Source organism: Gopherus flavomarginatus, chromosome 12, assembly GCF_025201925.1.
Source record: "Gopherus flavomarginatus isolate rGopFla2 chromosome 12, rGopFla2.mat.asm, whole genome shotgun sequence".
Classification (NCBI taxonomy): Eukaryota; Metazoa; Chordata; order Testudines; family Testudinidae; genus Gopherus; species Gopherus flavomarginatus.
Genome location: NC_066628.1, coordinates 4,633,949 through 4,704,027, shown reverse-complemented (window position 1 = coordinate 4,704,027; position 70,079 = coordinate 4,633,949). Strand labels below are relative to the sequence as shown.

The window sequence follows — 70,079 nt, the reverse complement described above, 5'->3', positions numbered from 1 at the left end:
ACCGGGGAGGCAGAGGACGAAACGCCGAACCTCCCGGACGCCGGAGCAAAACCAAATGGCCACTCGCTCCGAGCACTGCGGGGGGCGGGGCGGGGCGCAATATGCAAATTGTATTCAGTCGCAGCCTGGGATTGGGTGACAGGCCCGTGCGGGGCGGGGCCGGGCAGGGCGGCTGGCGCTGGGTCTGCTCGTCACAGATCCAGAGACTGGCGCGTCCCGACAGGCGCTGGAGCCGGCTTCGCTCCCGGGCTGGGGCTGGGGGGAGACTCCCGCCCGTTCCCTAGAGTCGCCCCTCGCCCGCCCCAGCACGGACTCCGCTGCCTCGCGCAGGGTGGGGCCCCGGGGAGATCGGGCAGTCAGGGGGTGTTCACACTGCGCGTGTTCCGCGTTAAGGGCAGGGCGGCTCGCACTTTTTTGCCACACCAAGGAAAAAAGAGGAGCGCTGCCCCCCCGCGAGGGGCACACCGCCGAAGCCCCGCCCCCTCAGGGTGCTGCGCCGCGCCAAGCTCCCTCCCGCTCCGAGCGCGGCACTGCTCCACATCCCCGAGCACCACGCCGAGCCCCCGCCCCTCCCCTCAGGGCACCACACCAAGCCCCCCTCCCCCGGCGCCGTGTCAAGAACCCACCCCCACTCCGAGCGCCACGCTGCTCTCAGCCCCCACCCCACCTCCGAGCGCCCTACCAAGCCCTCGCCCCTCCGAGCGCGGCACTGCTCTAAATCCCCGAGCACTAAGCCGAGCCCCCGCCCCTGCGCTCAGGGCACCACGCCAAGCCCCCACCCCCTCAGAGCGCTGCGCCGTCCCAAGCCCTGCCGCCCCCACCCCGATCGCCGCGCTGCTCTAAGCCCCTGCCCCCCTCCTAGTTCCACGCCAAACCCCCGCCCCCGCGGCATCACCAAGCCCCGCCCCCTCCGCGTGACGCGCCAAGCCCCTGCCCGCCCCCCCCCCAGCGCCGCGCTGCTCTCAGCCCCCACCCCACCTCCGAGCGCCGCACCAAGCCCCTGCCCCCCGAAGCCCCCTCCCGACCGTCCTGCCCGAAGCCCCACCCCGCGAGCAGCGGGACGGAGAAACAGGGAAAAGCTCCCTCCACTCTGCCCTGAGAAACCAAAAAAAACCCCCCAAAACCCAAGCGCCCCCCTGCCCCAAGCACGTACTTCGTCAGCTGGTGCCTGGAGCCGGCCCTGGCTGGGGCTCAGGCTGGTGCTCCCTCTGCAGAGTGTGTGGGGGTGCTGCTTCCCCCAAATGGAGGAGCCTCCCCCTAAACCCAGGAGTGGAGAAGGCTCCCCTCCAGCAGTGACCCCCATCACCCCCTAAGCCCCAAGCAACCAAACCATAACAGAGTTAGCATGTGGGAGGGGGCTCAGGGTTGGGATGTGGGGTCAGGCTACCCCTACTGTCTACAATAGACGTATATTGTTTTCTATTTATCTTTCAAGTGTTTCCTCCTTTGCATATACTCTTGAATGCTGTTTAATACCTGTGAATACTTAATGTGCATAAATAAATTGTATTTTAAAGCTAACTGTGTGCTGGGTGTTTTTGATGTGAGAAAAAGTAGCTAGCAAAAAACCCGATCTTAGAACTTGAAAGTGCCCATCCTCTAAACATGCTGTCATAACATCTTAGAGGCAATCCAAGAAAAAACTGTTAACACTGAGACTTGTACAAGAAACGAGTGTTAAATAGATACCAGCCTAACTGTCTAGGTAGCCATCCCTATATCTATCTATCCTTGTATTATTATCATCTGTCATGAACCAGGACCCAGCCCTGTACAAACACTGAACAAAGGGATGGTCCCTGCCTCAAGGGATTGAAATTTGAGAATAAAACAAGAGAAAACATATGGGGGGTGGGGACGCACAGGGAAACAACAAAGTTGTATTCATCAGCATGATGAGAACTAAAGGTCCATCTAGCCCAGTGACCTGTCTTCCGACAGTGGCCAGTGCCAGGTGCCCCAGAGGGAATGATCAGAACAGGAAATCAAGTGATCCACCTCCTCTCGCTCATTCCCAGCTTCTGGCAAACAGAGGCTAGGGACACCATCCCTGCCCATCCTGGCTAATCGCCATTGATGGACCCGTCCCCCATGAATTTATCTAGTTATTTTTTGAACCCTATTAGTGTCTGATGGTGCTGTCCCAGTTGACGGGACTACTGACACTGCAGTGGAAGAGGAGATGCCTCAGGGTGTACCTGACACACCAGTGGAGGAGGAGGCTCAGGGTGGACACAGCCAGCTGGTTACTTCTAGCAGCGGGCAGTGCTCCACCACTGCTGCGAACCCTCCTGTTGTGGTAAAAGATACAGGAGAGAAGAAATCACCCCCAACAGTTAAGGGGGTGAAGCCTCGTACCCCTAAGGCTGGGAGGTCTGCTGCCACCACTGATAAGAAACGTAGGGTAGTGGTGGTTGGAGACTCTCTGCTGAGGGGGACGGAGACACCCATCTGTCGCCCTGACCGTTCATCCCAGGAGGTATGCTGCCTGCCAGGGGCCCATATCCGAGACATTACAGAGGCTTTGTCGAGGATTATCCGGCCTTCTGACTACTATCCCATGCTACTCATCCATGTGGGCACAAATGATACTGCAAGGTGTGATGCTGAGCAGATCAAGAGTGACTACAGGGCTCTGGGAGTACGGGTTAAGGAGTTTGGAGCGCAGGTGGTATTCTCTTCGATTCTTCCTGTTGAAGGTAGGGGTCCGGGCAGAGACAGATGCATTGTGGAGGTGAATGCCTGGCTGCGAAGATGGTGTCGCCAGGAGGGCTTTGGCTTCCTCAACCACGGGATGCTACTTGAGGAAGGACTGCTAGGAACAGATGGCGTTCACCTTTCGAAGAGAGGAAAGGCCTTATTCGCGCACAGACTGGCTAACCTGGTAAGGAGGGCTTTAAACTAGGTTTGACGGGGACAGGTGAGCAAAGCCCACAGGAAAGTGGGGAACAAGACCTGGGAGATGGGTTGGAAGTAGGAGGGAGCACGGGCTATAATGGCAGAGAGGAAGGAGGGTCAGGGCAAAGCTGGGAGGCAAAATCAAACCAGTATCTTAGATGCCTTTATACAAATGCAAGAAGTATGGGTAATAAGCAGGAAGAACTGGAAGTGCTAATAAACAAATACAACTATGACATTATTGGCATTACTGAAACTTGGTGGGATAATACACACGACTGGAATGTTGGTGTGGATGGGTATAGTTTGCTCAGGAAGGATAGACAGGGGAAAAAGGGAGGAGGTGTTGCCTTATATATTAAAAATGTACACACTTGGACTGAGGTGGAGATGGACATAGGAGACGGAAGGGTGGAGAGTCTCTGGGTTAGGCTAAAAGGGGTAAAAAACACAGGTGATGTCGTGCTGGGAGTCTACTACAGGCCACCTAATCAGGCGGAAGAGGTGGATGAGGCTTTTTTCAAACAACTAACAAAATCATCCAAAGCCCAAGATTTGGTGGTGATGGGGGACTTCAACTATCCAGATATATGTTGGGACAATAACACCGCGGGGCACAGACTATCCAATAAGTTCCTGGACTGCATTGCAGACAACTTTTTATTTCAGAAAGTTGAAAAAGCTACTAGGGGGGAAGCTGTTCTAGACTTGATTTTAACAAATAGGGAGGAACTTGTTGAGAATTTGAAAGTAGAAGGAAGCTTGGGTGAAAGTGATCATGAAATCATAGAATTTGCAATTCTAAGTAAGGGTAGAAGGGAGTACAGCAGAATAGAGACAATGGATTTCAGGAAGGCGGATTTTGGTAAGCTCAGAGAGCTGATAGGCAAGGTCCCATGGGAATTAAGACTGAGGGGAAAAACAACTGAGGAAAGTTGGCAGTTTTTCAAAGGGACGCTATTAAGGGCCCAAAAGCAAGTTATTCCAATGGTTAGGAAAGATAGAAAATGTGGCAAAAGACCACCTTGGCTTACCCTTGAGATCTTGCGTGACCTACAAAATAAAAGGCGTCATATAAAAAATGGAAACTAGGGCAGATCACGAAGGATGAATATAGGCAAATAACACAGGAATGCAGAGGCAAGATTAGAAAAGCAAGGGCACAAAATGAACTCAAACTAGCTATGGGAATAAAGGGAAACAAGAAGACTTTTTATCAATACATTCGAAGCAAGAGGAAGACTAAGGACAGGGTAGGCCCACTGCTCAATGAGGAGGGGGTAACAGTAACGGGAGACTTGGAAATGGCAGAGATGCTTAATGACTTCTTTGTTTCGGTCTTCACTGAGAAGTCTGAAGGAATGTCTAGTATAGTGAATGCTTACGGGAAGAGGGTAGATTTAGAAGAGAAAATAAGCAAAGAGCAAGTAAAAAATCACTTAGAAAAGTTAGATGCCTGCAAGTCACCAGGGCCTGATGAAATGCATCCTAGAATACTGAGGGAGTTAATAGAAGAGGTATCTGAGCCTCTAGCTATTATCTTTGGGAAATCATGGGAGACGGGGGAGATTCCAGAAGACTGGAAGGGGGCAAATATAGTGCCCATCTATAAAAAGGGAAATAAAAACAACCCAGGAAACTACAGACCAGTTAGTTTAACTTCTGTGCCAGGGAAGATAATGGAGCAGGTAATCAAAGAAATCATCTGCAAACACTTGGAAGGTGGTAAGGTGATAGGGAATAGCCAGCATGGATTTGTAAAGAACAAATCATGTCAAACTAATCTGATAACATTCTTTGATAGGATAACGAGCCTTGTGGATAAGGGAGAAGCGGTGGATGTGATATATCTAGACTTCAGTAAGGCATTTGATACAGTCTCGCACGATATTCTTATAGATAAGCTAGGAAAGTACAATTTAGATGGGGCTACTATAAGGTGGGTGCATAACTGGCTGGATAACCGTACTCAGAGAGTAGTTGTTAATGGCTCCCAATCCTGCTGGAAAGGTATAACAAGTGGGGTTCCGCAGGGTTCTGTTTTGGGACCGGTTCTGTTCAATATCTTCATCAACGATTTAGATGTTGGCATAGAAAGTACGCTTATTAAGTTTGCAGATGATACCAAACTGGGAGGGATTGCAACTGCTTTGGAGGACAGGGTCAAAATTCAAAATGATCTGGACAAGTTGGAGAAATGGTCTGAGGTAAACAGGATGAAGTTCAATAAAGATAAATGCAAAGTGCTCCACTTAGGAAGGAACAATCAGTTTCACACATACAGAATGGGAGGAGACTGTCTAGGAAGGAGTATGGCAGAAAGAGATCTAGGGGTCATAGTGGACCACAAGCTTAATATGAGTCAACAGTGTGATACTGTTGCAAAAAAAGCAAACGTGATTCTGGGATGCATTAACAGGTGTGTTGTAAACAAGACACGAGAAGTCATTCTTCCGCTTTACTCTGCGCTGGTTAGGCCTCAACTGGAGTATTGTGTCCAGTTCTGGGCACCGCATTTCAAGAAAGATGTGGAGAAATTGGAGAGGGTCCAGAGAAGAGCAACAAGAATGATTAAAGGTCTTGAGAACATGACCTATGAAGGAAGGCTGAAGGAATTGGGTTTGTTTAGTTTGGAAAAGAGAAGACTGAGAGGGGACATGATAGCAGTTTTCAGGTATCTAAAAGGGTGTCATCAGGAGGAGGGAGAAAACTTGTTCACCTTAGCCTCCAATGATAGAACAAGAAGCAATGGGCTTAAACTGCAGCAAGGGAGATTTAGGTTGGACATTAGGAAAAAGTTCCTAACTGTCAGGGTAGTTAAACACTGGAATAGATTGCCTAGGGAAGTTGTGGAATCTCCATCTCTGGAGATATTTAAGAGTAGGTTAGATAAATGTCTATCAGGGATGGTCTAGACAGTATTTGGTCCTGCCGTGAGGGCAGGGGACTGGACTCGATGACCTCTCGAGGTCCCTTCCAGTCCTAGAGTCTATGAGTCTATGAGTCTTGGCCTTCACATCATCCTCTGGCAAGGAGTTTCACAAGTTGACTGTGTGTTGTGGGAAGAAATACTTTTCTCTGTTTATACCTGCTGCCTCTTAATTTCATTTGATGACCCTTAGTTTTTGTGTTACGAGAAGGAGTAAATAACACGTCCTTATCTACTTTCTCCACATACATCATGATTTTATACACTTCTATCATAACTCCACCCCCTTAGTTGTCTCTTTTCCAAGCTGAAAAGTCTTATTAATCTCTCCTCAGAGGGAAGCCACTCCAGACTCAATCATTTTTGTTGCTCTTTTCTGAACCTTTTCCAATTCCACAATATCTTTTTTGAGATGGGGTGACCACCGCACGCAGTATTCAAGGCGGGGGTGCACCATGGATTTCTACAGAAGCTGTGGTCTCAACACACCAGTAGCCAAACCAGTGTCAAGTTGGTTTCAGGTTTCCCGACCCAGGAGAGTTTTTGAGGGTGATTTGGAAGAGGCCAATGCGGGAGCTCCTCCCAGGTGTCAGGGGCTGGTGGCAGAAAGCACGAAAGGGCTTGGTGGGAAATGGAGGCTGACATAATTGGCTGATTGGAGGTGAGTCAACATCAACAGTGAATGAGAGAGGCCAGGTAGGGTGGGGATTGTGAAGACAAGGCTGTACATCGCTCTATGGCACTTATGTGCCCCCGACACCCCATCACTGTTGTACGGGAGCATCTCACAATCTTTGGATGAATGTATCTTCCTAACACCCTATGAATCTAATCTGACTTCTCCCCTAAGGAAAAACTACACCTGGACCAGCTGGAGAACAACCCATCATTCCGCCTCCAAACTGTGTCAGAGAACATCTGTACCCACTCATGTTCACCCACCCATTTCCTCGCCCTCACGCAGGGCAGCCCAGAGAATTCAGGGGTCCTGGGGCAAATAAATTTTGGGGGCCCCTTCTATGAAAAAATTGCAATATATATTCTCCTGGGGGCCCTTGCAGGGCCCAGGGCAAATTGCCCCACTTGCTCCCTCCTCTCCCCCCACAGGCGCCCCTGGGAAAAATAAACCTTCCGCATCTCGGCACAAACCTAGTTTTGAGAAACTTCTTTCTTTATCACTGGTTCTCAGCATCAGCTACTGCTAAAAGGCACTAAAGCTCATTAAAAGGGTTGGACAAATATTTTCCATCAAAACTATTTCTGGATCGAAAACTAGGGGTTTTTAAAAAGCAGAAAAAAATCACGGACAATGTCTGCTTTCCTTCAAACTTTGTTGTGGTTTTTTTAATTGAAAAGCTGAAATTAGTCTGCCAAAGCCTGAACATGGTTTGAGGTTTCAGAAGTGTGTGCCAAATATTTGCTGCTTGCTGTATTTGATTGTTAAAAGAAACAATAAAAAAAATTCTGCTTAAAAAAAAAATCCAAAACTTTTGAACCACCTCAGCTTGTAACCAAACACCTGGGCCCATCCAGTCAGAGATTTTTCCAGGTTTCTGATACTCTGCTGGCTTCCTTGACTCATATCTGTCTCCTTAACTTTGGGTTCATTTAGGGTAGAACATAAGAACAGCCATACTAGGTCAAACTAAAGGTCCATCCAGCCCAGTATCCTGTCTGCCGACAATGGCCAATTCCAAGTGCCCCAGAGGGAGTGAACCTGACAGGTAATGCTCTCCTGCCATCCATCTCCACTCCCTGACAGACTGAGGCTAGGGACACCATTCCTTACCCATCCTGGCTAACAGCCATTAATGGACTTAACCTCCATTCATTTATCTGTTTCTTAGAGACTGGCTCCATGAGGTCCCTCACAAACTGGAGACGGTTCCTGTGGGTTTGTCTTTAGTATCCTTATGTACATACTCCACGAACTGAGCATTTGAGCTTGGTCCAGAATTTGGGATGAGCCTGTGTTGTCAAAACTGAAATGCTCAAAATAGCACATGCATGTGAATGGAGACTGGGTGCTAAAACTAAATTAACCCAGGGGGTCTCAAACTGGAGGTCAGAACCTCTCAGGGGTCATGAGGTTATTACTGGTGGTTGTGAGCTGTCAGCCTCCACCTCAAACCCTGCTTTGCCTCCAGCATTTATAATAGTGTTAACTATATAAAAATGTGTTTTCAATTTATAAGGGGGGGGTCGCACTCAGAGGTTTGCTATGTGAAAGAGGTCACCACGACAAAAGTTTGAGAACCACTGAATTAACCCCTCTGAAGCCTCAGGGAATGGAGGGGAGGGGAGGGGGGGGGTCTCCCTTGGTAGTGTGGGGGAGGCTATTGCTCTTCTCATGTGATCCCTCCCCCAGCAGCTAATTTTAAGGGAAGCTACCCTCCCCTGATATGAATCTCCCTGTGGCACTGAAAATAAATACAGACTATAATTTGGCATTTGGGAAGTGAAAGAGAGGGTAGCTGTAATGGAAAAGCTGACAGCTTGCCTCTTCTGCAAGCCTCAAACTGCTGACTGAGCTTCAGGGTAGGGAAGGCTGTGCCTCCCAAACCGCCTGGCCCTGTCCCCTATCTGACCCCCCCACCCACTTCCTGCCCCTGACTGCCTGCCACCCTCAGAATCCCTGACCCATCCTGCTCCTTGTCCCTTCACCATCCCCCCAACCACCACCCCAGGACCCCACCTCTGCTTCCTGTCCCCTGACTGCCCCAACCTCTATCCACCCCCCACCCCCCGCTGAGTCCTGACGGAGCGATCGGGGGCTGCGGGTCTCCGCCAGCAGGTGAGGAGGGGCCGGCGTTGTGCACAGAACGGGGACGGGGGCGAGCAGGGAGCTGTGTGTGGGGGGGGGTGCATCGATCACACTGAGTCTATTGGGGAGGGGTCTGTGCGCTGATCGGGCGGGGAGGGGGTCGGGCGGGGGGTAGTGGGGAGGGGTCCGTGCGCTGATCTGGCGGGGAGGGGGGTCGGGCAGGGGATAGTGGGGAGGGGTCTGTGCGCTGATCGGGCGGGGCGGGGGGTAGAGGGGAGGGGTCTGTGCGCTGATCGGGCGGGGCGGGGCGGGGGGTAGTGGGGAGGGGTCTGTGCGCTGATCGGGTGGGGAGGGGGGTCGGGCGGGGGGTAGTGGGGAGGGGTGTGTGCGCTGATGGGGTGGGGGAGAAGGTCTATGGGGGTGGGGACAAAATAAGCGGTTAAACTGCAGGCGCTGAAGTTGCCTCCGGAGACAAGAACTCCGCTGCCCAGGGAGCAGATCACGGAGCGGATGGTTTTGGGGTGGGAGGGAAAATGATGTTTCTCTGTATTGAGAAAACCCGTCCCCGTTGTTCCCTGGCTGCGCAGGGCAGACCCTGTTTCTTTGCCTTTGAACTGATGGCCAAAAGCCCTCAACTTCGTCGTGGGAAGATGTCATTTACTCCTCTGATGAGGACTCCCAAAACGTCCTCAGTTCCTTCAAGGAGACACTCTCCTTTTCTGGTGGCTACTTCAAGATGGAGAACGTGAGCAAAGGGGCTGAAGGTGTTAACAGGATTCAAGGTGAAATGTACAAGAAGTGTGTGGGTATTGTAAACCTCATCGTGGTGGGTAAGTTCTACGCTCAGTGATCCCAGAAAAAACTCTGCTCCCATGCATCCCACGAAGTGGGGATTCACCCACGAAAGCTCATGCTCCAAAACGTCTGTTAGTCTATAAGGTGCCACAGGATTCTTTGCTGCTTTTACAGTTCCAGACTAACATGGCTACCCCTCTGATACTCTGCTCCCATTGCACTTCTCAGGCAGCATAAAGCTTATAGAAACGGGGCTAGCTTGGTGGTTTGAGCATTGGCCTGCTTAAATCCAAGGTTATGAGTTCAGTCCTCGAGGGGGCCGCTTAGGGATCTGGGGCAAAATAGTCTGTCAGGGACTGTACTTGGTCCTGCTGTGAAGGTAGAGGACTGGACTCAATGACCTTTTGAGGTCCCTTCCAGTTCTACATTTCTATGATTAAACTCCCAGAATATGGAAGACCCCAGCAGACATTGAGCTGGGAGAGCCATCTCCTCTGCAGCCCCCAGCCCAAGGGGAATGTGTGAAGAGAGGAACCATGCACTCTGGCTATTCTCAGTGGATTGATGGCCCCCTGCCAGCTGGCACAGATTAGAGCAGCCCCCAGGCTGCTATAACTAATGATGGAACTGGCCCGAGAACCAGGAAGGTGTAAATCCTGTTGTGCCAGAGCAGGGGCCTTGACTACACTAGGCCCACTGATTCTAATGACAATAAACATTTTTTGCAAACATGGCCAGCTAGTGACCAGGCCACCAAGGGAGGCTAGTCCCTGGCCCCTTCTTGCCCCTGCAGAACCCCAAAGCACCCCCACTGTGGCCCTTGGCCCCAGTGCTGGGCAGCTGTGGGGGCAAGGCCCCAGGCCCAGCGCTCCCAGCAGCACAGTTGCTGCGTCCCCAGGCCTGGCACTCAGGGTGGCAGGTGCTGGGGGCTTGCCGCCCGGAGTCCCAGTGGGAGGCAGGCCAAACAGTCCCAGCCAGCCTGGGCCAGCCATGGCAGAGTGCTGGGAACAGCAGGAGGGGGGCCTGGCCTGGTGGCAGAGCATGGGCGGGGCCACGCTAGGCTGTTTGGGGAGTTACACCCTCCCCCTGCCTATGATACCTGCTGCCCATGTTTGCAAAGTTTCTGCAGTGCAGGCAAGGTTTAAAGCACCCCAAGGGCTCACAAGGAGAGCAGCATATGTCCTATAGGCCACAAGGTGACTCATTTTTTCTGTTCCTCAGACTACTCATTAACATACTGCTGGGTGCATCGACTGCAGGATGAGGAACAAACATTCTTGAAGTGTCAGCATGGAAACCCCCAGGAAATACGTGGCAGGCTGTGATCTGTTTTATCTCTGGCCACTGTCACGCTAGTATCTGAGGCTCAGATCTTCAAAGATCAGTGGGAATCAGATGCCTCAACACCTTGGAGGATCTGGGCCTAAGGGCCAGATTGTCAAAGGTATTTAGGCACCTCAAGCTGTAAATAGGAGTGTAGGGGGATTTTCAAAAGCACACAGCTGCCTAACTCTCATTGAAGATGGGAGTTAGTCACTTTTGAAAATCCCATTAATGGCCTACCTGCATCTTCAGGAATGCAAATACCTTTGAGTATCTGGCCCTAGATAATCAAAGGGCTCTGTGGCAAAGGCTGGAAGTGAACCTGGCACTCCTGGGTCCTAAATCAGCACTTTCCCCCTTAGACCACCCTTCCTGCAGTGCAGGCAAGAAGAGGAGAATCAGGCCTGTGATATACGGAGTCCTCACCAACACTTTCCTCTTTATTGTCCCATTCCAGAGCCCAGCTCAATCCCACCTACTGTGTCTGGGACGTCCGGTGCTGAGGAGGAACCTCGCAGTGAGACCGAAGGGGAAGGTAAGTAGCTTGTGATGGGAGATTTCCTGCACCAACAGCGTCTCTCATCCCAGCCTGAATTTCACACACATGTCCCAGCTCCCACGTATGAAAATGTGAGCTTGAGGGAATCATGCAGTTGCTCCAGATCTTCTCAGATGGCCTGATGGCTTGTGCCACAATTGGCCAAAAATGGACCACTGGGAGCTGGCATAGCCGAGTTGGCTACGCTCAAGGACAAGCCCTTGGCCAATCGAGGAGCCATGTTTGGGGCCTCCCAATGTGAGTGCAGAGTGTCAATAATAAGGAGGAGTCCTTGTGGCACCTTAGAGACTAACAAATTTATTTGGGCATAAGCTTTAGTGGGTTCGAACCCAATTCATCAGATGCATGGAGTGAAAAATACAGGAGCAGGTATAAATACATGGAAGGATGGGGATTGCTTTACCAAGCGTGAGGTCAGTCTAACGAGATAAATGAATTAACAGCAGGATACCAAGGGAGGAAAAATAACTTTTGAAGTGGTAAGAGAGTGGCCCATTACAGACAGTTGACAAGAAAGTGTGAGTAACAGTAGGGAGAAATTAGTACTGGGGAAATTAAGTTTAGGTTTTGTAATGACCCAACCACTCCCAGTCTCTATTCAGGCCTAATCTAATGGTGTCCAGTTTGCAAATTAATTTCAGTTTTTCAGTTTCACGTTGGAGTTTGTTTTTGAAGTTTTGTTGTTGAAGAATTGCCACTTTTAGGTCTGTTATTGAGTGACCAGGGAGATTGAAGTGCTCTCCTACTGGTTTTTGAATGTTATGATTTCTGATGTCAGATTTGTGTCCATTTATTCTTTTGCTTAGAGACTGTCCGGTTTGGCCAATGTACATGGCAGAGGGGCATTGCTGGCACATGATGGCATATCTCACATTGGTAGATGTGCAGGTGCATGAGCCCCTGATGGCGTGGCTGATGTGGTTAGGTGCTATGATGGTGTCCTTTGCATAGATATGTGGACAGAGTTGGCACCGGGGTTTCTTGAAGGGTTTGGTTCCTGGGTTGGTGTTTTTGTTGTGTGGTGTGTAGTTGCTGGTGAGTATTTACTGCAGGTCGGGGGGGGACTGTCTGTAAGCGAGGCCTGGCCTGTCTCCTAAGGTCTGTGAGAGTGAGGGATCGTCCTTCAGGATAGGTTGTAAATTGTTGATGATGTGCTGGAGAGGTTTTAGTTGGGGGCTGAAGGTAATGACTAGTGGCGTTCTGTTATTTTCTGTTTGGGGCCTGTCTTGTAGTAGGTGACTTCTGGGTACTCTTCTGGCTGTGTCAATGTGTTTCTTCACTTCACCAGGTGGGTATTGTAGTTTTAAGACTGCTTGATAGAGATTCTGTAGGTGTTTGTCTCTGTCTGATTGGAACAAATGCGGGTGTATCTTAGAGCTCAGCTGTAGATAATGGATCGTGTGGTGTGGTCTGGATGGAAGCTGGAGGCATGTAGGTAAGTGTAGCGGTCAGTAGGTTTCTGGTATAGGGTGGTGTTTATGTGACCATGGCTTATTTGCACTACAGTGTCTAGGAAATGGACCTCTTGTGTGGACTGGTCCAGGCTGAGGTTGATGGTGGGGTGGAAATAGTTGAGATCTTGGTGGAATTCCTGAAGCGCCTCCTTCCCATGGGTCCAGAAGATGAAGATGCCATCAGTGTAGCGCAAGTAGAGTAGGGGTGTAAGGGGATGAGAGCTGAGGAAGCGTTTGTCCTAAGTCAGCCATAAAAACGTTGGCGTACTGAGGGACCACGCGGGTACCGTAGGAGTCCTGCTGACTTGCAGGTAGAAATTGACGCCAAATCTGAAATAGCTGTGGGGGAGGACAAGTCGCAACGTGCAGCCGCCAGGTTTGCTGAGATGGTGTCGGGGATGCTATTCTTGATGGGGAATTAGGGCAATGGGTTCAGGGCAGAAAACTGCGATCTCCAAAAGCCAGCATGCTCTGGGGGAAGCCAATGGAAGATGTTGATGAGAGGGGTGTGTCCCAAGCCCCACCCCCTCCATGTTCCCTGCCTATTGTGGCTTGTAATCCAGGGAAACCCCTCTCTTGCAGCCAGGTGATTTCAATGCTGCTCAAGTCATACCTTGCAGGAATAAGTTAGGTACCTGCCTTGCTCTATGCAACATGGTGGGGAGGGATAGTTCAGTGCTTTGGACATTGGTCTGCTAAACCCACAGTTGTGAGTTCAATTCTTGCAACATGGCAGAGGAGCTGTCCTAACCTAGCCCTGTGGCTGGAGCACTCAGCTGGGAGAGCCCCGTTCAGTTCTCCCATCATTTAAAAAGTCCCATTCCATTCTTCTTAATAATCTCAGAGAGGCAACTCCTCTTTGTCTGGGTTGGGTGAGGGAGTTGCTTAGGCACTGTCAAATTACTTAACAGCCCAATTAATCTAAGTATTATACTTAACGGGTTTCTGGAATTTGTAACCGGTTTAGCAAGGTGATTCCACGACAGGCTGGTGCACCGTTAAAAAGAAACAGGCGCTAGACAGAAGTAAGCAGCAGCATGGGAAAACCATTTGTCAACCATTAAGCTTTCTTCAGATTGCAAGGAGAGAGGCTTGGAGACGGCCTGGAGAAGAAGTTGCTTTTATTGAGGATTCTGTAGCTGTTTAAACTGACGGGGTGTTTTCTGCAAAGGGAGGAGGTGGGAAGAAACCTGCTTTATGGCTCAGGCTGCATCTGCACTTAAAACACTACAGCTGCTATAGCCCTTCAGTATAGACCCTCCCTACAGCAATGGGACACCCAGTCCAGCGCTCTGCGCCACGCTGCCTCCATGGGTCCCAGCTCTCACGCACACCCTGACATCACTGAGAGCTCGGCATGCACAAGGATCAGGCCCAGTGTCTGACCAGGGTGTCACTCCTGACCCCAAACTCCCTTTGAGTCCCCTAAGAGCTTATGGTTGCTTCCATCTCCATCCCTCAATGCTGTGCTTGTATGCAATGACTCATTCCACTGACGAGGTCATAGCCTGCCTTGAGGTCATAGCCTGCCTTCAACTCCTCGGCCCTGACTGCAGCATGTGTGGAATTCCTCCTCCCGGCCTCTAGGACTTCCCCTAGCATCACAATGACTCCAAGGAAGAGATCTTAAGAGATCTCGGATTCTCTGAAAACATCCACTCAATGCACAGCAGCAGTCAAAAACCAAACAGTGCTGGGAATCATTCGGAAAGGGATAGATAATGGACAGAAAATATCATAGTGTCTCTATAGAAATCCACATCCTGAATACCGCACGCAGATCCAGTTGCCTCATCTCAAAGGAGATATATTGGAATTGGAAAAGGTTCAGAAAAGGGCAGCAAAAATGATTAGAGACATGGAACAGATTCCGTATGGGGAGAGACTAGTAAGACTGGGACTTTTCAGCTTGGAAAAGAGACGACTAAGGGGGGGATAAGATAGAGGTCTATAAAATCATGACTGATGTGGAGAAAGTAGATAAAGACGTGTTGTTTACTCCTTCTCATAACACAATATTGGGGGGGAGGAGTAGCTCAGTGGTTTGAGCATTGGCTTGCTAAACCCAGGGTTGTTGAGTTCAACCCTTGAGGGGGCCATTTAGGGAACTAGGGTAGAAATCTGTCTGGATATTGGCCCTGCTTTGAGTAGGGGGTTGGACTAGATGACATTCTGAGGTCCCTTCCAACCCTAATCTTCTATGAAGATCCAAGGGTCACCCAATGAAATTAATAGGCAGCAGGTTTAAAACAAACAAAAGGAAGTATTTCTTCACACAACGCCCAGTCAACCTGTGGAACTCCTTGCCAGAGGATATTGTGAAGGCCAAGACTAATAAGAGGCTTCAAAAAAGAACTAGATAAGTCCATGGAGGATGTGTCTGTTAGCCAGGATGGACAGGAATGGTGTCCCTAGCCTCTGTTTGCCAGAAGCTGGGAATGGGTGACAGGGGATGGATCACTTGATGATTACCAGAGCTCCTGTGATTCTGTTTTTTTGGTTTTTGGGTTTTTTTTAAATCTCTCCAGAATTTTGGTTGCAATTGAAACTTCCAGTTAAAGCAATAGGTGTGAGGGCTGCTATTTAAAAATAATTAGATGCAAAAACAATATTAGTGCAGCATTAATGTTGTATGGTTAGGACATACACGTTAAGTGTCCTATCACAACATTAACTTGATCAACTTGAATGTATGTAGCATACATTTCCCCTTCCTGTTTTTCTTGTTGTATTAAAAAGGCCACAGGCACAAACTTACAGGAATGGGTCAGAACTCCTCAGCTTACAGGAGTGGGTGCTGCAGGAATCGGGGCTGATTTTTAAAGGGCCCAATTTTCAAAAGCCCCAAAGTGACTTGGAAATGTTACCCATAATCTTCCTTAGGAATTGCTTTTTTTAAAACAAGGGAGTTGTAGCCTGTTTTCCACAGGGTCAGTCTGAGTTCAAGCCAATGCCCTAGGGCATTTCAGGCTGCTGTCCTGTCTGATCCAGCCCAGGGGACAATATCTGATGCTTCCAGAGAAAGCAAGAACCTACTGTAACATAGTTCTACAATGCTGTAACTGCAGGTGGGGAATTAACTCCTGACCTCCGTGGCATTCAGACTATGCCCTGAAGCATGGGATTGGGCCAGAGGGACTGCTGGCGCTGGTCACGGTGTCTAGGGTCTCTTGGAGAGGGAAGTTCCTTGGAAGATTCCATTGGGTGGGGGACTCAGCTGTGAAGAGAGAGGGCGGGCAGAAGCCTCTGATGAGCCCAGGACTGGACTAACTGAAGTAATGTTCCCTTTACACGGAGCCTCAGCTCTTTGGAACCTCTGCAAATGCTTTAGCCACGTGTTTAGCTCCATCCGTAGGAGTAGCCTTGGATCACAGTGGCAGGGCTCAGGTGTGTAAGTGTTTGCAGAGCAGCCTCTCAGGGCAGTCCCTGACACGAGGGCAAAGTGGATGTGAAGTGCCACTGTCTGGATTTGGGAGCTTGCCCGCACACCGAACTCACTAGGCGCTGGGTATGTGGCTGCAGGCGCTGGGCCGTGGAAAATCAGCCCCGGGTGGTTATTTCAAGTGGAAAACCAGAGTCACTTCTTGGTCTTTTCACTTCTAATTCCCTTTCCCTTCTGCCACCAGATTTCAGCGTATGATAAAATCCCTCTCAATGCCAAGTCGGTGCCACAAATCACTGGACCGGGTGCAGGAATCACTAGGCGACGTTCTCTGGCCTGGGTTATACCAGGGCTCAGACTAAATTAGTGTTCCCCAAACTTTGAAAAGTTGAGCCCCCTCCTCAAGGCAAAGAAACCAGTCATGCTCCTCACCTGTCAGCCCCACCATGTGTTAGCAAACCCACCCCACATCTTCATGTATACATCTTCAAACCCCTCCCTTCCCACCATGGCTAGCCCTTTCCCACGCTTCAGGAGAGGCTGGAGTCGATGATCGTAACCATTGCCTCTAACCTTAAGATCTGAGGGACCCATCCTGGAGCATCTTAAAATTCCCGGTTCCCAGACTCTGTAACGGGCTGCTTTGCCAGGCTCACCTTTCTCCCTCCGTCAGATTGGCCGATGTGGATAATGAGCCTGGAGATCTCATTCCTGCTGCTCTGAGTGGTGCCCATGTGTGCACGGCTAAACTCAGGTCTTTACTGTATCCCAGGAATATCATAATCTTCTGGGATCCTCACGGCAGCAGTGGGATGATTTAAATGAGTCCTTTAGTAATGGGGCCTTTCTCTCTTTTGTTTCAGAGCCAGCGTCCTCGAATCTTCGCACGATTCTTCTGGTGCTTGGACCACAGGTGTTACCGGTGCTGCCAATCTTACTATGCAAATATGTGTTTCAGAAAGCTAGAGGAAAAGTGTCTGCCTGCCCAGGACTCATCTTCATCAAACAGCTGACTCATCTGTCCCAGGAGCCTGGAAGTCCGCAGGATTCACAGGAATATGAGCTCACCGCAGTGTGGACAGGGACCAGGACCAGGGAACCAGAAATAGGAATCAAGACCCAGCCCTGGAGAATGGTGAGAGAGACCTGCTAATGGAGGACAGACGCTTCACCCAGGAAACCAGAGAAAGGGATCCATTAGGTGGAGACACGGGCCAAGCCCAGGGAACTGGATTAGCGTTGTCAATCCTCCAGGATTGACCAGGAGTCTGCAGGAATTAAATATTAATTTTTAATTAAAGATTATATTGTGATCAAATCTTCAGGAATATGTCCAATTAAAATTGGCAACCCTAAACTGGAGTGGGTGGGAGGAACCCATTAGATGGAGACAGACTTGAGCTGGGGAACCAGCTAGAAGAGACGATCCCTCCCTACAATGCCCATCAATAATGGGGACTGGACTGGGTGAAACTTTTCATCTAAACCTATTTTAGGTGAAAAATGCAGATTCAGCAACATGGAAACATTTTGCAAATTCATATCTGTTCTGCTGAATTGTTCATGTCCAGACTCTGACCCCAGTTCTTAAAACGTCGAAGCATTTCATTTAGACACTTTCCAAACAAACCGTTTTGATTTTTCAGTTTGACACATTTTTTTGTTTAAAAATGTCCTTCAATTTTATTTAAAAAATTCAAAGTTACATCCCTCGAAATGTTCCCATGTCTTTTTTTTTTAAAGCTTTTTGGTTCATCAAAATTTGGAAAAAATTTAGTTTTGTTCGATGGGTCACTTGCTGGAAGATTCTCTACACCTTGAGGTCTTTAAACCACGATTTGAGGACTTCAATAACTCAGACATAGGTTAGGGGTTTGTTATTGAAGTGGATGAGTGAGATTCTGTGGTCTGCATTGTGCAGGAGGTCAGACTAGATGATCATAATGGTCCCTTCTGACCTTAAAGTCTATGAGTCTATAACCTGAAGCCAATTTTTTTCTGTTTATTTTATTTTTGTTTTTTTTGGAATTACCAGTGACCAGAACCTTCTGTTGTTTGCCCAGCTCTAGGGGTGCGTGAGGATTTTAGCGGTTATATGGTGGGTCTCTGAGTCTCCTTGTCATTCAAGCAGCAAAGAGTCCTGTGGCACCTTATAGACTAACAGTTTTGGAGCATGAGCTTTCATGGGTGAATACCCACTTCGTCGGATGCATCCGACGAAGTGGGTATTCACCCACGAAAGCTCATGCTCCAAAACGTCTGTCGGTCTATAAGGTGCCACAGGATTCTTTGCTGCTTTTACAGATCCAGACTAACACGGCTACCCCTCTGATACTTGTCATTCAAAGTTTTCTTACTATAACAAATTTATTTGGGATGATGGCAGGATGGGCAAAAGCTTCCTAAAAGTGTGTGTAGGGGGTGCTGCTGGCCCCTGAACTGTGGCCCTGCCCTGGGCCACCCCTTCTCCTCAAGGCCCTGACCCCTTACACTGCCCCATTCCCTGCCCTCTTATACCACTCCACCCTTACACCACCCCTTGCCTCCAAGACCCCACCCTCCTGCTCGCTCCTCTCCCCTCTCATCCAGTTGCTCACACTTAGGGCCAGTAAAAGTGGTGGGCTCTGGCCCCAGGGGCAGCTCCAGCCCCCAGCACGCCAAGCGCATGCTGTGGGGGGCGCTCTGCTGGTCGCCAGGAGGGCGGCAGGCAGCTCTGGTGGACCTCCCACAGGCGTCCCTCCGGAGGGTCCGCTGGTCCCGCGGGTTCGATGGAGCATCCGCAGGCAAGACTGCGGGAGATCCACTGGAACCGCGGGACTGGCGACCGGCAGAGCGCCCCTCCGCGGCGTGCCGCCGTGCTTGGGGTGGCGAAATGGCTAAAGCCGCCCCTGCCTGGCCCCCCTGGATGAGAGTGGGAGAGGATGGATGAAGAACTCCTTTCAAAGATAACTCCCCCCCCCCACCTGAAAAAAGAGCAATTTGCCAGCCATAGCAACACATGCAACTAACCAACCTGTGCCAGTAATGCCGTGTTGTATGTTACATTCCCACCCTGGGGTGGTTTGTGCCTTTGAGAATGTCAACCTTGTGGGCCTGGGAGTTTCTCTACGCAATGTGACCTCAGTGCTTAGGAGAGCCATTGTTTGTAAATGGTTCAGTAGCACATATATTTATCATTCATGTACATAGACATATTGATTAATATTTAGAACTACTTCCATCCCCCCTACCTCCTCCAATATTCTTCAAACTTATTTGTAAATGTTTTTAATTATCACATTTCTGTTTAGTTTTGGTGGAGAAAACTCCACGTTCTCTCTCAAGTGGGCAGAGAAATCCAAAATATTTTTTTTGAAAAGGGACATTTTTCAAAATATGAACAATATAATCAAAAGTGGCAGTTTTAATTAGAAGTTGCATTGTCAGTGTAGAGCCATTTTTCACCAGCTGAGTTACTGTATAAAAAGCTGAGTTTATTTTTCATGCTGCATCGTTTGGACCAGGTGCCAAGCGGTGTCCAGTTTTCGCACAGGTCTTCTCTTCTTGCATCTCCGCCTCTCAGGAGCCTTGGCCTTAATCTTGGCCCTGAAAGACTTATGCATGTGTTTAACTTTAATTACTGCTGTGAATAATTCCATTTCAATGGGACGACTCTGAGGTCGGGTTTACACTATGGCTCTATATCGGTGTAACTCAGGGGTGTGAAAAATCCACTCCCTGAGGCCAGGTCCACACTACAGCGTTAAATCGATTTAAACAGCGTTAAATCGATTTAACGCTGTAACCGTCCACACTAGAAGGCACTTAAAATTGATTTTAAAGGGACTTAAAATCCATTTCTGTACTCCAGCTAAACGAAAGGAGTAACCCTAAAATCAATATTACTAAATCGATTTAGGGTTAGTGTGGACAGATATCGAAGTTATTGGTCTTATTCTTTTACTGAGCTACCCAGAGTGCACCGCTCCGGAAATTGATGGTACCCTGGGACCATGGACGCACACCACCGAAGTAATGTGCCCTAGTGTGGACGCGTAAAATCGATTTTATAAAACCTGTTTTATAAAATCGATTTTACTAATATCGATTTAAAGCTGTAGTGTGGACGTAGACTGAGTGATGCAGACCTAATCCCCCATGTAGACAGGGCTATTGTCAGAGGGAGAGCTCCCCCTGCTGGCCGGGGACATAGCTACTGCCTTTTGGGGAGGCGAAATAACTACACCAACAGGAGAGAGCTATCCCAGAGCGTCTTCATTGAAGTGCTATAATTACGTGGCTGCATTTGTGTAGCTGAATTGATGCAGCGTTTTTAAGTGTAGATGTGCCCTTGGTAGACAGGCTAAGCCCTTGCTTAGGTGTTTGCTGAATCAGGGCCATAATATATATCTGGCGATTGCCCATGTAAATATGATGGAACAACAAATAATCTGTGAGGATTTGGAAAGAAGGGCGAGGTAAAGCACCTTCTTAGCGTCGGAAATGGATAAAGTGTGTGTTACAACAGAGACACAAGGTGGGTGAGGGAATCTCTTATCGGCCCAACTTCTGTTGGAACGAGGGAGACGAGCTTTCGAGCCACACAGAGCTCTTCTTCAGGTCCTATAAAAGTGATCGATCACCTCACCCACCTCGTCTCTCCAATATCCTGGGACCGACACGGATACCACTACTGTCTACAATAGACGTATATCCTTTTCTATTTTTCTTTCAAGTGTTTCCTCCTTTGCATATACTCTTGAATGCTGTTTAATACCTGTGAATACTTAATGTGTATAAATAAATTGTATTTTAAAGCTAACTGTGTGCTGGGTGTTTTTGATGTGAGAAAAAGTAGCTAGCAAAAAACCCGATCTTAGAACTTGAAAGTGCCCATCCTCTAAACATGCTGCCATAACATCTTAGAGGCAATCCAAGGAAAAACTATTAACACTGAGACTTGTACAAGAAACGAGTGTTAAATAGATACCAGCCTAACTGTCTAGGTAGCCATCCCTATATCTATCTATCCTTGTATTATTATCATCTGTCATGAACCAGGACCCAGCACTGTACAAACACTGAACAAAGGGATGGTCCCTGCCTCAAGGGATTGAAATTTGAGACTAAAACAAGAGAAAACATATGGGGGGTGGGGACGCACAGGGAAACAACAAAGTTGTATTCATCAGCATGATGAGAACTAAAGGTCCATCTAGCCCAGTGACCTGTCTTCCGACAGTGGCCAGTGCCAGGTGCCCCAGAGGGAATGATCAGAACAGGAAATCAAGTGATCCACCTCCTCTCGCTCATTCCCAGCTTCTGGCAAACAGAGGCTAGGGACACCATCCCTGCCCATCCTGGCTAATCGCCATTGAGGGACCTGTCCCCCATGAATTTATCTAGTTCTTTTTTGAACCCTATTAGTGTCTTGGCCTTCACATCATCCTCTGGCAAGGAGTTTCACAAGTTGACTGTGTGTTGTGGGAAGAAATTCTTTTCTCTGTTTATACCTGCTGCCTCTTAATGTCATTTGGTGACCTTTAGTTTTTGTGTTACAAGAAGGAGTAAATAACACGTCCTTATCTACTTTCTCCACATGCATCATGATTTTATACATTTCTATCATAACTCCACCCCCTTAGTTGTTTCTTTTCCAAGCTGAAAAGTCTTATTAATCTCTCCTCAGAGGGAAGCTATTCCAGACTCAATCATTTTTGTTGCTCTTTTCTGAACCTTTTCCAATTCCACGATATCTTTTTTGAGATGGGGTGACCACCGCACGCAGTATTCAAGGCGGGGGTGCACCATGGATTTCTACAGAAGCTGTGGTCTCAACACACCAGTAGCCAAACCAGTGTCAAGTTGGTTTCAGGTTTCCTGACCCAGGAGAGTTTTTGAGGGTGATTTGGAAGAGGCCAATGCGACGGCTTTGATGGGGAGCTCCTCCCAGGTGTCAGGGGCTGCGTGGCAGAAAGCACGAAAGGGCTTGGTGGGAAATGGAGGCTGACATAATTGGTTGATTGGAGGCGAGTCAACATCAACAGTGAATGAGAGAGGCCAGGTAGGGTGGGGATTGTGAAGACAAGGCTGTACATCGCTCTATGGCACTTATGTGCCCCCGAAACCCCATCACTGTTGTATGGGAGCATCTCACAATCTTTGGATGAATGTATCTTCCTAACACCCTATGAATCTAACCTGATTTCTCCCCTGAGGAAAAACTACACCTGGACCAGCTGGAGAACAACCCATCATTCCGCCTCCAAACTGTGTCAGAGAACATCTGTACCCACTCATGTTTACCCACCCATGTCCTCGCCCTCAGGCAGGGCCGCCCAGAGAATTCAGGGTGCCTGGGGCAAATAAATTTTGGGGGCCCCTTCTATGAAAAAATTGCAATATATATTCTCCTGGGGGCCCTTGCAGGGCCCAGGGCAAATTGCCCCACTTGCTCCCTCCTCTCCCCCCACAGGCGCCCCTGGGAAAAATAAACCTTCCGCATCTCGGCACAAACCTAGTTTTGAGAAACTTCTTTCTTTATCACTGATTCTCAGCATCAGCTACTGCTAAAAGGCACTAAAGCTCATTAAAAGGGTTGGACAAATATTTTCCATCAAAACTATTTCTGGATCGAAAACTAGGGGTTTTTAAAAAGCAGAAAAAAATCACAGACAATGTCTGCTTTCCTTCAAACTTTGTTGTGGTTTTTTTTAATTGAAAAGCTGAAATTAGTCTGCCAAAACCTGAACATGGTTTGAGGTTTCAGAAGAGTGTGCCAAATATTTGCTGCTTGCTGTATTTGATTGTTTAAAGAAACAATAAAAAAAATTCTGCTTAAAAAAAAAATCCAAAACTTTTGAACCACCTCAGCTTGTAACCAAACACCTGGGCCCATCCAGCCAGAGATTTTTCCAGGTTTCTGATACTCTGCTGGCTTCCTTGACTCATATCTGTCTCCTTAACTTTGGGTTCATTTAGGGTAGAACATAAGAACAGCCATACTGGGTCAAACTAAAGGTCCATCCAGCCCAGTATCCAGTCTGCCGACAATGGCCAATTCCAAGTGCCCCAGAGGGAGTGAACCTGACAGGTAATGCTCTCCTGCCATCCATCTCCACTCCCTGACAGACTGAGGCTAGGGACACCATTCCTTACCCATCCTGGCTAACAGCCATTAATGGACTTAACCTCCATTCATTTATCTGTTTCTTAGAGACTGGCTCCATGAGGTCCCTCACAAACTGGAGACGGTTCCTGTGGGTTTGTCTTTAGTATCCTTATGTACATACTCCACGAACTGAGCATTTGAGCTTGGTCCAGAATCTGGGATGAGCCTGTGTTGTCAAAACTGAAATGCTCAAAATAGCACATGCATGTGAATGGAGACTGGGTGCTAAAACTAAATTAACCCAGGGGGTCTCAAACTGGAGGTCAGGACCTCTCAGGGGTCATGAGGTTATTACTGGTGGTTGTGAGCTGTCAGCCTCCACCTCAAACCCCGCTTTGCCTCCAGCATTTATAATAGTGTTAACTATATAAAAATGTGTTTTCAGTTTATAAGGGGGGGGGGGTCGCACTCAGAGGTTTGCTATGTGAAAGAGGTCACCACGACAAAAGTTTGAGAACCACTGAGTTAACCCCTCTGAAGCCTCAGGGAATGGAGGGGAGGGGGGAGTCTCCCTTGGTAGTGTGGGGGAGGCTATTGCTCTTCTCATGTGATCCCTCCCCCGGTGGCTAATTTTAAGGGAAGCTACCCTCCCCTGATATGAATCTCCCTGTGGCACTGAAATTAAATACAGACTATAATTTGGCATTTGGGAAGTGAAAGAGATGGTAGCTGTAATGGAAAAGCTGACAGCTTGGCTCTTCTGCAAGCCTCAAACTGCTGACTGAGCTTCAGGGTAGGGAAGGCTGTGCCTCCCAAACCGCCTGGCCCTGCCCCCTATCTGACCCCCCACCCACTTCCTGCCCCTGACTGCCTGCCCCCCTCAGAATCCCTGACCCATCCTGCTCCTTGTCCCTTCACCATCCCCCAGAGATCCCCCCAACCACCACCCCAGGACCCCACCTCTGCTCCCTGTCCCCTGACTGCCCCAACCTCTATCCCCCCCCCCCCCCCCCCCCCCCCCCGCTGAGTCCTGACGGAGCGATCGGGGCTGCGGGTCTCCGCCAGCAGGTGAGGAGGGGCCGGCGTTGTGCACAGAACGGGGACGGGGGCGAGCAGGGAGCTGTGTGGGGGGGGTGCATCGATCACACTGGGGAACCGGAGTCTATTGGGGAGGGGTCTGTGCGCTGATCGGGCGGGGGTAGTGGGGAGGGCTGTGTGCGCTGATCGGGCGGGGAGGGGGGTAGTGGGGAGGGGTCTGTGCGCTGATCGGGCGGGGGTAGTGGGGAGGGGTGTGTGCGCTGATCGGGCGGGGAGGGGGTCGGGCGGGGGTAGTGGGGAGGGGTGTGTGCGCTGATCGGGCGGGGAGGGGGGTAGTGGGGAGGGGTGTGTGCGCTGATCGGGCGGGGAGGGGGTCGGGCGGGGGGTAGTGGGGAGGGGTCTGTGCGCTGATCGGGTGGGGGAGAAGGTCTATGGGGGTGGAGGCAAAATAAGCGGTTAAACCGCAGGCGCTGACGTTGCCTCCGGAGACAAGAACTCCGCTGCCCAGGGAGCAGATCACGGGAGCGGATGGTTTTGGGGTGGGAGGGAAAATGATGTTTCTCTGTACTGAGAAAACCCGTCCCCGTTGTTCCCTGGCTGCGCAGGGCAGACCCTGTTTCTTTGCCTTTGAACTGATGGGCAGAAGCGTCCTAATGCCCCTCTGAGCTGCGTCCCAACAGCCAGGGGCGGCTCCAGGCACCAGCCCGCCATGTGCCTTGTTCCCCTGCTTCTGGAGGGGGGGCGCTGAGAAGCGCTGTGCCTGGCGAAGTGGAGTGGGCTGGGGCCGGGTGGCTCCGCTTGGCGCTGCTGCCGGTGAGTGTGGGGTCGCTGGGGGAAGAGGTGGAATGGGGGCAGAGCAGAGGGGGAGGTAAGAGATGGGGTGGAGGGAGTTGCCCGGGGGCTCCCCAGGGAGGGCCCTAACCCCTGCAGCAGGCGGTCCCTGGGGAGGGAACAGAATGTTGGGAATCGTTAAGAAAGGGATAGATGATAAGACAGAAAATATCCTCTTGCTTCTATATAAATCCATGGCACACCCACATCTTGAATTCTGTGTACAGATGCAGTCACCCTATCTCAAAAAGATCTACTGGAATTCTAAATAATTCAAAGAAGGGCAACAAAAATGATTAGGGGTATGGAAGGGCTTCCCTATGAAGAGAGATTAATAAGATTGTGACTCTTCAGCTTGGAGAAGAGACAACTAGTGGGGGATATGATAGAGGTCTATAAAAATCATGATTGATGTGGAGAAAGTAAATAAGGAAATGTTGTTTACTCCTCCTCATAACATAAGAGCCAGGGGTCACCCAATGAAATTAATAGGCAGCAGGTTTAAAACAAACAAAAGTATTTCTTCATACTACGCCCAGTCAACTTGTGGAACTCCTTGCCAGAGGATGTTGTGAAGGCCAAGACTATAACAGGGTTTAAAAAAGGAACTAGATAAATTCATGGAGTACAGGTCCATCAATGGCTATTAGCCAGGTTGGGCAGGGATAGTGTCCCCAGTCTCTGTTTGCGAGAAGCTGGGAATGGGCGACGGGGGATGGATCACTTGATGATTCCCTGTTCTGTTCATTCCCTCTGGGGCACCTGGCACTGACCACTGTGGGAAGATGGGATATTGGTCTAGCTGGACCTTTGGTCTGACCCAGTCTGGCTGTTCTTATCTTATGTAATCATTGTGGCATCAGCTCTGGCAGAACGTTGGGCTGCTGGGCAGGGAATGAGAAACCACAAATCACACCCCTACCCCTGACCTGTCCTGCTTGGTCCATCTTGGCTTTCTGATCAGCTGCAGAGTCTGCAACAGGGAGGAGACCAGGGCCAGGACCTCTGCCCCGGCTCGACTTCGCTGCTGCTGGATCAGACCCAGTCAGACAGAGGAGCCAACCTCAGCCCAGCGCCTGTAACAGCATCTCTAACCTGAGTGTCGCTGAGAGACAATGGGGCCAGCAACTGGGGCTGCTGAGAGCGAAGTGCCGCTGCAGGAGTTGCATGTTGATGGCAATGGACACCTGGAGGCTGGCGTGGAGCCAGGTAATGGGGTGTTGCTGCCTGGGACCAGGCTGGAGAGTGACCCTGAGGCTGCCCCACATGGGGCCATGTTCTCAGTGGCAGCAGCCAGTGCCCAGCAACCTCCTGTCCCTGGGCAGCAGGGACTGGATCTCCCCCAGGGGCCCTCAGGGCACCTATCCCTGGCTCACAGCTGCTGTCTGGCGCACACAGCGGTGGCCGTGGGTCTGTGCAGGGGCCTTTTGGGCTGGATGTGTCAGACCCGCTGTGACAGCCCTGGCCTATCTCTGCCTGGTTTGTTCTCCCCCCTTCTGCTGTGTATGGCCAGTGCGAGACCCCAGTGTGAGGGGACAGGTGTACTCAGCAGTGTGGACCCAGCCAGCGCTTGGCAGGGGGCACAGGGGGGAAGGGGAATCAGCTTGAGGTCTGCAACCAGAACAAATGGGTCCTTGTCTCTGTGCCCCTGGACTCACCAGGCCGTGTGACAGCCTGGCTGGAGGTGCCGAGGGAGGGCTCTGGGCTGAGGGGAAGGAGGGACTGTTCTGCCAGCCCCAGCCTGCTTGAGCCTCCGGGCTCCTCTCCCAGAGCGTCTGACAGAAGGAGCAATCGACAGAACTGGGCATGTTCTAGGGCAGCTCGAGACGAGTCCTTGTGGCCGGCCTGATGGGGTCTTTGTGTTTCAGAACCTTGTCATAACTGCAAGAAAAGTCAAACTGGTCCAGTTGTGGTTGCACTGATAGTTGTATCATCTGCTTTGATCGCCATCATCATTGCTCTGGCAGGTGAGTTCCCAGCTTCCACCCTGCTCCCTTCCCCTCCCCTCCTCTCCCCTCCCTCTACGATCTCTGTGAATCCCATTCCCCTGGGACCTACCACCATCACTCTCTCTTCCTGGCCTATCTGCTTCTGCCCTTGAGACTGAGGATTCCTGGGGGGTGTTCTTTCATGACCCTCCTCCTGCTCCCTCCCAGACCGCGGCACCTGGTCAGTCTCTGTGTCCGACGATGTGACTGACATTAGCTCCCCGCGGCTCAGCTCTGAGCACTTTGGGTCCAAGTCACTTTTACCATGTACCATGAAGCAGTCACTTACCAGGGTGTCCCATGGGACAGGGCGCAGAGCGGCGATGAGCCCTTTGCCTGCTCTGTGTTGCTTTGAGGTTACCAGCCTGGCCTTCCTGCATCTTCAGGTCATGCCTGTGGCTGGGCAGCAGGTGCTGCCGTGTTATTGAAATGAGCCATAGAATTCAGTCTAGACCCCTCCATCAATGCAGTGTTGAAACCCACCAATCACTGATCTTGGCCATGAAGCGTCACTTAGCACCATTCACTCCCCTGGGCTGCACAGCCAGCAGGTGCTAGTGCAGAGGGCGTGTGTTTGCTGTGAACATGAACCCTGCTGTACCTGCCAGTAGTCTGGGGCGGGGGGTGCTGTAAGATGGTCAGTGGGGTGGGATTTAGCTGTGGGCCCCAGGAGGGTTTAGCAGCTGGCAGAGGGGATTGAATCCAGGTCTGTCTGCATTAGGAATAGTCTGTGCCGATGTCATGACATCCGTGCAGTTGAATTGGTGCAGACCCAAAGCAGACGCACTGCACTGGTACACAAAGGAGCTTGCCTGGGTGCAGTTCGCTGCAGGAGTTACCAGAGTGAGCCACACTGCTCCAGCAGGAGCGGCGTCAGGGTTTTTGGCGCCCGTGGCAGGGGTCCTTCCGCGCTTCTGGTCGTTGGCGGCAATTCTGCGGTGGGGATGTCCTTCCGCGCTCAAGGTGTTTGGGGCACTTCGGCGGCGGGTCCCGGAGTGAGTGAAGGACCCGCCACAGAATTGCCGCTGAAGACCCAGAGCGCGGAAGGACCCCCTGCCGCCGAATTGCTGTCAAGGGTGGCAAAATGCCGCCCCCCCCCAATCCTGGTGCCTTAGGCGACCCCCTAGGTCCCCTAAACAGAAGCGCTGGCCCTGTGCTCTAGTGCATCTCCAGGAGGTGTTTGCCCTGATGGAACTGTGTCACTGTGTCACTAGTGCAAATTCCTCTGATGCAGATGGGCCCTGAATCCCGGCTCCCTGTGTAATGGCAGGCTGTTGCAGTGGGCAGCACTGGCTCTCAGTGTAAGGCGGGACCTGTGAGCGTAGGGTAGGTTACACGCCTACAATTGCAGAGAGCTCTGCAGAACACGTGGCATCTGACCTGGAGATGGATGGTAGAGACAGCCTGTGCCATCAGCTGTTAGTCACTGACTTCTCTGCTCAGTTCTGTAGGGGAGGGGTGTGGACTACTGTGCACTGCACAGTTAAATCTACAGGGCAAGACATGGCTTGTGAGTGCGATGAGTGCATGCTCTTTCTTTGATGATAGTGGCCTGATTTCCTGACTCTTCCAGACTTAGTGTCCGTTCCTCCCTGAGCGCCAGCCACATGGGAAGGCTTTAGAACCACTTACCCAGTTACGGTGGTGCAAAAAAAGGGTGATATGCTCAAAAATGTCTGGAGGGGTTTGAGTCGGACTCCTCTCAACTAGTCAGGCCTTTCAAATATCTCTTGGGTGTCAATTATGGGTGACCCCACTGCTGTTTTTTCCTGGCACTGAAAGGGTTACACTGTGTGAGGGCTTCCAGCAAGTATCTTTCTTGCTGCTGTATTTGGGGAAAGAAAAGTCTGCAGGTAGGAGGTGAATTGCAGGGCCGTCCTTAGGATTTATGGGGCCCTGGGCAGTATTATTAAACTGGTGCCCCTATGCCGGATGGCAGCCCAAGCTCACAGCCTGGTGGGGGAGGGGGAGGAGGGACTTGACCGCAAAGGATAATGAGTTGCCTGGCCTGCCTCATGGTGGCGGAGAGTCACAGTTCCCCGCAGAGACTTCCATGCACTCTCCCTCATGCAGAATGGACATGAAGAAAGTACCTAATTAAAAGAACTAAAATTTGGGAATAAAAAATGTCAGTCACAGGTTTTTTGATATGCCCTGAAGTTTGTCAGAGATTTATTTGCAAAAACTTCATAGTAAGGGTGAGTCAGCTGTCCTGCTGAATACAACATTACATATAATGGAATACATGATGCAGCTCTTCTTTGTTTTACATTTTCTTCATCAGTATTTCTAAGTTGAATTTATATTTTAAATGTACTCAAATCTTAAGCCAGCATTCCAGATTACTACATATTTAACTCACTGAAACAAAGACATTCTTTTAAATTAATCAGAGAGGTTTAGTGTGTTCATAACAATGTTCGTTGCTTTTAGAAAAAGGGAACAGTAATTTACTTTGTGTGATCTCCATAACAAGAGACATGGTTATGAAATTTCACCAACTTTAAAAAAATATGTTTCCAAAGATTTTAGGTATAACAAGGATTTTGTCTTACTAAGGTTCTGATTTTGCTGGAGGGTTCTTTTAAAACTATTTTGTCGGATAGTCAGAAGTAAAGAAAGGGAACTCTTTGTCCAGCTATCTGGAAGGGAAGGACTGTTGTCCCTTTAAGGGCTCTCTTCAGTGGGGAGTGAGGGGAGAGGTGGTGAAGGGATGGACAGAAAGGACAGGAAGACTTGGAAGCACTTTTTTTTTTTAACTATAGTAATTAAAATGTGTATTTTAGATAAGGGAGGTCTTTTGAATGATTTATTAAAAAAAACTATGTGTGAAGATCCACACATTTAAGGCTAAAGATGATTGTGCATCTAAAACTCTATGCAAGCATTTTTTAGAAATGTGATTTTATAATCTTCACCAGCTCACTAATGAAATATTTTTAAAGCAAATTTTAAACTAAGGTCCTGTAGACTGACATGTTCTGTGTAAATATTACATTAATGCACAACTGTTTTTGTCAGTAAAGTCAGAAACTGACAGTATAAAAATTTATTTGGGCATAAGCTTTCGTGGACATCTGATGAAATGGGTTCTAGTCCACGAAAGCTTATGCCCAAATAATTTGTTAGTCTTTGAGGTGACACAAGGACTCGTCCTTGTTTTTGCTGATACAGACTAACAGGACTACCACTCTGAAACCTGTCAGGCCACGTCCACACTACAGAGTAAAATCGAAATTAATAAAATCGATTTTACGCGTCCACACTAGGGCACATTACTTCGGTGGTGTGTGTCCATGGTCCCAGGCTACCATCGATTTCCGGAGCGGTACACTCTGGGTAGCTCAGTAAAAGAATGGGACCAATAACTTCGATTTCCGTCCACACTAACCCTAAATCGATATAGTAATATCGATTTTAGGGTTACTCCTCTCGTTGGGGAGGAGTACAGAAATCGATTTTAAGAGCCCTTAAAATCGATTTAAAGTGCCTTGTGGTGTGGACGGGTACAGCGTTAAATCGATTTAACGCTGTTTAAATCGATTTAACGCTGTAGTGTGGACCAGGCCTGAGGTTCTTAACAACACATTAAAGCATACAAGTGGATGTTGCCCAGTTTCTGTTTGTGGTGTGTTGGAGTGGGAGTAGAGAATGTGGATTGTATCTGCTGCTGTTGCTCAAGGCAGGGACATTGCTGCCACGTGTTTAACTGGCTGGAGTGGGGGAATTGATTTCTGGAGTTAAGAGAGCGGAGGCAAGGGCCGGAGGCAGTTTGAGATAAGCTGATAAAGTAGCAGGGTCGGCCGGGGTTAAAAAAGCAACTCCCTAGCCAGGGCCGTCCTTAGGCATAGGCAACATAGGCAGCTGCGTAGGGCACCTGAAAATTTGGGGCACCACTGGGTCTTAGTGTCCACCCTCTTGTTTTCCTATCCCTGTTCTGACCCTTCCTGCAGGCTCCCACAGATGGCTGCTCTAGCCTGGTGAGTCTTCCTTGGGAGGGAATCTAGTAGTTAAAAGTGAAAAAACCTCCAGCCTGCCAGACCTATTAGCACAACATTGAAACTGTTAAAGAGACATTCAAGGGGTAATAAAGCCATTTAACAGGCATTTGCCAACCCCAAAGTATATACTGACATGAGGCCTGGTCCACACTACAGCGTTAAATCGATTTAAACAGCGTTAAATCGATTTAACGCTGTACCCGTCCACACCACAAGGCACTTTAAATCGATTTTAAGGGCTCTTAAAATCGATTTCTGTACTCCTCCCCAATGAGAGGAGTAACCCTAAAATCGATATTACTATATCGATTTAGGGTTAGTGTGGATGGAAATCGAAGTTATTGGTCTCATTCTTTTACTGAGCTACCCAGAGTGCACCGCTCCGGAAATCGATGGTAGCCTAGGACCATGGACGCACACCACCGAATTAACGTGCCTTAGTGTGGACGCGTAAAATCGATTTTATAAAACCAGTTTTATAAAACCGGTTTTAATAATTTTGATTTTATCCTGTATTGTAGACGTGGCCTGTACAGATCTAAAATTCTCCAGGACATTCCCACTCAGCATTTCTCTGCCGTTTACAATTCATCTGGAGGCAAGTCCCAGAGGCCACCAAAAGCGAACAACACTAGGCAAAAAATCATCTCAAAACCCAAAAATCTATTCTAATAATCCGAGCTGGATTCCAAAAGCTTTTCTTGCAGTAGTGTCACAGTATTCTTCGACATACATAGTCTGTATTTTTAAACACATTCACGTGAGAATGAAAACCTGGCACAAATCATGCAGATAAAGAGTTGCAAAAACTGTAGTTAAAAAAAAAAAATCAAATTGCAACAGAGGGTGCTATGCTACACTCACAATTCCCTCTCAGAAAACTGAACCAAATTTGTGGCAAGGTAAACTCAGAATAAAATCCTGACTAGTGAAGTCAGTGGCAAAACTTCACGTTCACTTCAGTGGGCCCAGGGTTTCACCCAGATTGTGTAATAGTACTGCTAAAGCACAAAGACTAATGGAAAATCTTAAGTGGCAACACATAATAGACACAAAACCACCACCACAAAAAATATGAGTGAAAAGAAATCTTGTAACATCTTTTAAAAAGTGTTTTCTCCATTTCAAAACTGTTGGAGAGAGATTACAACTGAGTTAATTACAGAGATTATTAAACATTAAATCTGAATAAGTAGCTTCAAAAGTCACAAACATTCTAAATATCTCACCATAGCCATGTCTTCTAAACAATTTCTTAAACCTGCACTGAAAGGAGGTTTGAGAAATTTAGAACATGTGGCTATGGTGACATGCATCCGATGAAGTGGGTATTAACCCAGGAAAGCTCATGCTGCAAAACGTCTGTTAGTCTATAAGGTGCCACAGGACTTTGCTGCTTTCACTGAAAGAGTGACAACTTTTGGCAACAGCCAAAACCCAGCAGTAAAATGTATGGCTCCAAAATACACACTCTCGGGGGCTATTCCCCACCTCCCCACACACACAACAATGTATTCCATACAGCCGCTGCCCTAAACCAATGAGGTCTTACACCAAGGGACAGACTCACTGTCACCAACCTCACAAATTAGAACCTCATTCCTGCAAACTCTGACACGATTAACTTTAAGCACATAAATCAGGGGTTCTCAAACTGCGGGTCATGACCCCTGTGGGGATTGCAAGGTTATTAAATGGGGGTTACGAGCTGCCAGCCTCCACCCCCAAACCCCATTTGCCCCTAACATTTATAGTAGTGTTAAATATAAAAAGTGTTTTTAATTTATAAGGGGAGTCGCACTCAGAGATTTGCTGTGTGTAAGGGGTCACCACTACAAAAGTTTGAAAACCACTGACATAAGTAATCCCACTGATTTCAGTGGGGTTAAGTGAAGGCCATGCATAGCCCCATTGAAATCAGTGGGATTACTTATGCTTAGTTAAGCAAATAACATTTAAGAGCTTGCAGAATCAGGGCTTCGATCGCAAATGTCAGACTGACACACACACATGGCATTACATATTCTGGGGAAGCAGCTACAATGCAATGTTTCTCCCAGTTCACAACTAGATCTATACAACAAAATTTTATACCAAAGAAACAGGCAGCCTCTCATAAGAGAATCTCAATATCTTACAATTTAAGCATCAAATTCCAAGCGGACATAGCAAACTGGAATCCTGTCTATGCTTACGGAGCTTGTTGGCACAGCTCTGTTGCAGCAGCAGTGCCAGAATAGCCCTCTGGCACTGCTAGCATGCCCACAAGCAGAAGCAGGTACTTCTAGCAGCACAGTAACACCACCTCCCCAAAGGAAATAAGCTAAGAGGACAGAAGTGCTTTTCTGTTGGCTTAGCTGCAATCTACCTGGGGAGCTCTGTTGACCTAGGTTGTTTGGTGGAGGGAGGAGGAAGAATCAGATCCCTGACCAATATAGCTAGGTTGCTAAGTTTTAAGTGCAGACCAGAAAGTGGTAGAAATATTTATATACTACTATCCAAAGTTAAAAGCATGTTTCCTCAGCGAAGTCCGACAAGAAATAGCACAGACACAAAATATTTTTAGAAATACCCAGGTGAGGAAAGGTTCCAGCACATTCATTTCAGAGGGTGATACAACTATAGAAATCATTTAACAACAACAACAACATTTCTAGGGAAAAGCCAAGAGAGAACATTTAAATATTAACATTTTGGCACAGATGAATTATTAGATCCAAGCCATTTCCATCCTGAGAATTGTCCACATCCAGCTTCCGCAGATTTGGTCTCATCGTAATTTTTAATAAAAAGATGTTAGCCACCAGTAACTGTGTCTGAAGGGCTGACTCTGCATGACATCCCATAGCTCTGAGAGCTTTAGAGCTCGCTAAAAGCCATGTTCATTTTAAGCTCCATGAGGGCCAGCTGAGGAGGTCAGAGGTTATATAAAGGGTCAAATTCAACATCAGAATAAACATTCCTGGAAGTAATTGCCTCAGTTCCTTCGCCTGAAATTCACATGGTCAGCGAACTCTGAGGGAAAAAGAGAAGGATATGGGTGGAATGCCTATGCAGAGACAACACTTTGGAAGAACTATTAAATAAATTCTCTTTTCTTTTCTTTGAGATGACCTCTGCATATCCCCATTGATAAGAGTCAGAAAAGAGTATAACCCAGGTGGACTAAAGATAACTAAATAAGGGTTGTGTAAGCCCACTCTCCCTAACCTAGCATCATAGTGGGATGCTAAATCTAAAGTAGCGCTGTGTGAATGTACGTGCAGAACTCCCTGCAGCTGCTTTGCAAAGCTCAAACATTCCTGGAGGTAATCCATAGAGCTACCTGATGGGAAAGTGCCAAGTCAAGGAGAAAGAGAAGTCAATGGCACCATAATACTGATTCCAACAGATGGAGTCTGGATGGTATCTGAGGCCTCCAGAACTGAGATCTGTGGAAGTGAATGACCCGCATCTGATCCACGGCCTCTGCTGTGATGACGGTCCCTCTTCTTCCCAGGGCCTGCCTCTCTTCTCCAAACACTTCCTCTGCCACTCACACTTAAGGGCAGAGAAAAGCAAACCAAGAACTTTGACATATTCCGACTACACTGTTGGATCTGGAGGCTCAAGGCTACACAATTGCATCCCCAACAGAGCCACCAAATATGCATCATCTTCCCGAGTCCTTCCCACCAGAGGTGGGCTCACCAATGCCCAGCACTGTCTTAGCCAAGACGGGATCTTGGCTTTGCTCAGCACTGGAGGGGGAGCCTGCCCTGCGGCCCCCGTGCTTCCAGGAGTCCCTGGTGTTCAACCCTGAGGGGGTTGCCAGCACAACAGCTCTTGGTTCATTTGTGGTACTGAAGAAAGTGCTGGTGGTAATTTTGCACCATCACATGCAGATGACTTATGTACTATAGTGTAGAGCAGGGGTAGGCAACCTATGGCACGGGTGCCGAAGGCGGCACGTGAGCTGATTTTCAGTGGCACTCACACTGCCCAGGTCCTGGCCACCAGTCTGGGGGGGCTCTGCATTTTAATTTATTTTTAAATGAAGCTTTTTAAACATTTTAAAAGCCTTATTTACTTTACATACAACAATAGTTTAGTTATATATTATAGACTTATAGAAAGAGACCTTCTAAAAACGTTAAAATATATTACTGGCACGCGAAACCTTAAATTAGAGTGAATAAATGAAGACTCAGCACACCACTTCTGAAAGTTTGCCAACCCCTGGTGTAGAGCCTGGACCAGAACTGGTTCCAAGCTTTAGCATTGAAACCTTTCACTAAGGAATCCAGGGGTTTCCCTTTATCTGAGGATGAGGGTTTGGCAGCCGAAGATGGCCTATCTCAGTCCTTCATGGAACCCACAGCATTTGCCCTGCTCCAATGCCCAGCTCTGAAGAACCACTTGAGCTAAGGAGATCCCTGGCCTTTGGAAGATAAAACCTTGACAATCCTCACAATGCTCTGGACACCAACACTCCTTTAAACAAGCTTTTCTTATCTTTAAAAGTACTCACCATAGTCGGTCAGAGTGGCATCAAGTCAGATCATTGCTGCCCCACACTTCAGCCATCTTGTGATTCAGGGTGTGTTTTCACTGCAGAGCTAACTCGGGCTTTTACTCACTTGTTGCCCCAATCCCTGTCCTGGACACATACACAAAATTCTAACCTGAGTTTGGTGGTGCTTTAAACCCAGGCTAGTTGGCCCGTCTGGGGCTATAGGCAAAAGCCTAGGTGCTCGCTTCACTAGGTCTGGTAACCCATCTACTTTGCAGTGAGGATACAGGCTAAGCCACTCCAATGCTGATAATCCTCCAACGGCTTCACACAATCCCTGTTGTATGCCCCGCAGGGAGGACAAGTGCTCCCACAACTCACTGGCAAAGAATCATAAAGCAGCTCACCTTCCTGCAGCACAAAGAACCATGGGATATGGCCCCAGAAGTCCCAGTGACTCACACAAGTGAGTGCCTCACCAGGACACAGTGACAGCTGTCCAGTGTGGCTGATCTCACCCAGTCTAGGCTAAACCAGGTGCTCAGACAGCAGTGCCAGTCACCTGAGTTAACTCTGCAGTGAAGACCTCCCCTATTATAAAATTAAAGGTACAAAGGGGCTTGAAGTCTGGTCAAACTAGACTGCAGGATTAAAGAGACACCCACAGAAAGGAAGGAAATGCAGTGATAAGGCCACATCCCTGATATAATCTCGTACCACAGTGAGGTCCTGAGGTTCCCAATGAGCATTAATTCTGAAAGAGTTCAACCACCCAAGGACCTCTTACCCATTGGTGGGAACATGAAGAGGCATCCTCAAACAATAATAACGATTTGTAAGACACTAATATATAAATAATCCATCAGTACAAATAGGAATCTCAGTATGACAATGTTTCCACCAAGAAAAAGAGAACTTCAAAGCAATAACAATCAAAGCAAATAGGGATCTCAGTATGACAGAGAATGCTTTGCTTTCACAGAAAAGAGAAAACTCACCCTTCAAAGCAGTAACCACAAACTTAGATAGTATGGGGATGGGTGCAACAGAAAACCGTAAAATATGATAAACCTTCCAGCAATCTCACACTAACACAGCATTCTTGAAAATCAATCCCAACCACAGACAGACTCCTTTCTGATCTCTGCTCATTAGAGGGAGGTATTCATGGCTTCAACCAGTCCTAATTTCACATTATGTTCCTACCTACTTACGGATAGGATATAGCAAACCTGTATCTCCACCTATTAAGCAACCCCTCTTTTTAAATTAATGCTAAAAACAGCACCATGAGGTCCTGGTCTGTGACTGGTGCGGCCACAATATAAATAACAAACAACAGCAAATATTTAGAACTAAACAACACCTTAGTCTGTGCCTTCTCCACTTTGGGAAACCTGCAAAAGTTCAAGAAGTGAAGTGTCTGAAAAACTGGGCTTATAAAGTATCAGAGGGGTAGCCGTGTTAGTCTGGATCTGTAAAAGCAGCAAAGAGTCCTGTGGCACCTTATAGACTGACAGATGTATTGGAGCATGCTCCAATATATCTGTTAGTCTATAAGGTGCCACAGGACTCTTTGCTGGGTTTATAAAGAAAACCGTTCTGCAGCCTCAACTACAGGTACCACCTTCCACGTAGCTGGAGTTGCGTAGCGTAGGTTGCCTTACCGTGGTAGTGTAGTCATAGCCTACGTTGAGTCTGAGAAGAGAGAACTATCCTAATCAGTTGAATAGAGAACTGGGCTTGAACTGAGGTTTCAATCTGAGCAAGGAGAATTATGAAATGACACTTACATGATGAAAAATTGCTCACTGAGCCTGCCTCCATGCCTCTGGGGAATTTCCTGAAACGCCAGAAGCAGGACATTAATAAACTTAACACCCAAAGCTTAACTGAGACAGTCTAGGGATGGAGCCAGACATATACTTATGCACTGCATGTGCTTGACTTAATGTATGAACATCCCACTGAGTGGGACTACTCGTGCATAAAGCTAAGCGGGTGTTTAAATGTTTGTAGGATCTGGGGCCAATGACTTAGGGTATTTTCACCTTTTCTTTCCTGCCAGCCCTACTAAAGGTTCCTCCCCTTGCTTACTGGGTGTATGTAAAGGGAACCCACCCAGGGTTAGAGCCTGTACAGCCTAGTGTTTGCAGTGCTTACAGGACCTGCCTCTGAGTTTGCCGTGCACAGAGCACGCAATCAGCCATCTAACAGGTGTAAAAATCAGTTCAAACTCAAATCCATTTGGCACCCGCTCAGATAGGACTGGATTAATGCAGGGGCTTTAAGGGCTGCAGCCCAGGCCCTAGAGCTAAGGAGGGCCCTGAAGGCCAGATACGGCCCACTGCTTCTTTTCATCCAGCCCACAGCAAATTTCTGCACCACGGGCCGAAAACCAGTCCCCAAGCCTCCCCCATCGTGGGCTGGAGCCGGAAGACTGACTCACCAATGTGTCCCTGCGGCCCTAGGCAAGGGGCATTCAGGGAATCCCCCTGCCCCCAGGGCCAGCTCTGCAGCTCCCATTGGCCAGGTACTGCAGCCCATGGGAGCTGCAGAGGCGGTGCCTGCGGATGGGCAGTATAGACCACATAGAGCAGCCTGGCCCCTCTGCCTAGTGGCTGGACATGCTGGCCACCTCAGGGAGCGGAGCAGCATGAAGCCAGTGCAGGCAGGAATCCTGCCTTAGCCCTGCTGTGCGGCTGACCAGGAGCCGCCTGAGGTAAGCGGCTCCTGGCTGGAGCCTGCAGCCCGCACACCCACCCCTTACTCCACCTGAGCCCCCCCTGCACCCAAACTCCCTCCCAGAGCCCACATGCCAAACCTCCTGCTGCACCACAACCCCATCCCATCCGTGGCCCCACCCCCCAGCTGGAGCTGCACCCCCTCCCACACTCCAATCCCCAGCCCTGAGCCCACTCCAAATCCCCTACAGCCCCACAAAATCTAATAGCCCCAGGCCCACAGGAGAGTTAATCTGACCCTGCCCTCAGAGGCCCCATTTCACACTGGTGTGGGACAGCGAATCCATCCCAACCCCTTATACGCCTGTGACCTGAGGGGCACCCCACACACACTTGGTCTGTTAGTCTATAAAGTGCCACAGGAAAAACAACATCGCTTGCCTAAGTCATGCACACTTGGATGACACCCTTTCATGGCCCATATTTTGCACTGTCCCACATTGTTTTGCACTTTTTCAAACTGAGACTATCAGAACTGGTTATGAAATGAACTGACTCATTCCAGCTTCTCCCCTCTGATTTACGACAGCTCACTGGGACTTCAACCTAAAAAAACACCTGAGAAAATACTAACGTACAGAGATGTATTACAAAGGCTGGGGCAAGGAAGCGCCTGCAGAGTTTAGATAAGAGACAGACTGAGGTTTAGGTAACAGGGTATTACGGAGGCAGGGGAGTTGCAGGCAGGATCCAGATGAGATTTGCTGGGCTACGAGCACTGCAGCAGCAGCGGAGAGAAAGCTGGTAACTTTCTGACCATCTAGGAGAGGAACTGCCCCTGTGTCTTGTAGTGGAAGAAGAGGAACGGGGGGGGATGGGGGACTTAGAGACCTCCCCCTCCTCCTGCACTAAACCTGGGGGGCTTTGGGGGCTGCACCTCCCTCCTTTTATAGGGGCAGCTGTGCTGGGGCACCCCAATCCTCCCCTCTTCCTGTGCTAATCCTGGGGGGCTTTGGGGGCTGCACTTCCCCCCTTTTATAGGGGCAGCTGTGCTGGGGCACCCCAATCCTCCCCTCTTCCTGTGCTAATCGGGGGGGGGGCTTTGGGGGCTGCACTTCCCCCCTTTTATAGGGGCAGCTGTGCTGGGGCACCCCAATCCTCCCCTCTTCCTGTGCTAATCGGGGGGGGGCTTTGGGGGCTGCACCTCCCCCCTTTTAGAGGGGCAGCTGTGCTGGGGCACCCCAATCCTCCCCTCTTCCTGTGCTAATCCTGGGGGGCTTTGGGGGCTGCACTTCCCCCCTTTTATAGGGGCAGCTGTGCTGGGGCACCCCAATCCTCCCCTCCTCTTGCACTGATGGGGGGAGCTTAGGGGGTGCACTTCCCCCTTTTATAGGGGCAGCTGTGCTGGGGCACCCCAATCCTCCCCTCTTCCCGTGCTAATCGGGGGTGGGCTCTGGAGGGGTGCACCTCTATTTCGGGGGGGGATGAAGCGGAGGAACCCTCGATCCCCTCCCACACTGATGGGAGGTGTCCTTAGGGTTTCATCCTCCGCTTTCTGAGTGAAGGCAGGGGCGGGGGGGCGTGCCTCGCAGATGGGGGGTGCTCTGAGGCGCTCATGTTCCGGGCAGGATGCCTGGGTCCCACCGCCACCTCCCCCCCTAGCTTCTGCCTTCGGGGCGCTGGGGGGGTGGGCTGCTGCGTGAACCAGCGCGGACCCGAAAGAGGATTCCCAGGCCCGGCCGATGCCAAAATGGCAGCGAAATTCCTACGAGGAGACGTAGGGGACAGAATACAGCAGCCAAAGCGGAATAACACTGGAATAGATTGCCTAGGGAAGTTGTGGAATCTCCATCTCTGGAGATATTTAAGAGTAGGTTAGATAAATGTCTATTAGGGATGGTCTAGACAGTATTTGGTCCTGCCATGAGGGCAGGGGACTGGACTCGATGACGTCTCGAGGTCCCTTCCAGTCCTAGAGTCTATGAGTCTATGAGTGCTGCCTGGCACTGCGGCTGCGCACTGCAGAGTGAGGCGCGGTGGGCTGTACGGGGGGGGGGGGTGCATAGGGGCAGGGCTGAGTTGGGTGGGGTAGGGTGACCAGACAGCAAGTGTGAAAAATCAGGACAAGGGTGGGGGTAATAGGAGCCAATATAAGAAAAAGACCCAAAAATCGGGACTGTCCCTATAAAATCAGGACATCTGGTCACCCTAGGGTGGGGTGAGGTGTGGCTGGGTGACATGGAGAAGAGACAGTATCACCAACCCCAAGTGTCCGGAAATCAGGTGTCATCACAAGATTGGCATAAAACGAAGCAGTGATGTTTAAAAGTAATCCCGTCGGGTCTTTTTCCTAGCCTGGAGCTGCCCTCTCATCCCGGTCTCGAGTTTTTCTCACCGAGCACGGGGGCTAGACACTTTGAGAGGGGGTTTGTCTGTTTGTTTTAATGAAAGCTGAGACAATCACATATTTTAGTAGCTGGGGCAAGGAGAAAAATACCCAAATTCCTGCCCTGCTGCTGACAGACCACATGGCCATGGTCAGGCAGCGGGAATGCTGTGATCACTGCCTAGCCCACTGGTCATAACTATCTCATTGGTACCTTGTGCTTCACCTCTTGCCTTGGCTTTAGGCTACGTCTACACTGCAGCTGGGAGGTGTGACTGCAGTTTGTGAAGCCGTACGAAGCTAGAATACTAGAGCTAGCTCCAGTAACGAGAGCCACATAGCCATGGTGGCAGGGACTGCACAAGCTCTGTTGGTCTCCTGCGTACGCGCACTCATGCTGCTAGCTCATGCCTCTGCCCCTGCCTTTCAGAGAGAGGACACGGAGATCGTTCTGGGGGGGAACTTCAAATGGAAGAGCCTCTTAATGGGAGTGAAAACGCAGAGGGAGGAGGAGAGAATTCTGTTCAGCAGCAACAGCAGCTGATGGAGCCTCTTAATTGTAATGGACACCTGGACAGAGGAGATGGACCAGGTAACTTAGGACTTTGTGCAGAGAAACTTACCAATATAATTATACCTTTATAGTTAAAAAAAATAATAATTGGAGATAAACCTATCTTCTAGAACTGGAAGGGCTTGAAAGGCCATTGAGTCCAGCCCCCTGCCTTCACTAGCAGGACCAAGTACTGATATTTTCCCCAGATTCCTAAATTGCCCCCTCAAGGATTGAATTCACAATTTAGCGGGCCAATAGTCAAACCACTGAGCTACCCCTCCCCCCTGAATCACAGACTGTCAAGGTTGGAAGGGGCCTCAGGCAGTCTCCTAGTTTGACCCCGCTGCTTAAGGCAGGACTGATTCCCAACTAAATCCCCAAAGGGCCCCTTCAAGGGTTGAGCTCACAACCCTGGGTTTAGCAGGCCAATGCTCAAACCACTGAGCTATCCCACTCCCCCTACTAGTATAACTTCCTGTGTGAACACAGCTATTCTAGAATAAATGTATCTTCATGGGGAGCTAGCCCAGTATAACCATAGTCTTGTACCAGTAAATTCTCCCATGTGGACAAGCACCTTAAACCCTCACTCTCTAGGAAATGGTTAGCAGGAGAGACAGAGGCTAAGGGCTTGGCCACATGGGAAAGTTATCCCCATATACGCTAAGTTGTGAATGTAAACAGATGTACCTACCCTGGTACAACCCCCATGTGGACTCTCTTATTCTGATCTGTGTGTATGCAACTCTCTAGTCCAGTTGTTCTCAACCTATTTACCATTGTGGGCTGCATCCCCTACTACCTGTATGGCCCTGGGATGTCACATGGGCTGCAGCTTGAAAACCACTTCTCTGGTCAGTGTGTGTTACAGGCCCCACTGTGCCAGATCCACAGAGGACTGGAATCCATTCCTGCCTCCGCTATGCTTCCAGCGCTGGAGGGCTGTGGTTTGATTCCTGGTGTAATTGGCAAGATGGGGTTATCACCTGTAGAAAAAGCTTATGGTACCTTGATACCTGTATAAATGTGTTCACACTAGGGAGGCTGTAGTGCCGTCGTTAAAGGAGTATAAATGTTGTAGTTAATGCCTTAGCTCCCAAGAGAAACAGCGTCCTGCACCCTATCCCAGATCTCTGATAATAGAACGAATCGCTACTTTATTGTTCTTTATATTACCACAGCACGTAGAGGTCCTGCTGAGATCAGGACCCCTGCCTGTTCTGGTAATGGTCATTGCCCAGCATGCGTACAGGGAGATTTTGTATTTCCTGACACCACCTGGCACAGAGTACACGTTACTGAGAGCTCTGGGTTGAAAGAACCCCGGGGAACACATGGACCTGGACAACTTTGTTATTTAGATACAGAGACCTGGGAGTAAACAACTCAAAAAGCTAGGGCCGTGCTCCAGTGCTGTGGGTTGAGAGTAGGGAATGTGCTTCCCTAGAGAAACTGTGGGGACTTGTGGTTAAGGCACTGGATTAAAACTAAAGAGAATTGGGTTCAATTCATCTCTCTGACTTCCTTTGTAACCTTGGGCAAGGCACATATTTCTATGCCTCAGTTCCTCAACTGTAAAATGGGGAAAGTAAACCTTCCTTTGTGTGTCTTGTCTATTTAGATTGTAAGCCCTTTAGGGCAGGGACTGTTTCTCGCTGTGTCTGTGCAGCGCCCGGCACAATGGGGCCCTGATCTCAGCTACGGTAGGGACTGTCACTGTGCGTCTGTGCAGCGCCCAGCACAATGGGGCCCTGATCTCAGCTGGGGCAGGAACTGTCTCTCGCTGTGTGTCTGTGCAGTGCCCGGCACAACGGGGCCTGATCTCAGCTGGGGCAGGGACTGTCACTGTGTGTCTATGCAGCACCCGGCACAATGGGGCCCTGATCTCAGCTGGGGCAGGAACTGTCTCTCCCTGTGTGTCTGTGGAGCGCCTGGCACAACGGGGCCCTGATCTCAGCTGCGGCAGGGACTGTCTCTCGCTGTGTGTCTGTGCAGCGCCCGGCACAACCAGGCCCTGATCTCAGCTGGGGCAGGGACTGTCTCTCGCTGTGTGTCTGTGCAGCACCTGGCACAACCAGGCCCTGATCTCAGCTGCGGCAGGGACTGTCTCTCGCTGTGTGTCTGTGCAGCGCTCGGCACAACCGGGCCCTGATATCAGTTGGAGTCTCTAGATGTTACTGGAAATCAACCACTGTTGTTTGCAATGTACTTGTAGCCATGTTGGTCCCAGGACATTACAGAGACAAGCCAGGGGAGGTGATATCTTTTATTGAACCAACTTCTGTTGCTGAGAGAGACAAGCTTTTGAGCTTACACAGAATTGAAGAAGGTGTCTGTGTCGCTTGAATGCTGTCTCTTTCACCAGCAGAAATGGCTCCAATAAAAGCTGTTACCTCACGCTCCTTGTCTCACTGGAAATCAAATCATTTCTGTTATTATTTAGATAACACCGCTCCCTCAAGAGCACTAATGGTTTTTCTCTCCCTATTTTAGGTTATTCATGTAACTGCAAGTTCATGAAATGTGCTTTTGTAGCTGGAATCATCTTAGTTTTGATCACTACCATCATTGTTCTGGCTGGTGAGTTCCCAGCCCTCAGTCTCTGTGCTTCGTGTTTTGCCTTGGAGCCATCGCAGTCACATATTCGCACTTCTCCAGCCTCCAACTTCCGGTCCTTCCTCTTACTACTTCATCACTGGCTCTTTAGATCAGCTCTTTAGTATTACCCATGGGGCACCATCCCTGTCCCTCCTCTACTGCAGTGAAAGGGTTGCATTTCATTGAAGGTTTTCAGCTAGTTTTACTGTGTAGCCCCCTTTTTCTGCCACACCAGGGGAGAAAAGAAATCTCCCCTTTTTCATTCTCTCCACCTTTTGTATAGACAGTTCCAGGAGCCTGTCAGAGGTTGGTCTCAGCCAGGACGCACCGCCTTGAAAAGTCAAGTGAGCGAAAGTGCGGCTGACTCTGATTCCCCTCTGTTTGTATTGATGGTACAGTCGACTGTCGGTCGTGCCAGCTCATTTGAGTCTCCGAAGTTGTGCTGAAGGCAGGCTCTGTAAAGTGGAACAGCCAGTTACCATTTCTGAGGGGCTTTCATGGGAGGGAGGATGGTCCAAGGATTAAGGCGCTGGCTTTGGGTGCCAAAACTTCCTGTGCGCCCTTTCCTGTCCGGGGATGGGGCACCTACGGAAAAAAAGAGTGGGTGCTCAGCACCTATCAGCAGCCCCACAGATTGATGCCCACCCCCACCCCCAGTGCCTCCTACCTGTCAGCGGGCCCCGACGATCAGCTGTTCCCCCCCAGCACCTCCCCCAATCAGCTGTTCAGTGGCATGTAGGAGGTGCTGGGGGAGGGGGCAGGAAGAGACGGGGCAGGAAAAGGAGGGGTGGGGGCTTGGGAGAGGGGTGAAGTGGGGGCGGGGCCTGGGGCAGAGCGAGGGTCGAGCACCTTCCCCCCTCCCTCCCTAGGAATGCAGGAAGTCGGTGCCTATGGTAGACAGGAGGGCAGAGATTTACCATAAACAGGGTCTGGAATCGCTGTGACAATCAGTAACATGAAATGGCATCAAGGTGTCATGGGGCAACTGGTCCCTTTAAGGGGGGATGGGGCCAGCCCCACCAGTGCCATAGTTAATTAGTTGCTTCCTAGCCTGAGGGAGGGAGACTAAGGAGGGTCAAGTAAGAGCTTAATCACCTGGGCCTTATAAAGGGACTGAGAGCAGGAACACAGGGACCAGGCAGGCTCCCTTGGAAGGCCTTGAGGAAGGGTCTGTAAGGAAAAGGGCTGGGAATTGGGTGTAGGGGGTGAGCTGATGGGAAGTCCTGAGGTTCAGCAGGACATCTTCATTTGTTTGGGACTTCTTAGTTTGGACCCTTGGCAACCTGGAAGGGCATACGTTTGTCGTGGACTTGAACGGAGGGTGACGCCACATCTGCAGCACAGAGCAGTGGCTGGGAAGCTGAGGAGACCAACCTTGGAGGGGGAAACTGAGGCCCAGAGGAGCAGCAGCAGCACTATCCTTGGTTGAATGGGGGTCTCTGGTTCTGAGAACATTTATTGCCTCTTACCCCCCTCCTATACAGAGAGGGAGAGAATCTTTGACCCTGTTTGACTTTCTCATTTTCACTAGTTAACCCACCTTTGGCTCGTTCTGATCCTCCGGCCGCTGCCCGCTGCTGCCCGGACGGCTGGGTCTGGTACGGAAGGAAATGCTACTACTTCTCCGAGGCTGAAGGGGACTGGAACAACAGCCAGAGCAACTGCTCCTCCTTCAGTGCCTCCCTGGCTGAGATCGACACCCCTCAGGAAATGGTGAGAGACCCTTTCAGACTTTAGAGCAGTGGTCCCCAAACTTTTGAGGGTTGTGCCCCCGCCCCTTACTTCTGATCGTGCTCTCTTCTCACCACCCCCAGAGGTGGAGGTTCGTAGAGGTGAGTTTAATCTCCCCCATAGCTCCCCAACCCAGCTCCTAGCTGCTAGTCCCGGGTGGGCTGGGGAGGGACAGGATTTGCTTTTCCCCTACACAGCTGCTTGCAGACAAGAGTTGACGGGGGAGATCAGACCTATCTCTGGGTGCCTCCCCCGGCTGCAGGGCACTCCCAGCAGCACAGGGGAGATCAGATCCACCTCCAGCTCTGGCAACCTCTTAGGGCTGCAGGAAGCCCTGGAGCTTCCACCCACGCCTGGAGGAGGTACCCAGAGGGAATCTGATCTCCCCTGAGAGCCTCTGTGCAAGGGAGGAATAAGTCCTGTCCCTCCCCATCCCGGAGACTAGCAGCTAGAGATGGGGACACGGTAGTAGCCCCTAGCTTAGGTGCCCCCGGCCCTGCCCCTCCCCCCACATAGCTAGATTTCACAGGGGAGGTCTGATTTCACGGTCCGTGATGTGTTTTTCACAGCCGTGATTTTGGTAAGGCCCCAGCCGTAACCTTAACGAGGAGGCTTTGCTGTCACTGGCAGCTAGAACAGCGCTGCAGACTGCACTAGGCCCCATCAGCAACACAGAGAGACTCGCATGCAGGTCGTGGTGAATAATATCTTTCACTTCCGCTTTTGGAAAGGCTTTCATTAAGCGCCATAAAGACCTCTCTGAGCACTGGATCGGCCTCCGGAGGGAACCGGGCCAGGTCTGGAAATGGACCAACGGCACCGAATTCAATCACTGGTGAGTTCTCTTTCTTGTTAATGGGTGGGGGAGGGGGCTATCAGGGAAATTGGCTTAGCCACAAATGTGACTCCCAGCTGATGGGGCTGAGGCCAGGGATCACAAGAGAGGATCCGGTGATTTGCAGGCTTAGTTTAAAGGCCAGCAACTGCTCCGCTGAGAACTGCAGGGAGCAGGTAGGTGCTTGCTGGAGGCAGGGCCTGGTTTAGTTCTTTGCTTGATGTTGAACTGTTTTGAGTAGTAAAACATATCCCTGAGGAAATGGAGAGAACTGCTGTTGTGATAGGTCTGAGACAAGCCTTAGTAGCATAGCTCAGCTGATTACAGCTGGGCTTAACCCAACCCTACTTAAGGGTATGGCTACACTTGCCGCTGTACAGTGCTGGGAGTTAAACCTGTCTTCGTACAGCTGAGTAGGAAAAGCGCTGCAGTCTGTCCACACTGACAGCTGCTAGTGCCCTGTCGTGGCCACATTTGCAGCGTCTGCAGCGGCATTGAGAGGGTGCATTATGGGCAGCTATCCCAGCGTTCAAGCTGCAAGGTGCTTTTCAAAAGAGGGGGGTGGAGTGTGACAGGGAGCGTGGGGGAGAGAGAGAGAGTGGATTTTTGGAGCTGACTCTGTGTCAGCAGCTGCCTTGCAAGTTCCGACCCGTTTGCTGAAAGCAAATAGCCCTCTTTGGTTTTTTCCTCACAGACCAGATAAGCAGCCACTCCAAAATGGACCTCCACCCCCTCCCTCCCCCTCTCCTCAAGCAAACACTAGCTGTGGGCATTCCAAAGGGAGCTCCCTGCCTCTGCTCCTTCACAGCAAACAGTAGCTGGGTTTGTTTTTTAGATAAGCAGCTCCCGGAGCCTGGAGCTGACAACAAAACAAATAGAGGCATCACAACAAAAAAAGAGTTATCTTTACTTAAAAGCATTATGGGAAGGTTCCAGAGGTCAGTCACAGCGTAGTAAGATTAGTCCCTGTTTATACTGGCACCCCAGCGCTGCAGCAGCAGCTATACTCTTTATTCGTCTCGTCGAGGTGGACTACAGACAGCGCTGTATCCAGGGAGATATAGCGCTGTATGTGCCTTGCCAGTGTGGACAGGGAGTGAGTTACAGCGCTGTAAAGCCACCACCAGCGCTGTAACTCTCAGGGGTAGCCAAGGCCTAGGCTGTTTTCAACATCCACACGTAACTGTTTTGCTGCTGACCATTTTAACAGAAGCATCAAGATAGCAGACTTCCCCATCGCCACTGGATGAAGTCCCAGATCCTGGGACAGATAGTTGCTATCAAGGGTTGCTGGCGCTGTAAAAGAAAAATTCAACCCCCTTCCCCAAATGTAGTCCTCTCCTTCATGTCCCCAAAATGGGGAGAGACAAAGGTGATGCACCCCCTCCCGGTGACAAACGTTTCAGCTGCTTGCTGGGTCCCAAAACCCAGTATTTTCCTACATGAGAAAAGCCCCAGCTGTCCCTACCCTAGCTGCTTCCCAGTTTCCCTTGGCAACTTCTGTGATGCAGTTATGTTTGGAACTTTGCACCAAAATTGTGCATCACAGTGAAATTTAAAAATTGGAGAGCAGCGTTGAATGTGAACCATAACCAGGGATGTTGGACTAACTGGACTATACAAAAGTGAAAGGGGACGGTGTACATAACGTAGAGGCCCTAGCCGCTTGTTTTCTGTCTGCTGTGCTGCATAGAATACGAAGCCTTGACTTTAATTCTGTGGTGCTTGCAATGCAGGTTCAAAGTCAGAGCACAGGGTGAGTGCGCGTATCTGAACGATGAAGCCGTTACCTCTTCTTGGTGCGACACGGTGCGATACTGGATCTGCAGCAAGCCTGCCGGACTTACGCTGAGAGAGGAGAATGGAGCGCAGGGGCAAGCGGAGATGTCAGAGCTCAGCTGAAGTGCTACTCTATGCACAGGGACACACGCACCCCCTTCCCTGACTTTTCTACTGAATGTATTTGTATCAATTTAGATCAAACTCAATATTTTTTTTAAAATGCACTTTATGTTTTTAAGGTAGCAGGGGGGTGGAGGTGCTAGTAACGTGCTGTATCTTGTTTCTGTGCAAGTGAAGGTGGGCCAGAGCCTCTCAGCATCTGCTTTTTCCTTAGTGGGGGTACCAAGATTTCGGCAAATTCTGAAGCATCAGACAGACTCTCAATTCCATGTCCTTGCGGTCCGCGAGCTGTCAGAGGGAAAACTGCTGCAGCGGGGATTCTCTGTACCTAGGTCCAGCTCATAGGCGCCAAATCCGTGGGTGCTCTGGGGCTGAAGCACCCATGGGGAAAATAATAGGGGGCGCTCAGCTCCCGCCAGCTACAGTGGCTCCATGACTCCCTGGCTGGCCGCAGATCAGCTGTTCCGGAACCTGCAGGGCTGGCTGTGGATCCGCAAGCGGCTAGCAGGAGGCGCTCAGGGGAGGAGCAAGTGGCGGGTGGGCAGGAGGGACCTCGGGGGAGGGAAGAGGTGGAGGGAGGGTGAAGCAGGGGTGAAGCCCCCACTGGGAAAAACAAAAGTCAGTGCCTGTGATCCAGCTGCTGGCACCCTGCACTTTAAATCCATCAATGTAACTAAAGAAAAGTTGCTGCTGTTTATCCTTCAGAGGGTACAATCACTATATTTGACCGTGCCACACCTGACCCCCACTATGCTTAGGGCCCTACCAAATTCCCTCTCTGGCCACCTAGCTCTGAAGGCAGCAGCACTGAAGTAAGGGTGGCAATACCTCAACCCCCCTAAAATAACCTTGCAACCCCCCCTACAAACCCTTTTGGGTCAGGACCCCCAATTTGAGAAGCAGTTGTCTCTCCTGTGAAATCTGTATAATGCAGAATAAAAGCACACAAAAGACCAGCTTTTACAGAGGGAAAACAGATTTCACAGCCCGTGATGCATTTTTCATGACCGTGAATTTGGTAGGGCCCTACCTATGGTGGGCGCTGTCCTTGGCCTGAGGAACTTACAGCCCAAGCCGATGAGACGGGGTAGAGCTGAGATACAAAGTGAGCGTGATGATGGGTAGGCACAGGTCATAAGTTCCGGTTAAACCAGTGGGTGTGAATCCAAAGTCCATCTGCAAGGTTCTTTGAAATAGGCTTTTTATTTCTGTATAATTTTGATGCATATTTTTTTTTCACTTACAAAAAATGTTGACAGGTTTCAGAGTGGCAGCTGTGTTAGTCTGCATCAGCAGAAACAACCAGGAGTCCTTGTGGCACCTTAGAGACTAACACGTTTCTTTGGGTATAAGCTTTCGTGGGCTGGAACCCACTTCATCTGATGCATTTTAAAAAAAAATCATTTTAAAAAAAAATTTTGTGTTCTCATCTGTTTGGTTTTTGTCTGATTTTCTTTCTCCTCTAGTTCGGGGGAGAAAGAAAATGTTTTTTCTCCTTGCATTCTTTCCTCTACCACAGTCTGTTTTCCTTGGTTCTCTGCCAGCTGCACATGCTGTACAGGATTACGTGCTACTGATCTGCTTCCTTTGCAAACCTTCCTCCTCCGCTATAAGGCCATTACATGGAAAGTGAGAGTCTGGATCTTCCCCCTGGCCAAATAAAGAATCATGTGGCCTTATTCTCCTCTGCTTTGGGAAGATGGGACTCTCACAGTCCAGGGCAACTGCAACTATATTCCTCCTCTGTGGTCCCTCGAGGACACGCGTTCTAGGCTCCTGGCTCCTCAGCCATCACCTCTCTTGGGCAGAGCCCCACATCTCTCTCCCTCCCAACCAGGGTTTTTCCAAGCTCCACAGTTCCCTGCCTTACAGTATGACATTCCCCCAGCAAGCCAGACGACCTAAACAGGCTAGTGGCTGCACCTCGGTGTCTCTCCAAAGGCTCGGAACAGCTGTAATTGCCAGCAGTTATAAGTTACCCCACAGCCCTTTATAAGCAAGCATTTATTCTTATAGCGAGACACTATGAAGAAAAAAGAGGCGGAGTGAAGGTAGGGCACTGGGGGCTGGGATGGGAAGAGGTGGAGCGAGGTGGAGCTTTGGGGTGGAGATGGAGCACACCCCCCCCCCCCCCGAAAGTAAAATCACTTCTTTACAAAATCCTTGCATAGATTTTTAGATGTGCAATCTGAGTATTCATCTTTCTCCTTAAATGCTTGGATTTTCAGCCATATCGTTTTTTAAATACATCCTTCAAAAGACTCCCCTTATCTAAACCACACGTGAACGTGGGGTATAGGGGCCCATAAGTCCTGTGGATGGCCCTGAAAAGGAGAGTAAATCAGGCCAACAATGAAATCTGAATTCAGCTGCAAATTGACCTTCAAGTGATTGCTGTAGCTCCATAATGGGTCAGCCTCACACGCAGGCCTGGCTCTGGGTCTTTGCCATTCCAGATCCTCTTGTAGTCTCCCTTCACTGGACGCGTCTCCTGATCCCTCTGGGTTTCCATTGCCTCTCAGAGGCTGCTCCAACAGCTGTTTCTCCCCTATCTTTCTGTGAGGCCCTGGGGAGTGAGTCCTGGGCTCCTCTGTGGCAGAGTCAGCACAGTTGGTTGTAATCAGCTGCAGAGACTCGGACCCCGAATTTCTCCCCTTTCACAGCTTCTTCCACACCTGGAATTTCAGATAGAGCAGTCTGGGGTTAGTGTGCTAAGCCTGGGGATTCCTCTTTTATTCACAGCTCCCCTTACCAATGCACACATCCAGACTGGCTATCAGTAAATTCATGGTCTTCCATTTAATTAGCTCCCTTACTCTCCCTAAAGATCCCTAAGCACCTTAGAAACAAACTAAAGACCCAGCTCACTGAGTTGTGCAGAGATGTGGTCACACTGCGTTGAAGTGGATTCAGAGTAGCAGTCCTGTTAGTCTGTATCTGTGAAGTGGAGTGGAACGTAGCAGCAGCTGCCAGCAACATGAGTCAGCAATTTTGGAAAAGCCGGAAAGGAGACACCTGTGTCTGGCAGATACGTTCACTGGACGTTGAATGAGTGAGACCAGATGTTGGGTTGGGGAGGGTTTGGTCAGGAGAACAAGGGTAACACTGAGCATTGGGCGGCTAAACCCAGGGTTGTAAGTTCAATCCTTGAGGGGCCACTAGGGATCTGGGGCAAAAATCAGTACTTGGTACTACTAGTGAAGACAGGGGGCTGGACTCAATGACCCTTCAGGGTCCCTTCCAGTTCCGTGAGATAGGTATATCTCCATATATATTATCTCCTGTAAATGTAAACATTCCTACTCCTGGGAAAACGCTGTTTATATATGTGTGAGTGGATGTGTCTAGATACTGACCACAGACACGGTATCAAGCCATTAGTACAACAGCCCCCAGATATGCCTCTTATGTTAGCCCACCATACGGCTGTTTTATCATCATATTACTTCAAAAACAATGTGAAGCTACTTAGAATCATAGAAACGTAGGGCTGGAAACAAAAAACTCAGATCAGCCTCAAGGCTGGATCTAGGCTGCAATTTTCCTGGGAAATGTGGAGTGATTTGAACACAGGGTTTGCTGATTTACAACCTAAATATACAGGCATTTTTCACAATCTCAAAAGTTTTCCAAGACGGGCTTTTCAAAGGTCCCGACCCTAAGGGTGTGATCTTGCCCAGATAATTTAATTCCCTTGGGTGCCTCTGCAAAGGGGTCAGGCTCTATCCGAAAGGCAGGAGGACCGTGAGACCTAGGGCTAGATGATGACCTCCTGAGGTCTCATCCAGCCCTAATCGTCCATGATGCTAGGTGGGTGGCAGTTTGTCACGTCCCACCAGCCACACACTGCTCTGTGGAGTATTGGCATCAACAGGCAGTTAATGAGGCCGCTGGCTTTGCAGTGCAGGCCAGTCTGGGACGCTGGTGACCTGTCTGAAGAGGGGCTCTTGCCCTGAGATCTGTAATTAGCAGTGACTTTCCCTAGGAGCTGGGCCTGGCCAGACGATGATTGGCAGGGGAGGTTCAGGAGCGGGGCAAGGCCCACGTGAGCGCAGCCAGTCCCGCGGGGAGAGGCAGGAGCCCTGCCCCGGCACTGCCGCCTGCGGCCGCTAGGTGTCCCCGCGCTGCAGCGCCGCGGCCCGCGGGCGAGGCCCCTGGTAAACAGCTGAGGCCAGGCTGGAGCCGAGCGGGGTGGAGGGCGCGGGCTGCGGCCGGAGCACGGTAAAGGCGGGTCCTGCGGGGGCCGGGAGCGCAGGAGGGACCGGAAGCGGGGCGGGGCTGGTAGCCCAGCGGCTTCCAGCCCCTTCCAGGGCAGCTCTGGGCTCGCTGCAGCCAGCTGGGTCCGTCCCCCCTTCGGTCAGATCATTGCTGGTATGGTGCGCTGGGGGGAATATCCTGTGTCTGTGCAGGGGTCGGGGGGAGTGTGTGATCGGTGTCTGTGCAGGGTGTGTATGGCTGCTCTGTCTGTGGGGGGGATCGGTGTCTGTGCAGGGTGTGTATGGCTGCTCTGTCTGTGGGGGCGATCGGTGTCTGTGCAGGGTGTGTATGGCTGCTCTGTCTGGGGGGGCGATCGGTGTCTGTGCAGGGTGTGCATGGCTGCTCTCTGTGCAGAGCTCGGTGGGGGGTCTGTGTCTGTGTATGGTGGGGGGTTGGGTGCTTTCTGTGCAGGGCTCTGTGGGGGAAAGGGGGGATCTGTGTCTGTGCAGGGGTGTGTGGGGTTGGGTGCTTTCTGTGCAGGGCTCTGGGGGAAAAAGGGGGATCTGTGTCTGTGCAGGGGTGTGTGTGGTGAGGGGTTGGGTGTTCTCTATGAGGGTCCAGGGTGGATTTGATTTATATCAAATTGATTTAAATCATGATTTTAATTCATGGTTTAAATCAAGTCTTCCTGACTAGTGATTTAAATAATAGATTTCAACATAAAAGTGCATTCTTATTGGTTGTTGTAACCTTAATACATATTCTTCACAACTGGGAGGTAGATGTAGGTTTCATTTTAGAAGGTACACACTATACATTTTTAAACAGTGTTTTATTTTGAAAACTTTTCAGATTAGTTTTACAGCTATATCAGAAAATGTTTGTTTTGGTTAGTTCGTTTACCAAAGGTAATTGAAGCAGATATTTATGAAGTCATTGGGAGGTGAACTATCTCCAATTCAACAGGTTAATCATTAAGATTTGGAGGATTTTCTTGTCATGCTGTATTAGGAGGAGAACATCACCAGACAAACATGTAATTGTTTTATTTAACTAAAATAACAATGTTCTGTATTCTGGATTTTTCTCTTCAACAGCAAAACATATAATATTTGAACAAAACAAGCCTATGAATTTTTAAATTTAAACATTCAAGTTTTTAAAAATTGTTTTCCACTAAAATTAGTTAAATGAAATTTAAAAAAAATTAAATTGACTGTCTACCAGGTCAACATGAGAAACTTAAAATATTGGCTTCTGCAGATAACTCAGTCATCTTAACCTTCATTTTTCCTGGTTGTTCATATTCTGGAAAAGAAAAATAAGCTTTCCTGCTTTGTCAGGTTCCAAACAATTTCTCAATTTGGAATGAATTAGTTCAAATGAAGAAAACAGTCTTCTACACTGACAGAAGACGAAGCTACTGCTGTTAAAAGTGAGATTATTACTTCAGCAATCTCCAGATCCAAGTACTTAAGTGACTTCCACTGGTTCACTGGTGTGACTTTCTTGAAAACATCAGCAAACATGTATTTCTTGAATGGCTTACCCTTAGCTCTGAAGTTTATTCTAGTTGGCATTATGGAGGGATGATCGCTGCATGTCCATGTCATAGCCAACTCCTCTTCTTCAGCAGTTAAGCTTTGACCCTGGTACCAAGTATTGAGAATATTTGCAAGAAAATGAGCTGGAAATGGTGCCTGTCCCATATGTTTTTTTAATGCTTGTAATTTAACTCTGTCATTGCATATTTCTCTTTTTAAGGTCGCACTCAGTTCCTTCCAAACCTTGGCTGTGACGGTGCCATCTGTTTTTTCATGATTTTCTTCACAAACTGTCATCCGATTAGGCCAGTTCTTGATATAGTGCTCAAAACAGTCCACTCCTGAGTTCCATCGCACGTCTTGTGGGAGAGTTAGCTCGGTTCCTCCCACTTTTTTCAGAGCAGCTGCTGCAAAGTGGTTGTTATGGAAGTATTTTGCAATTTCGACATTAGCCTTTATTTCTGGAGCAATGAAGTGTTTGGCTAAGGAAGTGCATCAAATGAGCACTGCAACCGTATGTTATTAACTTCGGACTCTCTTCTAAATAACTTCTTCTCATCTTGGCTATATTAGCAGCATTGTCTGTGACCAAACTGCTTCTAGACACTTGAAATTTTTTTTTACAGTTTGCTATAGCTTTTACTGCTACTTCTTGTATGTATTCTGCTGTGTGTGCATTTCCTGATGTATCAATTGTTTCTGTAAGGAAGACATTCCCTTCTTCTGTCGTCACACAAGCTCATACAACAGGATCATTGTGGACATTGCTCCACGCATCAAGACTCAGGTTAACAATTTCACCTCCTAGACCTTTGCACACTACTCAATTTCTCTTTCATACATTTTATCGAGCAATTTGCCTGCGACATCTGCTCTGTTTGGTGGACTGTATCCTGGTCTTAATGACTGAGCCATGTTAATGAAGTGTGGGTTCTCAATCATACAGAAAGGAGAGTCTGTTGCATAAATAAGCCTGGCAATTTTTCATCAATTACCTCTTCTTGTAATCTGCTGCTTCTTATCACAAACTTATCTATGATTGTTTCTGGGTGATGGAGATTTTTTTTTCTTTTTGCTACAGGTGATCTACTGTGGCTATGTGACATACATGATGTGACTGAAACACTGTCATTGGCAGATAACTCTGAAACTATTAGAAAATGATGGTGATCTTGAAGGTGGATAGTCTTCAAAATCCTGTATGTTGAGGATGGATTCTCCTAAATGAAATAAGGTAATGCAGTTATTTAATTATTACCGTACTGCTCATTTTGTATTACTCGTTGCATTCACTGGCACTCTATACTACTTTAAAGGTGAAATTGTAAAAGGAAGATTTGCCTATTTCAGCTATTTATTTTTTTATCACAACTGCATCTAAAAGGATAGTACCGTAGGGTAACAACTATATTTTTTGCTCAAACATGAGAATTCAGGAATAGTCCAGAAGGAAGACAGGCAGCCCTTAAGAAAGAAGTATGAATAAAAATTTTACCAACCTCAAGATCCTGCATGTTCAGACATGTTGCTTTCATCATCTTCAAGGCAGCTTCCTCCTGAGAAGGAACGCTTCTCATGATGTTTCATTCGGTCAATGAGGCCTTGCATTTCTTTGTTGCACTGTTTGCATTTTGCACCCATGTCTGTCCTACCCACAGGTAGCGGAACTTCATTAAAATATTCCAAACTGGATCTCTTTTATGGCCTGCTGCCGTTATAGATTTTCCCCTCTAGTGAGAGAATGGTATGGTAGATCTCAAAGCAATGAAGACTACATTTAGAAAGACCTCAAGGCTTCTGGAACATGCTGCTCAAACAGTTTCACTTTTCTTTCTACTACTGTTCCTCCGTTCTCACATTTATCTCCAGACAACTTCTCCTTGTGCAGATCTATTCAAGCCTGTTATCTCTGGAGACACAAATCCAAATTTGGAGAACTGCAAAGCTAAGCATCTCTGATGGTATCTTCTAGACTGAGCACTGAGTCCCATTGGGTAGATAGCAAGATTAACCTAAATAATCTATACAGAAGCCCCTGGAACCCCATAAGATTGTGTCCTTAATCAGTGAACTATTGGAACTCATTTACAAAACTTTTCTTAAACATGACATGAATATATTGTCTCATACTATAGGATTAGAATTTATAATCCCTATTCCATGATGAGAGATCTTTGAGCTATAATGTATCTTAATTAAAACTATCATTAGACAGGATTTTTTCTCAAAAAAGCATTTTATCAAAAAAATCTGATTTTTTTTTTTAATAATAGATTTTTATCCATTCTGAGCTACCATAAGGTGGATGCAGAACTGGTTGAAAAATCATTCTCAGAGAGTAGTTATCAGTGGTTCACAGTCTTGCTGGAAGGCTATAACGAGTGAGGGTCCCAAAGGGATCAGTTCTGGGTTAGGGTTCTGTCCGGTTCTGTTCAATATCTTCAATGATTCAGATAATGGCGTAGAGAGCACACTTATAAGGTTGTAGACGATACCAAACTGGGAGGGGTTGCAAGTCCTGTGGAGGATAGGATTAAAATTCAGAATGGTCTGGACAAACTGGAAAAATGGTCTGAAGTAACAGGATGAAATTCAATACGGACAAATGCAAAGTACTCCACATAGGAAGGAACAATCAGTTGCACACGTACAAACTGGGAAATGACTACTAGAAAGGAGAACTGCGGAAAGGGGTCTGACAGTCAGAGTGGATCACCAGCTAAATATGAGTCAACAGGGTAACACTGTTGCCAAAAAAAGCAAACATTATTCCCGGGATGTATTAGCAGGAGCGTTGTAAGCAAGACACAAGAAGCAATTCTGCTGCTTTACTCCACATTGATAGGCCCTCAGCTGGATACTGTGTTCAGCTCTGGGCACCACATTTCAGGAAAGATGTGGGCAAATTGGAGAAAATCCAGAGAAGAGCAACAAAAATGATTAAAGGTCTAAAAACATGACTTATGAGGGAAGAGTGAAAAAACTGGGTTTGTTTAGTCTGGAGAAGAAAAGACAGAGAGGGGACATGCTGACAGTACATGAAAAGGTTGTTACTCTGACGAGGGAGGTAAATTGTTCTCCTTAATCTCTGAGGATAAAGAAGCAATGGGCTTAATTTGCAGCAAGGGCAGTTTAGTTGGACATTGGGAAAAACTTCCTGTCAGGGTGGTTAAGCACTGGAATAAATTGCCTAGGGAGGCTGTGGAATCTCCATCATTGGTAATTTCTAGGAGCAGGTTAGAGAAACACCTGTCAGGGATAATGCCAAGTCCTGCTACGAGTGCAGGGGACTGGACTCGATGACCTCTCGAGGTCCTTCCAAGCCTATGATGAGGAGGAGTCAGGCGAGGTGCTGCTTTGCGATGGCAGCACAGCTGGTGATTGCTCTTTGGCCGGCAGTAGAGCCGTTTGGAGATCAGGCCTTACGGCGCCGGGCCCTGCACGAGCACAGAACGAAGGCGCTCCTTGTGCCAAGGAGTTGAGGTGCCGCCCCAGCGGCGGGGTGGCAGAGCAGGGTCCCTGGGCGTGCTGTGAAGTGAGGGGGTTTTCCTCATTAGTGTCAGGCGCTAGATTGAATCCAGTGGGGTGATGCTGTCACGTTTCCAACAGGAGCACACTCAGGGCCCTGTGGCTCAGAAGACCACAGAGCCGTTCCCTGTAGAGCTCTGGTGGCCAGGTCTTGTGCTCTGGGGCTGGTTGAGGGCTCTTTCGGGAAGGCCCTGCAGAGCCTGAATACACAGTCTGCTCTGGAAAGTGCAGGCATCTCTGCCTCCCCCTTGTGACCGCGGGGATCGCTGGCTCTGCCCCATGCAGTGGGGTCCCCGGTGGGGCCGTTGGCTCACGAGATGTGGGCTGAGGTAACTGGCATTCCCCTGGCTTGCTCTTTTGCACGGAGTTGGTGTTCACCACACAGGGTGGCCGTAGCCAGGCCAGCTGTTTCCCACCCCTCCCGTTCAGAGGTTCAGTCCTGGCGCTGCCTGGAGCCAGTTTGATTCAAGGGGCTTTTCTACCCCTGTGTTAGCGAACGGCTGTGGGCCACGCTGGCACTATGGCTCAGGGAGCCCTGGGATCGTTTCCCCTCCACTCTGATTGTTTGTGTCTGAATTGACTCTCCTGTGTTTCCACGGGTGTTTCCTGGCTGTCCCGTCCGTGCCAGCCCCAAGTGGCAGATGAACGCCGAGCCGGGTGGGTATTTACCTGGATCCCACCTGCTCTGATCTCTCCCAGCAAGGCCTCGATCCTGATAGTGGATGGAGCGAGGGGAAGAGCTGCAGGTCCCAGATCTCAGCAAAGGCGAGGATGACAAGAGCTGTCCAAGCCCCCAAATAGGTGAGGGATAAATAAGCCCAGCTGAGAGGGGTGGGGGCAGCTGGGACCTCCACAGCCACCCCTGCAAGCCCTCCTGGCCCAGCTTCTCTCCGAGGTTGTCACCACCCTCTCCCTGGTCTATGTGCACCTGGCACCCATCCCACCACCTGCGCCAAGGCCCCCAGAGCCATATGATAGCCAGGTCTTGGCTCTCACTGAAAAAGCCAATAATATTTCCAGCCCGCACAGAGGCGAAGAAAGGCCTGTGAACGTGAGCTGGGTGGTGCTGACGCCTGCCTGAGTCAGCAGCAGCCTGAAAAAACTGCAAGAGGCGTGACCGCCCCCTTCAGTCCCAGCTCGGAAACCCCCTCTGGGGAGGGGTGGGGCCAGGTGGGCGGGGCCTCAGGCTCTGACTGCCGTAGCTGAGGCCCTGGCCTCCCATGGGGACGGCTCAGGCCTGATTGCCCGTTTCTTCCTGCAGGTGAGGGGCTGGCGAGCGTGGCCAGGGCAGAGGATGCGGCACCGGGAAGGGGCGGCACCAGCACTGATGTGGAGGGAGCGTGGCACAAAGACCCTGCTGCGGGGGCAGAGGAAGCGGCGCCCGGAGGCGGTGCAAGGGTGGAGGAGGCAGTGCCGGGAGGTAGCACTGATGCAGAGCTGGCGCGGCACAGAGACCCCACCATCAGGTGGCCCTTTAAATGCGGCGACTGTGGGAAGAGCTTCCGGCAGAGTGCCATGCTGACCAGGCACCAGCTACGGCATGCGAGCGAGAGGCCGTACGTCTGCACCACCTGCAGCAAAGGCTTTTGCGACGGCGCGGCACTGGCTGCGCACCAACGGGCGCACACGGGCGAGCGTCCCTTCCCCTGTCTGGCGTGCGGCAAGGCCTTTGCCAGCAGCTCGGCGCTGCTGGTGCATCAGCGCGTGCACGCTGGCGAGCGTCCCTATCGCTGCGGGGAGTGCGGGCAGAGTTTCCGGCAGAGTGCCCACCTGACGCAGCACCAGCAGGGTGCCCACGCCGGCCCGCGCCCCCATGCCTGCACTTACTGCGGCAAGAGCTTCGGGCTGCGCTGCACGTTGGCGCGGCACTTGCGGACACACCGTGTCAACAGCCCCACGCCTGCCCCGACTGCCCCCGCCGCTTCCGCCACTGTGCCCACCTGCTCCGGCACCGGCTGGTACACACGGGCGAGCGCCCCTTCCCCTGCCCAGTCTGCGGCAGGGCCTTTGCCCTGAGCGCCACTTTGCTGCGGCACCAGCTGGTGCACACGAGCGAGCGCCCCCATCGCTGTGAGGAGTGCGGGCGCAGCTACACGCAGAGCTCCTACCTGCGCCAGCACCAGCGCAGTGCCCATGCTGGCCAGCGCCCCCACACCTGTCCCTGACTGTGGCCAGGCCTTCGCCGACCGGGCCAACCTCCTGCGGCACCAGCGAGGCCACACGGACGCCCGGCCCCACACCTGTGCTGAGTGCGGGAAGCGCTTTGCCCAGCTGGCCAGCCTGGTGGAGCACCGCCGGCGGCACACGGGCGAGAAACCTCACGAGTGCCCCCGCTGCGGGCGCTGCTTCCGCCACCACTCGGCCCTGCTTCGCCACCAGCGCTCCCATGCCGGGGAGCGCCCCTTCTGCTGTGGGCAGTGCGGGCGTGGCTACACCCGCAGCTCCAACCTCCTGCTGCACCAGCGGGTGCATGCTGCTGAGTGACATCCCCTCCGCCAGGACATCACCGGCAGCCGGTGCCTCCCACACCACTCGTGCTGGGATGGGCCTGGCCTGGCCCTGACCAGAGCGTGCACTCTTGCATGGCCACTCCCCGCCCACTGCCCAGGAATGGGGGTGGCTGGACCCATCCAGGCACTGAGTGTGAGTGAAACTGCTGCCAGCACTCACGGTTTCTCCAGCCCCACGTAGCAACATGGGGACAGAGCTTCCTGCAGGGTGGGGGCTTTGGGGATGGAGGCTGTGCCCAGGCAGTGCCTGACCCCCTTTTTTTCTCCTCTTCGGCTGGCTGGTGCTGCCCGATCTGCTGCCCCAACTCACTGGGCCCTGCCGTGTGGCCCAGCCAAGCCAAAACCCGCCCTGCAGCTGCCCAGCTGTGCCAGGGCGGGGGCACAGAAGCAGAGGGATGCCAGCACTCAATGCAGGCTTGTGGGAAATGGGGGAGGGGCTGGCTGGAGGGATGGAGAGGCTGCGGGTTGGGGGGAGCAGCTTCGAATGAATTTTCTAAAATGTTTTGTTACAAAGTGAAAATAAACCCGTGACGTTCTCAAGGCGCTGTGGGGTGTCTGCAGTGGGCAGGCACCGAGCCCCGTGTCCTGAGGGGAATGCAAGCTCGGCACAGGCACCTGGGGTTGCTATGGCTTCATCCTGACTTCACTTTGGAGAAATGTCTCTTTGGGGGTTTTGTTGCCGCCACAATGTGTGTGACCGTGGGCAGTGCCACCTCCCTGCTCTGTGCCAGTTGCTCCGAGAGGAGCTAGCTACCTCCCTCCTCTGAGCAGGGACCGATCCTTTGCAAGGCCTGTAACTGTTTCACGGCCAGGGCTGGCTCCAGGCACCAGCTGACCAAGCACGTACTTGGGGCGGCACCTTGCGGTGGGGTGGCGCTCGAGTTTTGGGTTTGGCTTGGCGGGGCAGCGCTGGAGGGGTTTTTTGTTTGTTTGTTGTTTCAGCCGGGGGCGTGTTTCAGCGGCGTGGCGCTCAGGGGGGCAGGGGCTGGTGCGGCGCTCGGGGCTTTTGGTGGCGCTGCGTTCGGGGGGGTGGGCGTTCCACGGCCTGGCGCTTGGGGGGGGGTGTTACGTCGGGGTGGTGCTCTTTTTTTGCTTGGGGCAGCAAAAAAGTTAGAGTTGGCTCAGACCATGGGGTGGCAGCCCCAGCCCTGGGGGAGAATGGGGCCCAGCCAGCCACCAAGGTGTGGGAGGGGGCTGCAGTGCTGCTGCTATGCTGGGTCCTTGCTCCCAGGCTAGAGAGCTCAGGGCCAGGAAGGACCAGCAGGACCCAGGCTATGTGAACTCAGACTAGAGTCTAGTCTGTGGCTGAGCAGAGACCATACACCCCGTCCCTCCATCCAGTCCAGAGTGAGACCCCCGCGCCCAGGAGAGTTGCCCCCAGGCCTGTTTAGTGAGAGCTGGATAAGGACAAGCCACATGGGCAGGAGCCCCCCTACCTCCCGAGCACACCAGGTCACCTAGGGCAAGGTCTGGGTCCAGCCAAGCCCCATATTGTGGTGGGTGGGGCTGGTCCTGTACCCAAGAGGGAAAGTTCCATTTCCCCCCCCCCCCACACACACACACGTGTGACTCATAGCCACCCCCTCATCTTTCGGGTGGAACAGCCACCCAGAAGAATGAAAGTCAGCCCCTGTGATATTAAAAACAATAAAAGAACCAACACACATACGAATACACCTAGCAGAGATCACCCCCATTGCAACGACCACCCGGGCCTCTGCTAGGGGTCAGTCCCTGACACCCCACACAGGGGTTTTCTGTGGTTACAAGTTTGTAACAGCCTTAGCTCAGACCAAGCAACCCGTGAAGAGATCAGTTTGTCCTTTATCCGGCTTGAGCCTCTGTTGCTCAGATTCCCGGTCCAGGTGAGCAGCAGAAAATGCCCCTCTCCGTGGTGGGGCGTAGCTTCCAAAACCTGGGCTTTGCATATGTGGAACTGGGAAATTTGCATTCTCCTCCCCCTAGAGGTTCCCACAGGCAACCCCCTTGACCTGGTTTGTCCCAAACTCAGTTCTTGTCCGGCACGTGGTTCGCTACAGTCCTTTGAAGTTCATAACACATCCCAGTGTTCACATCACATCTTCCCTGCAGAGAGAGATCACACACAACCCTGGCCCGCAATAATACATAAACCATTCACTTAATATAACAGGGAGTCCAGTGGGACCTTAAAGACTAATGGATTTATTTGGGCATAATCTTTCATGAGTAAAAAAAAAAAACCCTCTTCTTCAGATGCGTGGAGTGAAAATTACAGGTAGAGGCAAAAATATATATTGGCACCTGAAGAGAAGGGAGTTACCTTACAAGAGGAGAACCAGTTCGATCAGGGTGGATGTGGTCCACTCCCACTAATTGATGAGGAGGTGTCAGTACGAAGAGAGGGGAAAATTGCTTTTTCATTTGCAAACTTAACACCATTAATTTGGGCTTGAATGGGAACTGGGAGTGGTTGGCTCACTACAAAAGCAATTTTCCCTCTCTTGGCCCCAGCCCTGAGCTGCCCCCAAACCCAGAGCCCTTTCGTGTACCCCAAACACCTCATCCTCAGCTGTACCCCAGAGCCTACACCCCAAGCCCAGAGTCCTGACCACCTCCTGCATCCCAACCCAGCTCCCCCTTCTGCTCCCCAAACCTGTCATCCCCAGCCCTACCCCATAGCCCTGACCCCCCTTGACCCCAACCTTCTGCCCCAGCCCTGAGCCCTTCTGCACCCCAAAGCCCTCATCCCAAGCCCCACCCACAGCCTGCACCCAGAGCCTTGACTCCCTCCTGCAGCCCAACCTCCCTGCCCCAGCCCAGAGCCCCCTCCCACACCCTGAACCCCTCATTGCCAGCTCCACCCTTTGGCCCTCACCCCCACACCCCAACCCTCTGCCCCAGCCCTGAGCCCCTCCCACAGCCCTGAGCCCCTCCCGCTGGGTCACAGGCATCAACAATTTTCTTCAATGAAACAAGCCTGTTACCCCATTGTTCTGTCTCTGAGGCTGATTGGTTCCTACTCCTTGCACAAGTGATGCAAGCCAGGGGGACTCCACCCAGAGTTCCCAGCACTGCTGGACAGAGACCCCCTTATTCCTGCTCTCTCCCCACTACCTAGGGTGACCAGACAGCAAGTGTGAAAAATCAGGACAGGGGTGGGGGGGTAATAGGAGCCTGTATAAGAAAAAGCCCCAAATATCGGGACTGTCCTTATAAAATCGGGACATCTGGTCACCCTACCAGTGGGCCCCCACCCCACGAGATTGCTACCACATGCCCTGCAGTGACTGAAGCCGTGACTTTTCCTCTGGGGCATCCGTTCTTTTTCTTTCTGGAAGTCTGAGATTCCCTCCTCCCTCGGGCGGGGAAGGAGCAAGGGGACCTGCTCTGAAGAGTCCCTATAAGGAGCTGGGATTGTGCAATGCAGGCGGGGGCACGTACTGTACCAGCCCACGTGCACCATCACCCCACTCTCATCTCATCCTGTCGATTGGGTGTCAAGCGGCTGCCTGGGCTGGGCTTTATCAGACTCAGCTTCCCATGGTCCCCACATCCTCCCCCCCCACCCATGGGCGGCAAGTTATAGATTCACATGGTGCCCGCGGGCCCAGCTCCACCAATGTTTGGGGCTGGGTCTCCCCCAGCCCCACCTGCTCTCCCCCACGCCTCCCTGGAGTGTCCCCCAGCCCTCTCCCCTTTGCTGGCCGTTGCTGGCCCCAGAAGGAGCAGAGCATCCCCGCCTCTTCTGTGCAGCTCCATGCTGCCTCCCTGCAGCAACCGCTGCCGTAGGGTCCTAGTGCCCCCCTTCTCCACTGCCAGGGCAGACTGACTCTGAGCCTGCCCTTCCACCTCAGACCCTTCCCTTTTCCAGTGGGACCCTCCAACAGCACAGCCCCCGCCCCCGCAGTCACCGCTCCTGCCCCATGCTGGGCAAGGAGGTAGCCCCATCCCCCACCCCTAGTGAGGCTACAGTCAGGGGCAACAGCAGGGGAGGCACCCACCGCGGGGGAGGCGAGGGAGATTCCTGGACCTGGGAGAGGCCCTAGGAGCACCTGCAATGACAGTGGTGGGGGTGAGTGTGCTGCTGGGGAGGGGAGCGGGAAAGGGTGACCAGGTGTCCCGATTTTATAGCGACAGTCTCGCTATTTGGGGCTTTTCTTATATAGGTGCTAATTACCCACCACCCCTGTCCCGATTTTTCACACTACTACCTGGTCGCCCTACCAGAGCTCGCTGCTGCTGGTAGGGAAGGGGCTGGGGGGAGTCCTCCTCTCTCGGCCCCTGTCCCGGAGCAGCCTCCCTGCACCCCAAACTCATCCCCAGCTCTGCCCCACCCCAGAGCTTTCATCCACCGCACCCTCTACCCTAGCCCTGAGCCCTCCAACACCCTGCTTATCCCCAGCCCCAGCCAGAGCTCACCCCCACTCTGCCCATCCTGAGTTCCCTCTGTCACGGAGTCACCGGGCGAGCTCTGGAACAGCCCCCACAAGCCAGTCAGGACTTTGGGGAGCCTCCTCTCCCTTGGAGCAGACTGCAGGGCAGAAGCTCACACAGCTCTCCTGGGTCCTCCTTGGAGCATTCAGCATCCCTGCCCCTCCGTGCGCTTCCCACAGCTCCACCCCAGCCCAAGCCACGGTCCTGTACCCCCACTGCCCAACGTGACTCTCACCAGCCAGTACTTTCCCCTAAAACACCGTACCACCCCTCGGCCTCCATTCCAGTGAGCCAGACCCCAGGTCTGCCCTCCACCCTTGACCCCAGCCAGCTCCAGACTAACAACCCCTCCCAGCCCCTTTCCCGGCCAGCACCTCCCTTTGTCACACCTCAGCTGCACCTCAGAGCCCAGGCCATCAGTTCCCACATCACCCCTTTGCTCTGCCAATACCTCTGCCCACCACACAGTATTCAGAGCATTAAGAACTTGCCCTTTGTCACACCTCACCACAAAACCCTCATCTCCAGCCCCAGACAGAGCCCTCACACTCCCCTGCACCCCAACCCTCTGCCCTAGTCCTGAGCCTCTCCCACACCCAAACCCCTCATCTCCAGCCCCAGACAAAGCCCTCACACTGCCCTGCACCCCAACCCTCTGCCTAGTCCTGAGCCTCTCACACCCCAAACCACTCAGCTCAGCCCAGACAGAACCCTCATCCCCCTGCACCCTATCTGCCCCAACCCTGAGCGCTGAGCCCCCTCCTGTATCCCAGCCTCACCCCACAGCCCACACCCCAACCCTCTGCCATAGCCCTGAGCCCCCTCCTACACTCCAAACCTCTCATCCCCAGCCCCACCCCAACCCCAGCCCCACCCCTGCACCCCGTCCCCCCCAAACTCCCTCCCAGTGCCTGCACCCCCTCCCTCCACATCCCCTCCCATCCCCAAACTCCTTCCCAGCGCCTGCACCTCTCCTGCACCCCAGACCTCCTACCCCACCCAAACTCCCTCCCAAAGCCTTGGGCAGGTGGGGGCGGAGTTTGGCACTACCAAAATTTCTACAAACCTGCCGCCCATGCGAGCGGTCAACTAGCTAGTTACATGCAGTGCTGCCAATTCAATAATTTTCCAGCCTGCCCTGTAAAGCTGAACACCCTCTCTGATTGCAGTTCCTGGGGAAAACACCATCAGGGCCAAGCTGCAGAGCCAGAATGAGACAGATTGCTAGTGCCCCCACCCCAGGTAGGAATTGGGAAAGAGGCCAGGAGGGGGCTCCCTCTCTGGGGTGGAAACTTCACTTCTTTGAGGGGTGGGGAGAGGAACCACCAGCTCTCAGTTTCTGCAGAGTCTGGGGCAAGGGGACCCCTGCACTGGGATTCCCCAGGGACAGGGTGCTGGAGGGAGCTCTGCTGAAGGAAAAGGGGGGCAACTGGAGCACAGATTCATGGGGATCCCTGTTGGGTGGTGTTTTCAGGAGCAATGGGGTGGTGAGGTTTTGGGGGGAAGTGTTTGCTGGAGACATGGGGGACCCTGCCCTCCAGTTTCCCAGAACTGATCAGGGACAGAAGGGGAATTTGGAAAGCACATGCACACACCCCCACCCCTGGAATCCTCTGTCAAGCTCCATTGAGGAAACGAGTTAGCAAACTTCCTTCCTGGTGATGGATGCTGCTGACACGGAAGCAGGTAGATGGGGCCTTTTTCATTGTTCGTAGAAGCCCGTGGCCTCTCCAAAGTTACCTTCTTTAACTGCAGTTAAAAATAGCATCTGGGCTGTGAGTGTGAAGCTATTTTTCAGTTTGGGTTTGCTCCTTGGTTCGTTCTCTCCCTCTCTAACTTCAGCTGGTGTAAAACAAACTAAAATATTGGTAGGAGATCAGCCTGTCTGGGCAAATTCCTTTTTTAAACCAACTAAAAGCTTCACTAAAAGATTGGTTTGTGCCTGACCTCGGAATGCACGCACAGCATTAACTGCTTGCCTTTGCATATGCATTTCAACTGTGGGCCAGACAGTCTGCACTTAAAAGGTTACCCCGCCATCGCTGTAGCCACTTCAGTGTAGACACTGCCTGTCCACCTGCCTGAGAAGCGGCGGCTGTTCACAGGGGAACTTGGGTTGGCTTAGCTACGCTGCCCAGTATGTGCATTTTTCACCCACTAGTGTGACCAGCTAGTGCAATTGACCTAATTTTCTAGCAGAGACCGGGGCTTAATGCCTGGAAAAGAGGAGGGTGGGTCCAGGAAGGGCATGATCGATTTTCAAGTCTGTGAAGGGCTGCTATAAAGAGGCCAGTGATCAATTGTTCTCCATGTCCCAGTCCCTGTAGGACAAAAAGGAATCGGCTCAGTTCCACTTGCTCTTCAAGGCACCTCGGTGTAAAGGACGGCACCAGCCGCCAGGCTATGGAGAATCAGGTCTGTTGTTTTTATGTTGGGTGCTGGTGAAGGTGTACAGAATGGAGAGACACTGTCCCTTAGTGGTGGGGCAGATGGTAGAATCTTTATCGGTATGATTACAGCAGTGGTTCTCAACCAGGAATACGCATCCCCCTGGGGTACGCAGAGCTCTTCCAGGGGTACATCAACTCATCTAGATATTACAACAAGTGACATAAAAAGCACTAGCGAAGTCAGTACAACTAAAATTTCATACTGACAATGACTTGTTTATACGGCTCTCCATACAACGTACATTGACATGTAAGTGTGGTATTTATATTCCAATTGATTTATTTTATAATTAGATGGTAAATGAGAAAGCCAGCATTTTTTTCAGTAAGAGTGTGGCTGTGACACTCCTGTATTTTTATGTCTGATTTTGTAAGCAAGTTGTTTTTAAGTGAGATTAAACCTGGAGGTACGCAAGACTAATCAGCCTCCTGAAAGAGGTACAGTGGTCTGGAAAGGTTGAAAGAACCACTGGATTACAGCCTGGAAAGACTCTTGTCTCCAGTGCTGATAAGCAGATGAAAAGAATGGGCCATTAATTTGGAACCTACACAAGGAACTACTTTGGGCAACATATACACAACCTGTGGAACTCACTGCTGCAGAAGTCAGATGCTGGTGGATTAGGGTTGCCAACCCTGCAGGATTGTCCTGGAGTCGCCAGGAAATTAAAGAGCAGTCTTTAATTAAAGATTATGTCAGGTGATGAAATCTCCAGGAACATGTCCAACCAAAACTGGCAACCCTAAGCTGGATCTTTAGGACTGTTGACAATATTTGTGCAGTGGGCAGAGGTAAAGAGTTCTTCTTTCACCAGTAGGTAGAAACTGACCCATATAAGCAGCTGTCACCTGTAGAGGGCTGGAACTGTCAGAAGGGCTCGGCTCCCACCATCGGGGCAAGAGCGTCTAAAGGGCTCAGCGCGTTGGGTGCATGATGGGCACTGAGACCTCTGGAAAATCTTGGCCCACTTACGTAAGTGCCTAATTGGGAACTGAAAACTCCATCCCCAATGGTGAGTGCTGGACCCTTGTAAACCTGGTCCGGAGTTCTTCTGTCAATAATGGGGTGCCCCTCCAGAGCTGGGGTCGTATCTGACCTCGTGGGAAAGAGCTAAAATAATAATAATAATTAATTAATAATCTGGTTCTCTTCATCAACACATCTCAAAGCGCTTCACAAAGCAAGTTGGCATCATTGTACCCAATGGGGAAACTGAGGCACTGGGCAGGGACGGGACTTGGCTACGGTCACAGCAAGCTGGTGGCAGAACAGAACCTAGCTCTCCTCAGGGCAGGGCCAGTCTAGTGCTCTAGCCACTAGGCCACATTGCTGCTGAAAGAAAACTCTAACGGGGCCCAGTGGTCGTTCTGCCAGGCTGTGTTAGTGCCATGTGGGTGACCAAACACCATGAACTAGTGCAGTCCTTGCCAAGTACCAGTGCCCAGGGTGTGGCAATGTGGGGGTATTTTGCTTTTTTCAGAAGCATCCAGGGCCGGTGCAACCCATTAGGTGACCTAAGCGGTCGCCTAGGGCACTAGCATTTGAGGTGCGGCATTTCGGGTTCTTCAGTGGTGACCGCGGTGGCCGGATCTTCGGCCGGCCCAGTCGTCATCGGCATTTAGGTGGAGGGAGCTGGGCAGGAGCGTGAGGGGAGGGCCGCCTGCAGCAAGTAAGTGGGGAGTATGGCACGCAGGGGAACCGCTCCCTGCCCCAGCTCCACCTCCTCCCCTGAGCACTCCGCCCCGCTCTGCTTCTCTCCCTCCTAGGCTAGTGGCGCCAAACAGCTGTGAGCAGAGGTGAGCTGAGGCCAGGAGCTGCTGCACGGCTCCCTGGGCCAGGGGAGCTGCCATGGGGTTTGGGGGGCGCTTCAGGGCGGAGGGGGGGAGTTGTTGCGGGGGGGCGCCTCAAGGCGGGGGAGGTGGGGAGCTGCCATGGACGAGGCACCTTAGGGTGAGGGAGGGGGCAGAGAGCTGCCACAGGACTCGGGGGGCGCGCAAGATGGAAGTTTCGCCTAGGGTGCGAAACATCCTTGCACCCACCCTGGAAGCATCCTGCGTTGGCCATGGGACACAAGACTAGACCGCTGGGGGATTTTCAGTGCTGCAGATCCAGGCATGTGGAGGCTCAGTCCAGAGTTTCCAGCTCCTCTCTTGGCTTTCCTCCAGGTGGTGCAGGGAGCAGCCGGCTGGCTTGTAAACTGCCTGGGAGGGGAGGAGAAGGCGGTTAGGTACATTTGACTCCACCGGGTGTGCTGAACCAGGTGTGCTGGTCCCAGGCCAGTCATGGGGGGAGCTGGGCGAAAAATGCCTCTTATTTGTTATAGGAAATTGTGAAAAAATGTCTGTTTTTTAAAAATTAACACTGTTCCCCCCCCCCCCGTCACAGCCAGGGCAGAGCCCCCGTCCCTCAAATCTAGCTCTCTCTTCCCTCACACATGCACCCTCCTGTCTAATTTCCAAAGTGCATCTCCCCTCAGGCTCTACCAGCAATCACCAAACAGCAGTTATGGAGAAAGCTGTGACCAAGGATGCACTGATCAGGTTGCAGAGTTTGCAGAAATGGTGTTTCACTGACTATTTGCATTCCAGGCCTTGCAAAGCCAGATTTAACCCAACACCAGTTTACTCCACTGGAGGATCTGGTCCACACACCCTAACGGACAATACACAGAGCTGGCGTGGCTCAGCTTGAGAGCCAATCCTTTCCCCAGGCCCTCCAGAGGCATCCACAGCAGCAGGGCTCACTCACCTCTCCCACAATCAGCCCCAATACACAGAGAACCAGGATGGCTAAGCCAAGGCGGATGGTGTTGGGCACACAGCTGAATCTGGCTCTGTTCACTCTTCCCGTGTTTGCTGGTGCAGCTGCTGAGAGAGGCAGAGGGGCATCTGAGAAACGACTTCTCTGTAGGCCTGATCCAAATCCCACTGACATCTGGCTGTCTCCATCATACTCACATGGTCCCCACTGCTGTAGTATCGGGGCACCTCACAGGCTTTAATGTCAGTGGAAAGACTTTCATTGAGTTTTAGATCAGAGCTTGTATTGTGATAAACCAGCGCTCAAGTGAGAGGGGATGTGGTGGGACAGCAAACGCTCACCCTGCCGCTGCTGCCTTCCTGTGCTCCAGATTCTCCACTTTCTTTCTCATTAAAAAAACAAACAAACTGTGTTTTGGGGAAGTGAAAAATGTCTCT

General features: G+C 50.7%; 3 protein-coding genes across 3 annotated transcripts in view; 2 read left to right on the top strand and 1 right to left on the bottom strand.

The window, feature by feature from the left end:
• Positions 1-41,082: 41,082 nt before the first annotated feature.
• Positions 41,083-48,236, top strand: LOC127032326 (C-type lectin domain family 2 member D-like). The gene is made up of 5 exons (XM_050919537.1): positions 41,083-41,206; positions 43,664-43,750; positions 45,300-45,481; positions 46,231-46,334; positions 48,071-48,236. The coding sequence occupies exons 1-5, from the start codon at positions 41,083-41,085 to the stop codon at positions 48,234-48,236; spliced, it is 663 nt and encodes a 220-aa protein (XP_050775494.1).
• Positions 48,237-55,131: 6,895 nt separating this feature from the next.
• Positions 55,132-60,937, top strand: LOC127033110 (zinc finger protein 835-like). The gene is made up of 4 exons (XM_050920915.1): positions 55,132-55,211; positions 58,205-58,306; positions 58,767-59,463; positions 59,545-60,937. Exons 2-4 carry the CDS (start codon positions 58,228-58,230, stop codon positions 59,987-59,989), a joined length of 1,221 nt encoding a protein of 406 aa, XP_050776872.1. The 5' UTR covers positions 55,132-55,211; positions 58,205-58,227; the 3' UTR covers positions 59,990-60,937.
• An 8,020-nt stretch (positions 60,938-68,957) lies between these two features.
• The window catches only part of LOC127033109 (uncharacterized), an 11,276-nt gene continuing 10,154 nt past the window's right edge, over positions 68,958-70,079 (bottom strand). The window contains exons 3-4 of the mRNA XM_050920914.1: positions 69,631-69,749; positions 68,958-69,083 (exon numbers count right to left, since the gene is read on the bottom strand). Coding sequence (XP_050776871.1) covers positions 68,958-69,083; positions 69,631-69,749 — 245 coding nt within the window. The remainder of the gene's footprint in view (positions 69,084-69,630; positions 69,750-70,079) is intronic.

Coding starts and splice junctions, on each gene's coding strand:
- LOC127032326 (XM_050919537.1), top strand. CDS start 41,083: ATGGAAGAGCCTCTTAATGGGAGTGAAAACGCAGAGGGAGGAGGAGAG. Junction 41,207..43,663: donor GGACAGAGGAGATGGACCAG/GTAACTTAGGAC, acceptor TCCCTATTTTAG/GTTATTCATGTAACTGCAAG. Junction 45,482..46,230: donor TCGACACCCCTCAGGAAATG/GTGAGAGACCCT, acceptor GCTTTTGGAAAG/GCTTTCATTAAGCGCCATAA.
- LOC127033110 (XM_050920915.1), top strand. CDS start 58,228: ATGGAGCGAGGGGAAGAGCTGCAGGTCCCAGATCTCAGCAAAGGCGAG. Junction 58,307..58,766: donor CTGTCCAAGCCCCCAAATAG/GTGAGGGATAAA, acceptor TTCTTCCTGCAG/GTGAGGGGCTGGCGAGCGTG. Junction 59,464..59,544: donor ACCTGCTCCGGCACCGGCTG/GTACACACGGGC, acceptor CTGCGGCACCAG/CTGGTGCACACGAGCGAGCG.